At 41.3% G+C, this 61,907-nt stretch overlaps 2 protein-coding genes across 3 annotated transcripts; both read right to left on the bottom strand.

Moving 5' to 3' along the window:
- Positions 1-1,112: 1,112 nt before the first annotated feature.
- Positions 1,113-11,543, bottom strand: LOC139423158 (BTB/POZ domain-containing protein KCTD7-like). Its single transcript, XM_071174859.1, has 4 exons — positions 11,128-11,543; positions 6,725-6,894; positions 6,307-6,485; positions 1,113-3,955 (listed from the first exon to the last, which is right to left on the bottom strand). The coding sequence occupies exons 1-4, from the start codon at positions 11,239-11,241 to the stop codon at positions 3,579-3,581; spliced, it is 840 nt and encodes a 279-aa protein (XP_071030960.1). The 5' UTR covers positions 11,242-11,543; the 3' UTR covers positions 1,113-3,578.
- A 13,348-nt stretch (positions 11,544-24,891) lies between these two features.
- Positions 24,892-59,388, bottom strand: LOC139423157 (syntaxin-1A-like). 2 transcript variants are annotated; one of them, XM_071174857.1, is made up of 10 exons: positions 59,245-59,388; positions 48,421-48,498; positions 45,632-45,731; positions 41,845-41,919; positions 38,556-38,629; positions 38,310-38,418; positions 27,279-27,352; positions 26,933-27,070; positions 26,634-26,744; positions 24,892-25,980 (listed from the first exon to the last, which is right to left on the bottom strand). In XM_071174857.1, exons 1-10 carry the CDS (start codon positions 59,272-59,274, stop codon positions 25,966-25,968), a joined length of 804 nt encoding a protein of 267 aa, XP_071030958.1. In that variant the 5' UTR covers positions 59,275-59,388; the 3' UTR covers positions 24,892-25,965. The 2 variants fall into 2 exon arrangements, with proteins under 2 accessions (XP_071030958.1, XP_071030957.1); XM_071174856.1 differs by having other exon boundaries at positions 24,892-26,346; positions 59,245-59,387.
- Between the last annotated feature and the right edge of the window lie 2,519 nt (positions 59,389-61,907).

The following is a 61,907-nucleotide window of genomic DNA, read 5'->3' as shown; positions in this document are numbered from 1 at the left end:
AGTGTGAGCTTGGAGGGTACTATGGTGTTGAACACTGAGCTGTAGTGAATGAACAGCATTCTCGCTTGTCCAAGTGGGAAAGGGCAGTGTGAAGTCAATAGAGTTTGCGTCATCTATGGATCTGTTGGGGCGGTATGCGAATTGGAGTAGGCCCAGGGTGTCTGGGATGACAGTATTGATGTGAGCCATGACCAGCCTTTCAAAGCATTTAATGGTTACAGTGCTACAGGGGGATAGTAATTTAGACAGGTTACCTTGGTATTTTTTTGGCACAAGGACTATGGTGGTCTGCTTGAAACATGCATGTATTACAGACGGGATCAGGGAGAGGTTGAAAATGTCAGTGAAGACACTTGCCAGCTGGTCAGCCCATGCTCTAAATACGTGTCCTGGTTATCCGTCTGCGGCCTTGGGAATGTTAACCTGTTTAAAGGTTTTATCACATCAGCTACGGAGAGCTTGATCACACAGTCGTCTGGAACAGCTCGTGCTCTCACGCATGGTTCAATGTTGCTTGCCTCGAAGCGAGCATAGAAAGCATTTAGCTTGTCTGGTAGGCTCACGTCATTGGGCAGCTTGTGGCTGGGTTTCCCTTTGTAATCCGTGACAGTTTGCAAGCTCTGCCACATTCAATTATTTATTAATGAAGCCGGTGACTAATGTGGTAAACTCATCAATGCTATCTGATGAGTTCCGGGAAATACATTTGTCTGTGATAGTGAAACAGTCTTGTAGCTTGGCATTCACTTCATCGGACCACTTCCGCATTGAGCGTGTCACTGGTACTTGCTGTTTGAGTTTTTGCTTGTAAGCAGGAATCAGTAGTATAGAGTTATGGTCAGATTTTCCAAATGGAGGGCGAGGGAGAGCTTTGTACACCGTCTCTGTGTGTGGAGTAAAGGTGATCGGATTTCAGTTTTCCTGCATTATGTGGCTGGGAATTGTCAGGAGAGGTGGAGAATTGGAATGGTACCCCTAGCGATTGGAGTGCAGTAACATTCATTGTACTGTGTATATTTTTCCCCTGACCCTACATGCATTCATCCATTCCAATTCAACAGTCAGCATACCAACAATGTGGAATATTTGGTTATATATGAGAGAGATGCATATTGAAGCTAGATCAACTTTATTATTAGGCTTATGATGAATAAGACACAGATAACTGCCAAGAAGCAGAGGGAGAGATGACATCCTGGCCAAATGTGGTCACAAAAATGTGATAAGTGCCAAGTTGTTGCACTGATGAATGACACAGATGAGCTTGGTTTCAATGGCAGATCAGCAACTGATCCCAGGTCTGGGCCTCCATCCACATGTTTTCAGTTTAGGTTGCTTGGTTCATTTCATGGTAGTACTGCATTCGCCAACTTGAAACATTGACACATTGTTTGCATAACATTATTAACAACCACAGAGACTGATAATTTTATACAGTCAAAAACAAACTGTATTTGAACCTTGTTATAAAAACAAAAAATATACACGACTTACTATTAGCACAATACATCATAGCATTACAACAAATAATGCAGTATGTATTTTAAAGCAAGATATTACTCTTGTAAACTTAATAGTAGGGCACTGGTCTAGCTGTGCATTGTTTTTCAACTTTCCCATGCCATGAGCAGCCTAGACAACATTGGCCAGCTATGGGATCTGCAAAAGACATTCACCAGCCAGGGGAGAAACTTCAATAAGGTGCCTGGAACGTTGATAAAGTCAAATTTGCCTTAAATGCTGAAATAAATAAATAACATGGGATTATTTTAACCCCAAACCATCCCTGCATTTGAATCTTAAAAGATTGAAGCCTCTATCTGTGACAGGCTTCATAAAATCAACTAAATCCAATCAATTGACATCCATCGGTAAGAAAGTGGCAACTCTTAACACTTTTTGTCAATGACTCAACCTAGTCCTAGAATCACAGTTAAACAGAGGGAAAAGACAGTCACATTATCTAAGTCAAAACTCAAATTGTGTCAGAGACATCACATCAATAGCACAAAACAAGACTTCATCTTGATCTACCTGACGTACCTTATTGTTTGTTCTCTTTTAAAGCATTAATGAGCCTATACTGGATAACCCCAGCCGTCTGGACATACAGTATTGTGTTGTTATAATTGTATTACCTTCTGGAAACTATCAGAGTAATGGATTCACGTACATTTTTGACAACAGAAATACAGGTGCTGTACAAACAGTAAATTGCACATAATCCCTCTAAAACTAGAACTTGTAGCCTATTCTATGAAAATGTAATTAAAATGGACATATTATGACATCTGAAAATCTAATACATATTCACTAAATAACTAAACAACAACATGGGGAACAAGAAAGAAAACAGAACCCACGGAGGTGACAATACTGTCACTGCAGTCCTTGATTAGAAGTAGTGTGGTTTCCTGGTTTAAACTCCATGTAAGTGTAAGTGAAACAGTTGCCCTTAAGAAAAGGCACTTAAGCTGAATTTGTTTAAATCAGTAGAAATATGTCATATAAAATTATCTATGAAACCTGTGTGACTAATCTGTCATGCTGCAAAAGAAGATTATTCAATCATTTAATGGCAAATATGTCGTAAAAATCTGCTAAATTGACAATAGCTTTTAAAGTGTAAATTACCTTTAGCAGCTAATTTCAATGTTCCATCTGCTATAGAAACCCCTTCAGAGACATACATTCTGGGGCAGTAGGGTGACCACCAGGAATTATTTTTACAAAAAGAAGATGCATAATTTTTAACTGCAAGATAAACATTTCCAGTAAAAAAAAGCAATATCTTGGATCTCTCATGAGGCAACTGAAGTAAAATAACTTTGCCCATGCCCCTTTAACCTATTTGATTTTAAACTCTCTAGTTGACTTTGGGTCTATGACTTTCCAAAGCCTTGCTGATCACAGACCGTATAGCAAAGAACATCTACATTTACTTGTGTCTCTAACCTAGAACTTCTAAAGATTTATGGGAGAGTAAGTGACAGAAAATACCAGCATCAGTAACAAAAATAGACATTTACTCTTCATGTAGATGAGAAATATTTCATCAGCTTGCTAAATTGCATCCAGTTAATTTGTGAAGGCTTTCTCTCGCAACCATCAAAGTGGCTAACAGAGAAACGCAAAGCGTAGAAAACATAATAGCATAAATAGGAATTAAACCAAAGAGACAGACAACACTGTAATCACAATATGAGATTAACTTGACCCTTTTCTGAAAAACTTGATGGTCCACAAGCTTGGATGAGCACAAAAACCCCCAGAGTTTAACACAATAAAACAGCCAATGAGAGCCTAGGTTAATGCTGTTTAAAAAAAAAGAAACAGAAAGAAAAAACATTGGTCACCACTATTCAATAAGGAAACAGAACAACAACTGTCCGACTCGCTCCTTTCTATAAACTCAGCACTTCATAGGTTTCAGTTCTTGAAAAGAGGGAATAACATTGACAACCCGATTTATCTCTCAACCTGAGGGACCAGGAAGGAGATCAGTCAGCCTATTACAACACAAGTCCACCTCACAACAAAAAACACAGCAAGGGAGAGAGTTCTGTCTTCCCCTTACTTTACCACCATGTGATCTTGAACTCGTAGATTGGCCTCTTGCAGTAGTAGTGGTTGATGAGGTGTTTGTCGCAGACGCCGATGCATTGCTGGTCGGCAGTGATGCCGCGCTCCGCCAGGTCACTGACAATGCAGTGGAGCAAGTCGTAAACATCCGCCACCGCCTCCCAGGGCCCGAACGACACGTCCACCTCACAGTGGTGTTCGAACAGTTTGGCCTCGTTCTCCGTGCGCTCAAAGCGCAGTGAGTTGAAGAGTGGCCGCTCGTACGGCGTGATGGGCATCTCCTCCTTGTAAACGCAGATCTTCAGCTTGGCGAAGCGCGCCTTCCTCTGCATGGCCCGCAGCTTGGCGATCTCCACGATGCGCTCCAGATTATCTGGAAACAATACAAGGGATAACTTACTTCACTCCAGTCCAAGCTTTTCCAAAATAGTTAATTGACACATTTCCATTTACTTCACACATTTCTACTTTATTATAGTCAATGCCACTTAAAAGGCCCAATGCAGCCATTTTTATCTCAACATCAAGTAATTTCTAGGTTCCATTCAAAAAGAAACAAAATTAGCTTTTTACCCCAAAACGATTTCTCAAGCAATAACTTTGCTAGGACTGTCTGGGAGTGGTCTGAGTGAGGGACTAATTGGAGTGGCCTAATGGGTGCAGGTGCAGTAAATAAGGTTTAATATGCAAGATGGCTAAATAAAGAGCAAAATTATTTATTATTATTATATTATTATTTGTGCCCGGGTCCTATAAGAGCTCTTTGTCACTTCCCACGAGCTGGGTTGTGACAAAAACACTCATTGTCATTGTACACTGTAGCGTTAAGATTTCCCTTCACTGGAACTAAGGGGCTGAGCCCGAACCATGAAAAACAGCCCCAGACCATTATTCCTCTTCCACCAAACTTTACAGTTGGCACTATGCATTCGGGCAGGTAGCGGTTCTCCTGGCATCAGCCAAATCCAGATTTGTGCGTTGGACTGCCAGATGGTGAAGCGTGATTCATCACTCCAGAGAACGCATTTCCACTGCTCCAGAGTCCAGGCGGCGAGCTTTACACCACTCCAGCCGACGCTTGGTACGGTGATCATAGGCTTGTGTGTGGCTGCTCGACCATGGAAACCCATTTCTTGAAGCTCCCGACGAACAGTTATTGTGGTTACATTGCTTCCAGAGTCTAATTTGGAACTCGGTAGTGAGTTGTGCTCTCGCTCTCTGGCATCATCACAATGGCAGAGAGTGGGTGCCCATAGCCCCATTCATACAATTAGTCTGGGAGGATGAGGCTCAAAGAGAAAGTGCGATAGATAGGAATAGAAAGAAAGAAAGAAAGAGAAGCATCCGCGTAGGATTTATCACATGCTAGTCTCTCATCTGCCTGTTTCTATCTCTGCCTAACCCAGCCCCTGGTGGGAGACACATTGTCTGTTTCAACGGCAGTATTCCACACATTTCCTGTTTGAAAAAGCTAAGATGGGGATGAAGAGATAGATAATAGTTTCTATGAACCACCTGGGTGTAATGAGTTTATGGTGTCTCCTATTACACCCATAAAAATGCATTATAACATTTGCTAAGCATTCATAAAAGCATATATGAATTCATAACTGCATAGAACATATTCTAGTGTGTACACCCACTCTGTGCAGAGCGCTTTGGAAGTGAACTGTCATCACCTTATGTTATAAAATACATTTTACCAAAACAAATTCGTTCTGAATCATTCAGTGGGGTCTTTCTCTAACATACACTACATGGCTAAAAGTATGTGGACACCTGCTCGTTGAACATCTCATTCCAAAATCATGGGCATTAATATGGAGTGGGTCCCCCCTTTGCTGCTATAACAGCCTCCACTCTTCTGGGAAGGCTTTCCACTAGATGTTGGAACATTCAGCCACAAGAGCATTAGTTGGTTTGAGGTCAGGGCTCCGCCAGACTGTCAGATGGTGAAGCGTGATTCATCACTCCAGAGAACGCATTTCCACTGCTCCAGAGTCCAGACGGCGAGCTTTACACCACTCCAGCCGACGCTTGGGATGGTGATCTTAGGCTTGTGTGTGGCTGCTCGACCATGGAAACCCATTTCTTGATGCTCCCGATGAACAGTTATTGTGGTGACATTGCTTCCAGAGGCCGTTTGGAACTCGGTAGTGAGTGGTGCAAACGAGGACAGATGATTTTTATGCACTTCCGCATTCGGCGGTCCCGTTCTGTGAGCTTGTGTGGCCTATCACTTCGTGGCTGAGCCTTTGTGGCTCCGAGACGTTTCCACTTCACAATGTCAGCACTTAAAGTTGACAGAGGCAGCTGTAGCAGGACAGAAATTTGACGAACTGACTTGTTGGAAAGGTTGCATTCTATGACGATGCCACGTTGAAAGTCACTGAGCTCGTCAGTACAGGCTAATGTTTGTCTAAGGAGATTGCATGGCTGTGTGCTCAATTATATACATCTGTCAGCAACAGGTGTGGCTGAAATAGCTGAATCCACTCATTTGAAGGGGTGTCCCACATACTTTTAGCCATGTAGTGCATTTTCAACCAGCAACTATCAGGAAGTAACACTGATCACATTTTTTGACGCTTTTAAAGTGTTTGTTTCCTCAGCTGTTGTCCAATATGATACAACACAGGAAAAACGATTTTGACTGCACTGGGCCTTCACACGTAAGCAACCATATGCAATAGGGTTAGCGGGTGAACGTTAAGTGCCAGTTACCCTTGTAGTAGGGCAGGAGATCGAGGAAGGCCTGGCGGACTTTCTCTCCTGTGAGTGGCTGAGTGTCCTCCAAGCTGTCTAACAGTGGACCAATAGCATAGTACAGGGCCTCCCTATGTACCGCCCTCACATGATCCCTCTGAGGTAGCTCGCCCTCGCGCAGGAAGTTCAGGATGTCCCTATACAAGGAACATGCAAACAAACACGGTTTTGAGTTGAAATTGCATCCACCATCCTTCATCATCTGTTCATTCAACCTTGTCTAGACATGGATAGCCCACCTTACCATTTTGTCAGTCAACCTGTTAATGGTGCTTTCTTGTCAAAAGTGTTGCAGAATAAGGGTCTGGCATGCTCACTCACTATTATTAACATGTAATAAGCATGTTTTGCTGCAGGCTATTTGAAGAGTGCTCACCTGAAATATGCCCCATCCCGGTCAATGAAGAAGCGACCTTCAGCATCACGTGGGATGTGATGGCGTCCACTGAACATGAAGGCGAGCATGGTGTCTTCATAGCGCCGTAATGTGGACAGACGGGTGGTGAAGTAGGTGCCACCCACATTGAGAGAAATTACCTCAGGAAACTATGAGTGATTGGAAAAAAAATCAGGACAGTGCATTATCCATTTTGGAAGGTCTGTGCATAAAATACAGTACATTTTATTTTGGTAAAAAAAAAGGTGGATTCCATTAGATACCATAATCATGAATTCATTTAAAAAAAATTATACTTTTATATAACAACATCAGACCAATTTTACTAAACATTTAAAAATGTGACAAGTGCAAATACATAACTCATCAACAATAAATAACTATTGTCATTTTCTTTTGTTTTCTTCTATCACCTCTAATCTTGGGGCTCCTGAGTTGCACAGTGGTCTAATGCACTGCATCTCAGTGATAGAGGCGTTATTAGTGTGCTAGTTCGATTCCAGGCTGTATCACAACTGGCCATGATTGGGAGTCCCATAGGGCGGCGCACAATTTGCCCAGCATCGTTCGGGTTAGGGTCGGCCGTCATTGTAAATAAGAATTTGTTCTTAACCGACTTGCCTAGTTAAATAAGGGTTAAATAAGATTTTAAAAATATATTCCTTTGCAGTTGCTTCACAGTAGCCAAATAAATAAATAAATAAATATATATGCATACACACACACACACACACATACATTATCAGTCAAAGTTTTGGATGCACCTACTCATTAAAGGGTTTTTCTTTATTAGTACTATTTTCTACATTGTAGAATAATAGTGAAAGAAATCAAAACTATGGAATCATGTAGTAACCAAAAAAGTGTTAAATCAAAATAGATTTTAGATTCTTCAAAGTAGCCACCTTTTGCCTTGATGACAGCTTTGCACACTCTTGGCATTCTCTCAACCAGCTTCACCTGGAATGCTTTTACAATAGTCTTTAACTTCTTGGTGACAGGGGGCAGTATTTTCACGTCCGGATGAAATGCATGCCCATATTCAACTGCCTGCTACTCATCCCCATATGATAAGATATGCATAGTATTAGTAGATTTGGGTAGAAAACACTCTGAAGTTTCTAAAACTGTTTGAATCATGTCTGTGAGTATAACAGAACTTATTTAGCAGGCGGAACCCTGAGGACAAACCATTCAGATGTTTTTTTTTTAGTTCACTCTCTTTTCAATGGGAATCCAGATTTCTAAGGGACCTTCTTGCTGTTCCTATCGCTTCCACTGGATGTCAACCATCTTTTGAAATTGGTTGAGGTTTTTCCTTTGTGTAATGAAGAAGTATGGCCATCTTGAACGAGGGTAACTTGAAGTGTGCTGTTAGATAGAGGCGTGTCACCAGAAAGCTAGCTACAGTTTGTTTTCCTCCTGTATTGAACACAGATCATTCCATCTTCAATTTGATCGATTATTTACGTTAAAAAATACCTAAAGTTGTATTACAAAAGTAGTTTGAAATGTTTTGGCAAAGTTTACAGGTAACTTGAGATATTTTGTATTCACGTTGCACAAGTTGGAACTGGTGTTTTTCCTGGATCAAACGCGCCAAATAAATGGACATTTTGGATGTATATCGACGGAATTAATCGAACAAAAGGACCATTTGTGATGTTTATGGGACATATTGGAGTGCCAACAAAAAAAGCTTGTCAAAGGCATGAATTATATTTTTATTTATGCGTTTTGTGTCGCACCTGCAGGGTTGAAATATGCTTCTCTCTCTTTGTTTACTATGGCGCTATCCTCAGATAATAGCATTGTTTGCTTTAGCCGAAAAGCCTTTTTGAAATCTGACATGTTGGCTGGATTCACAACAAGTGTAGCTTTAATTTGCTATCTTGCATGTGTGATTTCATGAAAGCTAGATTTTTATAGTAATTTATTTGAATTTGGCGCTCTGCATTTTCACTGGCTTTTGGCCAGGTCCCACATATCCCAGTGAGGTTAAGGAGTTCCCACATATGCCGAGCACTTGTTAGCTGCTTTCCTTCACTCTGCGGTCCAACTCATCCCAAACCATCTCAATTGGGTTGAGGCTGGGTTATTTGTGGAGGCCAGGTCATCTGGTGAAGCACTCTTTCACTCTCCTTCTTGGTAAAATAGCCCTTACACAGCCTGGAGGTCATTGTCCTGTTGAAAAACAAATGATAGATCCTGCTCCATTCTTCACGGTGGGAACCACACATGAGGAGAACATCCGTTCACCTACTCTGCGTCTCACAAAGATACAGCGGTTGGAAACAAAAATCTCAAATTTGGACTCATCAGACTAATGGACAGATTTCCACTGGTCTAATGTCCATTGCTCGTGTTTCTTTACCCAAGGAAGTCTCTTATTATTGGTGTCCTTTAGTGGTGGTTTCTTTTCAGCAATTCAACCATGAAGGCCTGATTCACACAGTCTCCTCTTAACAGTTGATGTTGAGATGTGTCTGTTACTTGAACTATGTGAAGCATTTATTTGGGCTGCAATTTCTGAGGCTGGCAAATCTAATGAACGTATCCTCTGCAGCAGAGGTAACTCTAGGTCCTCCTTTCCTGTGACAGTCCTCATGAGAACCAGTTTCATCATAGCACTTGATGGTTTTTGCGACTGCACTTGAAGTAACTTTCAGTTAAGTTCTTGAAATGTTCTGGATTGACTGACCTTCATGTCTTAAAGTAATGATGGACTGGCATTTCTCTTTGCTCATTTGATTTGTTATTGCCATAATATGGACTTGGTCTTTTACAAAATAGGGCTATCTTCTGCATACCACCCCTACCTTGTCACAACACAACTGATTGTCTCAAATGCATTAAGAAGCAAAGAGATTCCACAAATGAACTTTTAAGAAGGCACACCTGTTAATTGAAATGCATTCCAGGTCACCTCATGAAGCTGGTTGAGAGAATGCCAAGAGTGTGTAAAGCTGTCATCAAGGAAAAGGGTGGATACTTTGAAGAAACTCAAATTTAAAATATATTTGTATTTGTTTATTATTTTTATTGAACAAGGCAAGTCAGTTAAGAACAAATTCTTATTTGCAATGATGTCTTACCCCGGCCAAACCCTCCCTTAACCCGGACGACGCTGGGCTAATTGTGCGCCGCCCTATGGGACTCCAGATCACGGCCAGTTGTGATACAGACCCGGGTTCGATCCCGGGCTGTAGTGATGCCTCTAGCACTGCGATGCAGTGCCTTAGACCACTGTTTAACACTTTTTTGGTTACTACATGATTCCATATGTGTTAATTCATAGTTTTGATGTCTTCACTATTATTCTACAATGTAGAATATAGTAAAAATAAAGAAATACCCTTGAATGAGTAGGTGTGTCTAAACAAATAAAACCCACAAATGTTAGCTACCTACACATAGCTATCAAGTAGACATCTCAAATAAATGTGTTATTAACAAGATAAAAATGTATTAAAAGACTTAAAACCAATACAAATAAAGTTGTTCAATATGCATCTACATATAAATTTAAGCAATAAGGCACAAGGGAGGGTGTGTGGTATATGGCGAATATACCACGGCTAAGGGCGGTTCTTACGCACGACGCATCGCAGAGTGCCTGGACACAGCCCTTAGCCATGGTATCAGCAATAAGAGGATGGGATTACTGTTAAGAATATTATAATCACAAGGCAGATATCGACCAGACATATTGGGCCCATCATCAAAAGTGACAGTCATTAGACATGACACTGTCGGCAAGGGTTTCCCTTCACACGATTAAAGATCAATCCCAGTGAGGGGCTGTCACAGAAAACAAGAGCCAATTGGGCTATCCCTCTGTGTGGGTGGTGAACCAATCATGGTAAAGACAACACCGGAAGAAGAAATACATGGGCAGCGGTCAGTATGTTTTTACGTTCTGGAACGTTCAACTGAACGGAAACAGTGCTGTACTGAAGACCAATTGAAAGACAGGGCAGGGTTGGGTTGTGGAACGCTGTAAGCATGGCCACTGGCCTTTAAATAAGTAACTCATTGCTTCAAGCCACACCTCAAACGGTAGCAAACGTATCTCAAAGTCTGTTCAAGAACGTACAATAATGTTTTGGGGAAACTTGTCGTTCAGTACAAACGCAACGTAGCAAGCGTTCAAACTAACTGAACGTACCTACGTTGCCCGTGGAGACGGATCCATATAATTTACAGTTTCTTTCTGATCTGTCTTTACAGTTTCTTTCTGATCAATGCTGAATTGTACAGAAAATGTGCAAAGAGAGATTCTCACAGATAGCGACGTTTATATAGCCATTGAACTCACATCCTAATTAAGCACCTTTAGTAACAAATGTCCCTGGATAAACAACAAACGCCCATCTCCTCACCTCTGGAGATGGCGATGCGTTTAACGTGGTGCTGAGAGACTTGCCCAGATTTAGGTTCGGTGCGGGAGTGGATAGCTTTCGGATATCACCCTTCACAGAGCCTGCACTAGACATTGCATCGCCTGGTTTTCCAGCCTCACTAGCGGCCTAAAAAAACACCATTACTCTCGAATGAGGGAGTGCTCGCCTCTCCTGAGCGAACACCCTTAACCGTGAAGGAGCCACGGGTAAAGGGATGGACATGTTGAAAGAGAGCGGCGGTCGTTCTCCATTGGAAGCCTCGTCAGATCCATACTGCTGCATGCACACACACCAGGTCTGTGAGTGGCCAGTGCAGCCGGTGAACTCAAATCAATCACCAAGGATAAAGCACCATCCACGTTTGATTGTAAGGGATGACAGGACAACACTGTAATCAACCTAGGGGTGGTACGTGTCAGCTGATAGGGACATTTACAGTATGGTACGAGATAATAATCCCCTTTACCTACTTTGCGTGTACTCCCATTAACGCCCTCTAGCTGACATGTTGCAATAAAGCAGCTTGGACTAGAAATGTCTCCAGGGAGAAGAAACACGTTACGCACGACGAGAACCTCAAACTGTTACGCCAACTGAGCGTGTTCTGTACAATAGCCTATGGGTTGCTTAGCCTACGTTTAATTCGTAGTTGATATACTTCCAAGTATTCCGATTATGCGTATGTTACACTGAAAATGAGACTAACAAATGAAAACCGTGATTTTAAACCGACAAAAACAACACACCTTTCAAGATTGTAAATGCATAATAAACTAAATATAACATTTGCGCCCTCTAGATAGCACGACAAAGTTCTGCTATAATGTAACCCAAATCAAGCGTGATAATATGCTCTATATCCCTCAAACTCAACTGTTGACCTCGAAGCCAGTTCCACTGCATTTTTCATCGTTCCCCTCTAATCAGGGACTGATTTAGACCTGGGACATCAGGTGTGTGAAATTATTTATCAGGTAGAACAGAATGCCAGCAGGCTGCAGACCTCGTAGGGTTATGCCGCGTTCAAAACCTTCTGGGAACTTGGAAAAATACGAGGTCAAATTATGACTTCAGTGATCTTCAGGTCGCAGCACTAGAAAGAGGCCCAAGTTCCCGAGTTTGAATTCCGATTTGAATGACCGTTCAAATATTTTTTTTCCCCAGTCGAAGCTTGTTTTTTCCCCAGAGTTCCCTGTTTTGAACGCACGGAAGTTGGAGATCTCCGAGTTCCCAGTTGTGTTTAACACGGCAATAAGAGTTGAGAACCCCTGCTCAAAAGACAGACCCATTTTGCGGTGCGCGCAAATTGGTGGCAAAACAATGGGGAGTTCTTATAGAACGCCAGAAAAAAAGCCCATTTACATGTTGCTTATGGGTGAATTTCACACTAATTTTGGATTATAATTGAATTTTAAGGCTCTTATGAATATCTTGCTTAATATAATGTGTGTCATCATCGCAAATTGAACTGCATTATACTTTTTTTAAAAACACTTTAACCAGTAAAATGGCTTTGGCTAGCGTGTGCTACAAGCTACAGCATATATACATGAGCGTTAGCATTCTAGCTAACTGCTGCATCCAAAATAGTGTAGCGATCCGCCCAGACAGCTGTGTGTAATGCCATTAGTTGGTTGTGTTGTACTTACCAGTACCCAGTGTTCGCGGGGTCCAACACGCCAATCAACCTGCTATCTGCCAACCACCGGAATGCTCTGATGCCGGATATCCTGGTGGAGTGGCGGGGCGATTGCAAGTTAAGACCATGTTTACAAATTGTTCTCTCTCTTACGTATGGTCTTCACAAGAGAAGGTCATAGTTGTTTTATAGGGTATCTTTCATTTATTTGGCGTGGGCTACGGCCAAAAAGTAGCCTGTGTGGAGTTAGGTTAATAAACCGTATACTAAATTCATTGTCTGGACAATTGTCCCTTTATGATCTAGCCAGGTCATTACAATAGTTATTTTTCAAAGATCAAAAACAAATATAATCTTAGCAACTGTTTCAAGCAACAATCAAAATATCACTGTAAGCGTACAAAAAAAAAAAAATTTTATTTAGAAGTCACGTAGATCTAGGCTATGCTGAATGGGTGCAGATGGCGATGGCTTTCCTACTGCTGCCAAGAGTCGCACGCATCTGTGCGCGATGTCAGTGTCTTTTTTAATTTTTTTAAATTATTATTATTTTTTAAATTAATAACCAATTATTTCTTTCTTCTTATTTCTATTGTATGTAAAGAATCCAAACAGTACATCTCTCCACAATAGTGTAAAATCTTCATAAATGTGTTCAATTATAAACCTACTTATGTCTTGCCACAGTTTTCTTACATGCATACAATGCCAAACCGGAAGCACAACTGTTTCTGGGTGCTCATTACAAAAGGAGCAATTTGAGTTGATGTTTTCCTTAAACTTCTTCATATAGTGGTTGGCAGGATAATATTTATGAATCATTTTAAAGGAAACTTCCTTAATTTTGTTAACAAGTAGGTATGTGTGTGGCAACATCCAAACTTTTTTCCAACAGATATTATCAATAAATCCATTCCAATAAGGCATGACATAAGGTATAGATAGATACAACATCCTGCTGAAACAAGGATCGTATCGCTCTGTTGTTGAATGGACCAAAAGAGAAACAAATCTTTCCTACTGATGAGTCAACAGCGCGATGTCAGTGTCTCATGAACTGGAAAAGGGTATAATGAGATGGTCTTGTATGGAGCGAGATAGCTGCCAAAAGGTTGAATGTCGGTATCGTTAGGATCGTAAAAAAATCTATAAGTAAATTACGATAGTAAGAAAAGCCATGCGTGAAACATGACATGTAAACGTTCAATTTTGATATGTAAACTTACAAACCCTGTTTCGACTATGAATTAACATTTATACGTTCAATTCTTACATCTCCCTTTACTCGGGTACAGATATTTTTTATAGGCACACACATTTGTCAGTAATGTGGCATCTGCAAAGGACATTCATTAATCGACCATAGCTAGTCAAAATTAGCTAGCAACTCTAGGCCAGACATTAGAGTTGCTTTGCGGCTTCCGGTTTCATTTCCAAAATAAAAGTCTAGAGTTTGTTATATAACTGTATTTAATAATGACGTTATACCAGTAGATGGCGTAGTATAGGCATGGTCCTTCAGCAAATGACTTGTGTAAGAATGACAGACACAGAAGAGCTGTGGCTAGAATAACCACATGAGTTGCAATATAGAAAGTAAATATCATTTAGGCTAGGTCTATTCCACTATCTAAATATGACATGCTGTTGTGTGTTATTTAATGGCCATATCATTTCAAAATGTATTTGTATAGCCATGTGGGGCTACTGTGATGATCACGTAACTGAATGAATCACACTTTTTCCAGTATTTGGGAGCACGGACTGTAGGCCTTATATTAGACATTTTGACTGTTGGATTAGTGAATTCCACTCTGTATGTAGGCTTGTTATAGCCATTTGCATTGCACTACCCCATCACGCAGAGGCTATATCCATATCAATAAATGAGACAAAACAAAATATTGATGAAGTCGAGGCTATAACCTGTCCTGAGCGAAATAGTCAAGGGGTCCCAAATGGTCAAGACTATCTATAGCCTATTCTTATTGGCAGATCTGTTTTCCCTATCAGCCACTGCACGTGCTTTTTAAACTATTTTGTTCAACATTTATTTAGAGGCGGTATTTAGAGGCCTGTGAGCTAGGGCCTCTTTTTTAAGCGGAGCCCTATAATAAGAACTGATAAAACATAGTTATAAAATTATCCCGCAAGACACCAGTACCAAAAATGATAGCCTAAATTGCAATGCCTACAAGTTGAAGGCCTATTTTTTATTTGGATAGGCCTAAAAACTTAAATAAGTACTGAATTATTAAAGTGATAGGCTAAAGAACTTTGGAGACTTTAGATCATTTTGAATACACACATGGATTTCAATAATCACATGGATAAGACTGTTCTATTCTTTTTTTATTTAGTTCCTATTGCAACTCAGACAAATGACAATGAATGACATACTGACTGAAGGATGAATTAAATGTTGGAATGACGAGTTGCACGCATCATGCATGCTCTTTATTTGGCTAGTAGGCAAATAGGCCTACATTCGGGTATACTGACTCTATAGCTGCATGCCTCCAGAAGGGCATCACCTGAGGTTTAGTGGTGCTTTTCCAAAGGTGCATGGTGCTGTGGTGCTGCATGGAGATCACAAGCTCTTCAACTGGGTAGCAGTGTCGCGATGGAGGGAATAGCCTATACAGAGATTTCCTAAAACCACTGCAACCACTGTAAAATGTGGAAATAAGTTTATGCCAGATTTAGCCTACGTTTAACCTCTCCCTTGTTCATTCCAAAGTCCATATGTTCATGACCCGATTCATATAAATCACGTCAAATTATTTTCAATTCATATTAATCCCTCCTACAGAATATGCGTCGGCAGGATTTTGAATGATTAAATAAATATCAACATGTTCAATAAAAAAATAGAGTGGCAAAGACTCCAGTAGTCATACATCATTCCTAGATTAACCAAACATTTATTATTCTATGTTTCATTATTCCTGGTAGATACTCCTGGTTATGATTACAGACAGAGCCCAGAGAATGGGATCGTGCAATATTGAATTAGTCATATTCTGATATGGTGCATGCATGGGGATGTTCACTCACCCAGAGATATTCACATAATTCAACATAATATTTGTTCAAACCTAAAATGTTAGTCTGTAATCGTAACATGGTGTTTGTATGTTCACAGATGAAATTTCACGTTTACGTTTCATGTTTCACACATGGCTTTCATTATGATCCTAACAATTTACGAATGGATTTTTCTTACTATCCTAACGCTATGCACGTTCAACCTTTTGGCAGGTATCTCGCTTCATAGTCTTGTCTCCGAGCTCGCCAGTTAATAGTCCTAAAAACCGGAAATGATTTACCTCTGGTTCGTTCGGCCATTCCTATGGGGAAAGAAGTGTTATGGAATAAACGCTTAAAAATAAGGTCTGAGGTTAACACATGCTTATGAGATCTTATACGTTTTGTTCTATGAGATCATATCAGTCAGTTAACATGACCTTTATGAATTATTAAGCATTTTTGTATTACATAAATACTTGAAAATTGACAAAATGTGACATTAGCTGACGAAGATTATCTCATAGTACAAAACGTATAAGATCTCCTAAACCTGTCTTCTACAGACCTTATCTTCTGCGTTTATCCCAAAACTCTACAAAAGCTCCATTCATTTTCAATAGACTAGACTACCTTAGTGCCTACAAAAAGACGCCATTACTGTTGTTCGCTGCCAGCCGTGGGCCTATTGCCTACTTTCAGTTTCACATTCACCAGGTTTTTGCGCAAGTACATGTGAGGAAAATCAGGAAGTATGTACGTCAAGCCTACTACTAGGGTGCGGTTCCGGTGGTTAGAAAAGTGTTTATTTTCTCAACTATACATGATAAAGTTAGGACAAACTGATCGTAGATCTGCAATAAACCCACGGTTTGCAACGAACAATAAGGTTGGAACTACAAATATTTTAGCAGGATAAACCAGTGTGAAGATCATCAAGAAAGTTACATCATACTTTTGTTCTACCCTTGGCAGCGATGGCAGGTAAAATACTGTGCAAGTGTAGCCTATAAGTGTCACATTGCATATTCATAAAAGTTAAGTGTGATCTATTAATAGTGAAAAACAGTCAGACATGCCAGTAGACAGTATTGTGTCTGTCATGGTTGTCATGAGCAAGTCTGTTATTCCTCCTAACTCATTTCAAGAAGGTCCCCCAACTACAATGTATAAAGACTATATGTGTTTACAAATATAGTCTATGTATTTATTTACCAGTTGAAAGTTATGGGAACTGAGCCCTAATAATAAGTGAAATGGTAACACAAAAACAGCCTATTAATTCATTGTTTCTTTGGTATTAATTAATATAAGCACCACTATGCACATTCACAATTGATATAATTAAAAGTACCCATTGATATAATTTCCTTGTTAATACCAAGTAAATGCATTGTAAACCAGTCTACCCTACAGTAAAGTACTATAGGCCTATCAACATTTCCAAAATTGTAATGTCAACAGCTCAGCAGCTGCATGGATTGAGGACCAAATTCATTGAGAAGGTGTCAAAGACCGTTCTAGATCAACTGATGGATGACCTCTTAGAAGACATGGTGCTGAACGATGGAGAAATCGAGGAGATAAAGGAGAACAACATGCTGAGGGCAGATAAGGCTCGCCAACTTATTGATAGTGTGCGCAGGAAAGGCAACACAGCCAGTGAGAAGTTTCTCATACGACTCCAGGAAAGAGACAAAAATGTCTACAGTGAGCTTAACCCCCAGGTGTAGCCAATATGGATGAGAGAAAAAGGTTAGTCTGACATTTGACCCCTTCACCAGGGGAGAAACCAGATAAATGTTGGCTACAATATACTTATTTTGACTTATTTTTATCTCCACAGTGTCTGACTCTTGACCCTCTCTTGAAAGACCTGGAGGTGCCACCCAGAGAGCCTCTTACATTCCTTTTGACCAAGGCTTCATAATTAAATGTCTTAATGTACGGTATTTTTTAAACAAATGAAATATCTATATTTTTCACAAGAATGTTTAATATAGAATAAATATATATACAAACTAAATATATATATTTTTACAATGTTTTTCTACTGAATTTTTTAAATCTAATAAATACTTTTATTTCCTGTTACATTTTTTTAATCATTCTTGCCTTATATCCTAGCATCAAATATTAGATGAATCGGCTAGGTGAGCCCCAAACATAACTGATTACAGCGAATGCCACACTAACAAAGCACTTCCCTTACATGCTTCTTGCAGTGGAAAAACAAAATACATACCTTATACCTCAGATTCTCCTGGCTAGTGGATTTGATTAGATAGCATCATCAGTGTGTGCAGTGAAGTGGGTTGAGGCTGATCCCCTCAAAGACCTGCTGGGTACAGTATAGCGACTCTGTACCGGCTGATTTCCCACCAAGGCCTTCTGTGTATTTGTTGACCTAATTATTCAGTGCAGACAACATCCCTCTAGAGGAAATGTTCCCCTGTGTTCCTAGCCAGATGGAATGTCCTGTAATCTCTTTAAAAACAGTAAGAGTATCAAACAATGACTTAACAAACTAGTAAATAGCAAAAAAATTGATACCATAGGTGATCAAATATGTGTGTATTTTCACTTAGCATTGCACAGTAACTGCAGATCTAACATTGAATTGATCTGACAGTGCTCTATTCCAATGAATAGTTAGTTCCCAACAGTTCAATAAAAATGAGTTGCTGCACACTGCACTATCAAAGTATCACTTGTTGATTTAGCAAAGTATGAATTGTTTAATTGCAAAGTATTGGTTATTTACTTTGCAAAAGTATTTTTGTGACAAAATAACCAAGTAATAGTTTGCGAGTGCAATATCTTCTTATCTCGGAACTGTTCACCATTTTTTTCTACATACCTACAAAGTAATCCCTTGATGTGTAAGTACATGTTACCTTTGTTCCAAATTGGATGATTATGCAATGCATGTAGCATAACTGCACTGTAAAATATGACCAACACAAATGATTTATTTGTATTAATCACCAATTATTATTTAGCTTTATGCATTAACATGTTTCATGTGAATTTAATTGAACTTGTTCTGAATCATCTTCATCGCAAATGTGATTGATTACCTGTTCAATTTGAAGGGGAACCCTTTTTATCATTGAATCAGATAATAGAAGCCCCCATGTTCCACATAATATACTAACAGTGTACATTCATAGTGATTAATGTGAACATCATAGTGTCAGTTCACAGCTGCAAGTATTGACTCAGCAGGCCGTAGTGACAAATGTTCACTCCCAAAGTTGACACCATAGAAATAGTATCCCTCTATGGTTGACACACAGTGGCTTGAACGCTGCTCTTCATTTCTTTATCCAATTAAAACACCATTTAAAATTGCACCACTTGTGAGCATCAACAGACAAGGGATTTTAAGGGAAGTCATTACTCAGTCAGCCTATTATCTTCACTAGCATATAAATGAAGGCAATCTTCTTGTCTAGGGCCTACTACTATCATTAGCCTACTCGGCGTCCTAAAGGCCACATTTACTAAGTGCTTATTTCAGTTGAGGATAACAGACCAAAGACAAAGCTAAAGCATGTCTTAATTTACAATTACAAGACTTAAAAATCTATTATGCATTTTCTACTTTATATGCGTTATTCCCTCTGATGCAAACCTCGCACCTAGTGCAAATACTTCATAGCCTACATCTGGCCATACGTCTGTAGTCAGTGACAACTACAGCATCCCCATAATCTTTTCAGTGTATTTTTTTTCTCCCAACCATGTACCAGGGTACCACCTCCCTTATGAGTGCAGTGGCAGTGCTATATTCAGAACATATTCAGACACCTTCACTTTTGTTACCTTACAGCCTTATTCTAAAATGGATTGAATTGTTCTTTCCCCGCATCAATCTACACACAATACCCCATAATGACAAAGCAAAAACAGGTGGAGACATTTTTGTAAATTTATAAGATAAACATGGAAATATCACATTTACACACAGTTGAAGTTGAACGTTTACATACACATTAGCCAAATATATTTAAACTCTTTTTTTCACAATTCTTGACATATAATCCCAGTAGAAATTCCCTGTTTTAGGATCACCACTTTATTTTAAGAATGTGAAATGTCAGAATAATAGTAGAGAGAATGATTTTTATCAGCTTTAACTTCTTTCATCACATTCCAAGTGGGTCAGAAGTTTACATACACTCAATTAGTATTTGGTAGCATTGTCTTTAAAATGTTTAACTTGGGTCAAACGTTTTGGGTAGCCCTCCACAAGCTTCCCACAATACGTTGGGGGAATTTTGGCGCAATCCTCCTGACAGAGCTGGTGTAACTGAGTCAGGTTTGTAGGCCTCCTTGCTCGCACACACTTTTTCAGTTCTGCTTACAAATGTTCTATGGGATTGAGGTCAGGGCTTTGTGATGGCCACTACAATACCTTGATTTTGTTGTCCTTAAGCCATTTTGCCACAACTTTGGAAGTATGCTTGGGGTCATTGTCCATTTGGAAGACCCATTTGCGACCAAGCTTTAACTTCCTGACTGATGTCTTGAGATGTTACTTCAATATATCCACATAAATTTCCTGCCTCATGATGCCATCCATCTATTTTGGTGAAGTGCACCAGTCCCTCCTGCAGCAAAGCAGCCCCACAACATGATGCTGCCCCCCCTGTGCTTCACGGTTGGGATGGTGTTTTTCGGCTTGCAAGCCTCCCCCTTTTTCCTCCAAACATAACAATGGTCATTATGGCCAAACAGTTCTATTTTTGTTTCATCAGACCAGAGGACATTTCTCCAAAAAAGTACGATCTTTATCCCCATGTGCAGTTGTAAACTGTAGTCTGGCTTTTTTATGGGGGTTTTAGAGCAGTGGCTTCTTCCTTGCTGAGTGGCCTTTCAGGTTATGTTGATATAGGACTCGTTTTACTGTGTATATAGATACTTTTATACCCGTTTCACACGGCACAGTCAACTTAGTGTATGTTAACTTCTGACCCACTGGAATTGTGATAAATTAAATAATCTGTCTGTAATGAATTGTTGGAAAAATTACTTTGTGTCATGCACAAAGTAGATGTCCTAACCGACTTGCCAAAACTATAGTTTGTTATTAATAAGAAATTTGTGGAGTGGTTGAAAAACAAGTTTTAATGACTCCAACCTAAGTGTATGTAAACTTCCAACTTCAACTGTAAGTATTCAGACCCTTTACTCAGTACTTTATTGAAGCAGCTTTGGAAGCGATTACAGCCACAAGTCTACTTGGTTCCTCCCATTCTTCTCTGCAGATCCTCTCAAGCTCTGTCAGGTTGGATGGAGAGCGTCGTTGCACAGCTATTTTCAGATCTCTCCAGAGATGTTCGTTCAGGTTCAAGTTCTGGCTCTGGCTGGGCCACTCAAGGACATTCAGAGACTATAGCGAGACTATATACAGGAGGGTACTGATACAGAGTCAATGTGCGGGAAACCGGTTATTTGAGGTAGTATGTACATGTAGGTAGAGTTATTAAAGTGACTATGTATAGATGACAACAGAGTAGTAGAAGTGGTGTAAAGAGGGGGTGAGGGGGGGCACTGCAAATAGTCTGGGTAGCCATTTGACTAGATGATCATGAGTCTTAAGGATAGACGATGTTTAGAAGCCTCTAGGACCTAGACTTGGCACTCCGGTACCATTTGCCATGTGGTAGCAGAGAACAGTCTATGACTAGGCTGGCTGTCTGGAGACAATTTTTAGGGCCTTCCTCTGACACCACCTGGTATAGAGGTCCTGGATGACAGGAAGCTTACTCTCTGTAATGCCTTGCGGTTAGAGGCCAAGCAGTTGCCAAACCAGTCAGGATGCTCTCGATGGTGCAGCTGTAGATCTTTTTGAGAATCTGAGGACCCATGCCAAATCTTTTCAGTCTCCTGGGGGGGGAATAGGTTTTGTTGTGCCCTCCTTCACGACTGTCTTGGTGTGCTTGGACCATGTTAGTTTGTTGGTGATGTGGACACCAATGAACTTGAAGCTCTCAACTTGCTCCACTGCAGCCCCATCGATGAGAATGGGGGCGTGCTCAGTCCTCTTTTTCCTGTAGTCCACAATCATCTCCTTTGTCTTGATCACGTTGAGGGAGAGGTTGTTGTCCTGGCACCACATGGCCAGGTCTCTGACCTCCTCCCTATTGGCTATCTCGTTGATGTCAGTGATCAGGTCTACCACTGTGGTGTCATCTGCAAATTTAATGATGATGTTGGAACACTGAGCTATAGTCAATGAATAGCATTATCACATAGGTGTTCCTTTTGTCCAGGGGGGAAAGGGCAGTGTGGAGTGCAATACAGATTGCATCGTCTTTGGATCTGTTGGGGCGGTATGCAAATTGTTGTGGGTCTAGGATTTCTGGGATGATGGTTTTGATGTGAGCCATGACCAGCCTTTCAAGGCACTTCATGGCTACAGAGTGCTACGGGTCGGTAGTCGTTTAGGTAGGTTACCTTAGTGTTATTGTTCCTGCGGCCTTCTGAATATTGACCTGTTTAAAGGTCTTACTCACATCAACTGCGGAGAGCAGTCTTCAGGAACAGCTGGTGCTCTCATGCATGCTTCAGTGTTATTTGCCTCAAAGCGAGCATAGAAGTAGCTTAGCTCATTTGATAGGTTTGTGTCACTGGGCAGCTCTCGGCTGTGCTTCCCCTTGTTGTCTGTAATGGTTTGCAAGCCTTGCCACATCCGACGAGCGTCAGAGCCGGTGCAGAACGATTCGATCTTAATCCTGTATTGACACTTTGCCTGTGCGACAGTTCGTCGAGGGGGATAGCGGGATTTCTTATAAGCTTCCGGGTTTGAGTCCCACTCCTTGAAAGCGGCAGCTCTAGCCTTTAGCTCCATGGCTTCTGGTTGGGGTATGTACTAGAGGTCAACTGATTAATCGGCATGGTCGATTAATTACGGCCGATTTAAAGTTTTCATTACAATTGGTAATCGTCATCAACTTTTTTATTGATCTAGTCACGGGTGCTTCCTGCTTTAATTTGAACTTGTAAGCAGGAATCAGGAGGATAGAATATGGTCAGATTTGCCAAATGGAGGGTGAGAGGGAGCTTTGTATGCGTCTCTGTATGCGTCTCTGGAGTATAGGTGGTCCAGAGTTCTTTTTTCTCTGGTTGCACATTTAACATGCTGATAGAAATTTGGTAAAAAGGATTTAAGTTTCCATGCATTAAAGTCGCCGGCTACTAGGAGCGTCACCTCTGGGTGAGCGTTTTCCCAAAGCCACTCCTGCATTGTCTTGGCTGTGTGCTTACGGTTGTTGTCCTGTTGGAAGGTGAACCTTCACACCTAGTCTGAGGTCCTTAGAGCTTTGGAGCATGTTTTCATCAAGGACCTCGCTGTACTTTACTTCGTCCATCTTTCCCTCGATCCTGACTAGTTACCCAGTCCCTGCCGCTGAAAAACATCCCCGCAGCACGATGCTGCCACAACCATGCTTCACCGTAGGGATTGGTGCCAGGTTTCCTCCAGACGTGACGCTTGGCATTCAGGCCAAAGTGTTCAATCTTGGTTTCATCAGACCAGAGACTCTTGTTTCTCATGGTCTGAGAGTCCTTTAGGTGCCTTTTGGCAAACTCCAAGTAGGTTGTCTTGCCTTTTATTGAGGAGTGGCTTCCATCTGGCCATTCTACCATAAAGGCCTGATTTGTAGAGTGCTGCAGATATGGTTGTCCTTCTGGAAGGTTCTCCCATCTCCACAGAGGAACTCTGAAGCTCAGTCAGAGTGACCATCGGGTTCTTGGTCCCCTCCCTGACCAAGGCCCTAATCCATTGACTGCTCGGTTTGGCCGGGCGGGCAGCTCTAGGAAGATTCTTTGTGATTCAAACTTCTTCCAGTTAAGAATGATGGAGGCCACTGTGTTCTTGGGGACCTTCAATGCTGCAGACATTTTTTGGTACCCTTCCCCAGATCTGTGCCTCGACACAATCCTGTCTCGGAGCTCTACGGACAATTCCTTTGAACTCATGGCTCGACATGCACTCAATTTGCTCTGACATGCACTGTCAACTGTGGGACCTTATGTGCATTTCCAAATCATGTACAAATCAATTGAACCTACCACAGGTGGACTCCAATTAAGTTGTAGAAACATCTCAAGAATGATCAATGGAAACAGGATGCACATGAGCTCAATTTCAAGTCTCATGGCAAAAGGGTTTGAATACTTATTTATTTGTAAAACATTTCAAAACATAAAAAAAAACTGTTTTCGCTTTGTCGTTATGGGGTACTGTGTGTCGATTGATGTAGGAACATATCCAGTGTGCTACAGAGTGAGGGATGGAACAAACAGGTCACACTGAGTCATTCACACAGATCCATGGCCGCTGGGAGAGGAGATGGTGAGTGACAGCATAATGACACAGCCAGGTGTCTATAAATATAATGTGCTACACTCAATACACTATGAAAGTCCAGCCTACTTCCTGGATCATGTTACGTACTGTTTTTGAATGGGATTCAAGATATCAAATTCAAGAAACGTGGTTATGACGATGATGACGAAGGGACCAATCAGAAAGGAGGGTTATGATGATGATGTCATTATGAAGGGACCTATCAGAGAGCAGTTATGAAGATGTCATTACAAAGGAACCACTCAGAAAGTAGGATTATGATGATGTCATCATGAAGGGACCATCACAGAGCAGGGTTATTTTTTTAATTTTACCTTTATTTAACTAGGCAAGTCAGTTAAGAACAAATTCGTATTTTCAATGACGGCCTAGGAACAGTGAACAACTGCAGAACGACAGATTTGTACCTTGTCAGCTCGGGGATTTGAATTTTCAGTTACTAGTCCAAAGCTCTAACCACTAGGCTACCCTGCCGCCCCTTATGACAATGTTATTACGAAGGGACCAATCTGAGAGCAGGGTTATGACGATGTTATGAAGGGACCAATCAGAGGGCAGGGTTATAACGATTTCACAACCAAAATACTTCCAAGACAAGCAAGCACACACATTTTCTTTTGGAAATGTCATTTTCTGGTTATAGATAGCTAGATCGTTCAGAAGTATTGGTCAGACAAATCAATCAGAAAATGCTGACTTCAATCATCAAAAGAGGCCATTTATTTGGACATACAAAAAATAAAAAGTTATTTTCAATTGGAATGTAAGAGTTACAGTACTGTTGTCAAAAACACTAATGTCCCACTCCCGGTTACAATCAGACCCCAAATACATTTTAAATGTTACTGTAAAACATTCAACATCCAACAATCAATAAGACGTTTAGAACCACATATTATTTACAAGAGACACTCATGCATAACAAATACACCTGCCCTGTACACTGTCTATCTTTTATTTGTGTGTGTGCACATGTGGGTCTATATGTGTATAATGTGTCTTCTATGCTAAACTTCCACCAACACTGGAGGCAATAACAATACCAAGAACCACACAACATATAATAATCATTATTTTCTTCTGCATGACCATTATTGCATTATGTCAATAGAAATAAAACAAGGATTCCAGGCAGCATGAAAGAGTAGAGGGGGAAATGGCGTTACCAAAATGTCAAGAAAATGTTATTGTCAGAACTACTACTAACCATATTGCCAACAGCACAGTTATGTGCAACAGGTAAAACACACATGGGCATGCTTACACACTGACATTGCTAGAAAATACACACATGCCCCAGCATTTCACAGCCTTAGGCAAACAGATACATTTTGAAAGTATGTTAATGTATTGGAATAGGGTTTTATTCTCTATATATGAGCTTTGTATTAGAGTCATACTTTAATTGTCTGTTTAAATTGCAACTTCTCTCAACCTTGACCTGCTGTACTATTATCTGACCAAGTGGTGGCAATATTGTACCGCCTGTCACTCGGGAGGAGTATGATGAGGTTTACCCGGCCTATACGCTGGTCTAACGTCAGTTTCACATTTTCTCTCTGATAGCAATGCTCAGAAGTTGGTAAGAGTAAGATGATCCTAGATCTGTGCCTAATGGTAAGTTCTACAGTGTGTGTAGGAGAGACAGTTGAATAATAGATGTAACCCAGCAGATACCAGTAGGCTTGGGGAGATTCATGCTGTTCTGTCACAGCAGCAGTGTTGAGGGTATATAGACACATGGACTTCAATGAGACCATGTCACATAAGGTCATGTATGGTTTGCCTGGGTTGAAAAGGGGTTGAGGGTAAATGCAAGTAAACAGTTTGTGCACCTTTATTTGTGACTGTTTAATTTACCCACCTATAAACACTAGATGCAGATTTATTTACTACTGGAGATGAGCAAAACAGAAGAGGTGAAATTAATAGTAGCTTTTTCCACGGAGGTCTCCAGAGATCAATTGATGTCAATACGTGACATATTCACTTTAAAAGTGCGTTTGTGGGTCCAATGTTTAGTCTGGTTAGGAGCTGGGAGAGGGCTGTGTGACCAATATGAAGGGACAGGCACTGTTCCCCATTGCACAGACAACAACTGTACAAGCATCACTTCTATGTGAGCAGGGTCCCATCCCATCCTGCACTGTATCTGTTCAGACACAAGGGGGTGGACAAGACATCTAAAATGTAATGTATGCTGTGTGTGACAGTCTTCTCATTGAACCACTGAATGGAGTGGGAGAGACAGAGAGAGAGAGAGAGCGAGACCTATGGGCCTGAGTCAATGATCTCTCACTGAATCTTTTATTTTGGGAAAGACATGCACAGCCGACCAAGCCACCTCACGTCAACTTACCTCACGTCAAGCCACGTCGCATCTAAGTCATATCTAACGATAACACTCGCATCAGGTCACATTGACAGTATTTGACTTACCCTCCTGGCTTTACTCTGGTACTTCACTGCCTTCTTGGTGTCAGACACGGCCCTCTCTACATAGTCCACTGAGTGCTCCACGTTGTACTCTATACGATCTATCATCTCCCCCTGAAAAGAAAGAGAGAGAGAGAGAGAGAGAGAGAGAGAGAGAGAGAGAGAGAGAGAGAGAGAGAGAGAAGGTGAACGGCAGAGCAGGAAACAGAAGGAGAGGGATTTCATTGTCGTGGATTTTCTAATTGGTATGTGTGTAGTCTTCATTGTTGTATGTTGGCCAGTCAGTGTGTATAGACTCCTACCTGGCTCTCCACCAGCATGGCCATGTCCATGAACATGTCGTGAAGTTCTCTGATGCTGTTCTCCAGCTTGATGATCTCAGTGTGTCTCGTCTCAATCTCATTCATGGCCTGCTGGGTGATGTTGGAGTCCATGATGATCTAGGAGAGACAGAGACACAGTTTATGTTTCATCACACACTCATATCCACACACAAGTTCTCCCCCTTGTAGGTGTGGCATACTCAGTTGGTATACCACACCTCGCCAACAGAGAAAGTTCATCTGCTAGATTGTACTGTGTATGATTATCTCAGATACTTGCATGTTCTTGTTTGTGTATAGGCTACGTGTAAGTGTGGTCACTCACCCCTGATGTGAAGATGGCAGGGTTGTCACTCTCCAGCATGCTCTCCAGTTCCTCATTAGTTGTGTTCCTACCAGCTACAATAACAAAGACAATCCATAGAGTTGGTCTCCAATAACCAACCTGTAACCAACAGCAATTGGGTATTTTCAGCACAATAGAAGACTATACATTCTGAAACAGCAATAAACCTCAAATTTATCAAACTGGTAATGGCTAACTGTAACTGATGAAGACAGACCGACTGTCATTGTGACAGGCTAAATTAGTATCCTCAGGGATGATCTGTGTGTGTCTCTGTGTGTGTGCACGCACAAGTATACAGTATGTCTTTGTATATGTGTGTACTATACAGTACCAGTCAAACGTTTGGACATACCTACTCATTCAAAGGTTTTTCATTATATTTACTATTTTCTACATTGTAGAATAATAGTGAAGACATCAAAACTATGAAATAACACATCTAGTAACCAAGAGTGTGCAAAGCTGTCATCAAGGCAAAGGGTGGCTACTTTGAAGAATCTCAAATATATTTTGATTTGTTTCACCTTTTTTTGGTTACTACATGATTCAATATGTGTTATTTCATAGTTTTGATGTCTTCATAATTATTACACAATGTAGAAAATAGTTCAAATTAAAGAAAAAAACTGGAATAACTAGGTGTGTAAACTTTTGACTGGCCCTGTATATTCAAGAACACGTGTGTGTGTGTACTTGTCTTTGTGTGAGTGAGTGTGTGTGTTTGTGTGTACAGACGCATCACTCATCACGATGGCAGAGAGTGGGCGCCCATAGCCTCATTCGGGCAAGTAGTCTGGGAGGACGAGGAGCAAAGAGAAAGAACAAGATTTAAGAGAGAAAGAAAGAAATAAAGAAAGAGCGCGTGAGAGAGGCATCAGCGTAGGATTAATCACATGCTAGTCTCTCATCTGCCTGTTTCTATCTCTGCCTAACCCAGCCCCTGGTGGGAGACACATTGTCTGTTTCAACGGCAGTATTTCACACATTTCCTGTTTGAAAAAGCTAAGATGGGGCTGAAAAGATGGATACAGTGCCCTTCGAAACTATTCACCCCCTTGGCATTTTTCCTATTTTGTTGCCTTAAACCTGGAATTAAAATATATTTTTGGGGTGGTATGTATCATTTTATTTTCACAACATGCCTACCATTTTGAAGATGCAAATATTTTTTTTTATTGTGAAACAAACAAGAAATAAGACAAAAAAGACAGAAAACATAACTATTCACCCCCCAAAGTCAATACACTGGGTGATGAGAGGTGTTGGGTTTGTGCCAGACAGTGTTTTCCTTGATGACCAAAAAGCTACATTTTAGTCTCATCTGACCAGAGTACCTTCTTACATATGTTTGGGGAGTCTCTCACATGCCTTTTGGCGAACACCAAACGTTTGCTTATTTTTTTTCTTTAAGCTATGGCTTTATTTCTGGCCACTCTTCCGTAAAGCCCAGCTATGTGGAGTATACGGCTTAAAGTGGTCCTATGGACAGATAGTCCAATCTCCGCTGTGGAGCTTTGCAGCTCCTTCAGGGTTATATTTGGTTTCTTTATTGCCTCTCTGATTTAATGCCCTCCTTTCCTGGTCCGTGAGTTTTGGTGGGTGGCCCTCTCTTGGCAGGTTTGTTGTGGTGCCATATTCTTTCAATTTTTTTTATAATGGATTTAATGGTGCTCCGTGGGATGTTCAAAGTTTCTGATATTTTTTTATAACCCAAACCTGATCTGTACTTCTCCACAACTCTGTACCTGTTTGGAGAGCTGCTTGGTCTTCATGGTGCCGCTTGCTTGGTGGTGCCCCTTGCTTAGTGTTGTTGCAGACCTTTCAGAACAGGTGTATATATACGGAGATCATATGGCAGATCATGTGACACTTAATTAAATAAAGTCCACCTCTGCGCAATCTATGTGACTTCTGAAGGTAATTGGTTGCACCAGATCTTATTTAGGGGCTTCATAGCAAAGGGGGTGAATACATATCCACGCACCACTTTTCCGTGTATTATTTTTTAGAATTTTTTGAAACATGTATTTTTTTTTCATTTCACTTCACCAATTTGGACTATTTTGTGTATGCCCATTACATGGAATCCAAATAAAAATGTATTTAAATTACAGGTTGTTAATGCAACAAAATAGGAAAAACGCCAAGGGGGTGAATACTTTTGCAAGGTACTGTAATAGTTTCTATGAACCACCTGGGTGTAATGAGTTTTTGATGCCTCCTATTACACACATAAAAATGCATTATAACATTTGCTAAGCATTCATAAAAGCATATATGAATTCATAACTGCATAGATCATTTTCTAGGGTATCCACCCACAGAGCGCTTTGGTGATGACAGTTCACTTCCTTATGTTATAAAATACATTTTACCAAGACAAATTTGTTCTGAATCATTCAGTGGGGTCTTTCTCTAACATACAGTTGAAGTCTGAAGTTTACATACACTTAGGTTGGAGTCATTAAAACTCGTTTTTTAACCACTCCACAAATTTCTTGTTAACAAACTATAGTTTTGGCAAGTCGGATAGGACATCTACTATATCTATATCGATATAACCTAAAAGGCCGCTCAGCAAGGAAGTAGCCACTTTTTTGAGAAACGTCCTCTGGTCTGATGAAACAAAAATAGAATTGTTTGGCAATAATGACCATCGTTATGTTTGGAGGAAAAAGGGAGAGGCTTGCAAGCTGAAGAACACCATCCCAACTGTGAAGCATGGGGGTGGCAGCATCATGTTGTGGGGGTGCTTTGCTGCAGGAAGGACTGGTGCACTTCACAAAATAGAAAGCTTGGTCGCAAATGGGTCTTCCAAATGGACAATGACACCAAGCATACTTCCAAAGTTGTGAAAAAATGGCTTAAGGACAACAAAGTCAAGGTATTGGAGTGGCCATCACAAAGCACTGACCTCAATCCTATAGAACATTTGTGGGCAGAACTGAAAATGCGCGTGCGAGCAAGGAGGCCTACAAACCTGATTCAGTTACACCAGCTCTGTTAGGAGGAATGGGCCAAAATTCACCCAACTTATTGTAGGAAGCTTGTGGAAGGCTACTCAAAACGTTTGACCCAAGTTAAACAATTTAAAGGCAATGCTACCAAATACTAATTGAATTGAGTGTATGTAAACTTCTGACTCACTGGGAATGTGATGAAAGAAGTTAAAACTTGAAATAAATAATTCTCTACTATTATTCTGACATTTCACATTCTTAAAATAAAAGTGGTGATTCTAACTGACCTAAGACAGAGACATTATACGAGGATTAAAATGTCAGGAATTGTGAAAAACTTGAGTTGAACTGTATTTGGCTAAGGTGTATGTAAACTTCCGATTTCAACTGTACACTACATGGCTAAAAGTATGTGGACACCTGCTCGTTGAACATATCATTCCAAAATCATGGGCATTAATATGGAGTTGGTCCCCCCTTTGCTGCTATAACAGCCTCCACTCTTCTGGGAAGGCTTTCAACTAGATGTGAACATTCAGCCACAAGAGCATTAATGGGTTTGAGGTCAGGGCTCTGTGCAGGCCAGTCAAGTTCTTCCACATCAATTTCAGGAGGTAGGAGCGAGGAGAGGGACGGAAGCTATACTGTTACACTGGCAATACTAAAGTGCCTATAAGAACATCCAATAGTCAAAGGTATATGAAATACAAATTGTATAGAGAGAAATAGTCCTATAATTCCTATAATAACTACAACCTAAAACTTCTTACCTGGGAATATTGAAGACTCATATTAAAAGGAACCACCAGCTTTCATATGTTCTCATGTTCTGAGCAAGGAACTTAAACGTTAGCTTTCTTACATGGCACATATTGCACTTTTACTTTCTTCTCCAACACCTTGTGTTTTCATTATTTAAACCAAATTGAACATGTTTCATTATATATTTGAGGCTAAATTGATTTTATTGATGTATTATATTAAGTTAAAATAAGTGTTTAGTATTGTTGTAATTGTCATTATTACAAATACATTTTTTTTTTTTTTTTTAAATCGTCCGATTAATCGCTATCGCCTTTTTTTGGTCCTCCAATAATCGGTACCGGTATCGGCGTTGATAAATCAGAATCGGTCGACCTCTAGTTGGCACTATGCATTCGGGTAGGTAGGGTTCTCCTGGCATCCACCAAACCCAGATTTGTTCGTCGGACTGCCAGATGGTGAAGCGTGATTCATCAATCCAGAGAGCGCGATTCCACTGCTCCACAGTCCAATGGCAACAAACTTTACACCACTCCTGCCGATGCTTGGCATTGAGCATGGTGATCTTATGCTTGTGTGCAGCTGCTTGGCCATGGAAACCCATTTCATGAAGCTCCAGACAAACAGTTATTGTGCTGATGTTGCTTTCAGAGAAAGTTTCGAACTCAGTAGTGAGTGTTGCAACCGAGGACAGATGATTTTGCCGCTCTACACGCTGTGAGCTTGTGTGGTCTCCAGTACGGGCAATTCTACTGCCAATGTTTGTCTATGGCGATTGCATGGCTGTGTGCTCGATTTTATACACCGGTCAGCAACGGGTGTGGCTGAAATAGCTGAATCCACTAATTTGAAGGGGTCTCCACAAAGTTTTGGTCATGTACTGTAACATTAAGCAATAAGGCACAAGGGGATGTGATAAATGGCCAACATACCACAGCTAAGGTTTGGTCTTAGTACCTGAACATAGCACATAGCCGTGGTATATTGGCAATATTTCACAAACCCACAAGGAGGCTTATTGCTATTATAAACTGGTTATCAACGTAATTAGAGCCGTAAAAATAAATGTTTTGTCATACCCGTGGTATACGGTCTGCTATACCACGGCTATCAGCCAATCAGCATTCAGTGTTCGAACCATCCAGTTCATCCAGTTTAACATTATATCCCAAAAGTTGGATTTCGTAACCCAATACATCCGATAATAAGCACCGACTTCTATTGACACAGCGGTGCAACTTTCTCGCCAAAACTTTTGAGGATTTTACATTTTGTGGTCGTCGTCTTCCAAGGGTTACAAATAGCAAAATTAGCATGACACCAGCTGAATTAAATGTAAAAGGCTTTGGAAATAAAAGCTTGCAGTACGCTCAGTGGTCTGTTGACATTATGGTGGAAATTACAAGATTACGTTATAATGCTGTTATTGCATCAAATGGTTGTTAGAATGCTCATCTGTGTGTGTTCTACTGAGGATGGGCCTCTGGAAGATTTACCATGTCTTTGGGTGATACCGCATTCCAGAGCATGAGTTAATGTTTCAGTACTGGGGTACCAGGGGGAGATGGCTGCAGTATGGAGTTGGGGTCCAGACACTGGTCTCTACACACAATGAGGACTGCTTTCACACACAATGAGGACTGTTTTTACAGCAGATACCGTTTGCTGTGAATTATAATTATTTTTCATACAAATCTTAACCTTGTGACCCATTCAATACATCTGTTGTGTGTCATGTAGATGAGAGGATGGAATTTACTATAAAATGCGGTGGCTCAAACCAAGCTCGTTGAGTTCTCAGTGATCACCTCCAGGGGCGATTACCGACTAGGGGCGGGATTCACAAAACATTACTTACGAAAAAACTTAAGAAGCTGCTTAAGACAAAAAAAATAAGAAGTTCATAAGATAGTTCATAAATGTCTTCTTATGTGGCATTTGTATTATCTTCTTATGTGGCATTGACATTAGTGACGTGCTTGAAATGAATAAATAAGCCTATGTAACAGGGATGATAGGATTTGGCCCACTATAATAAAGTGTTGATATTTACATTTTATTACATTAATTTCTTTGCTTTATGTCTCGAGAATAAAAACGTTTTAGTTGGCTCGCGAACCCCTTATACACACACACAAAAAACAATTTTTCACACATTATAGCCAGACTAACATTAGCTACTGTACATCAAAATCAAAAATGGATAACCAAGGAAAGCGCAATAAAAACTTCAGCAAACAAGAGCTTGAAGTGATGGTGGAGGAAATATCAGCCAGGAAAAGGTTGCTGTTGGGGAGACTTGATAACTGCGTGGTCACTGCAGACACCAAAAAGACAGGATGGGCGAGAGTGGCCGACTCTGTCTATGACTTCGGGGGTATGGCAATGGACAGTGAAGCCGTAAAAAAGTGGTCCGACATCAAGTCGGCTGCTAAGAAGAAGGGAACTGAGAAACCATTAATGTGGACCAGCTGGAGGAGAAGGTGTCGTCCATGATAGGAGAGGTGGTAGAGGGACTGCGCAACCAGTAAATTAGGTAGCTACCTTAGCTTGCCAACGCGTCCCGACGTAGCCAACAACATAGCTAACGACGTTAACGTTAGCTAAATTAGCCAAATTATTCTTTGCAAATTGACGAGATTACGCTAGCTATTTAACACTTCTAGAATATTGTAATATATTGTTAATTACTAGCTAGCTAGATAATGCATGTTTAATTTGTTTTCTTGCTGTATTTAAATATCCGATAGCCAACTGTGTCTGGTGCAATAAATCCTTAATGTTTACAAAAGTATCCATTCGTCTCAAGACAAGGGTTTAGCTGTCCTAAAGTTAAGTACATTTCCAAGAAGAAATCCTAAAGCATTGTTTTCATGAATCCCCTTTCTTAACCTTTTTCTTAGGAAGAAACTTAGGAAAAACCTTAAGAACATTTCCATTAACTGTATTAAGGAATAGCAACTTTGCCTAACTTTCTTCTTAAGTCTATAGTTAAGGAAAACATGGCAGTTAAGAATACATTTCTTCTTTTTTAAGAAGGTTTTGTGAATCCGGCCCAAATGTTCTTCTCTGGCCTCCATTGATTTACTCGCCCCTAATTTTGACCATCCTACATGGATAAAAACTCCAATAAATTGTGAACAGATTATGATAGAGACATGAGGTTTGGACCAATGGCTTTCTTAGAGGATTATGTACACAATTCACATATTTACCCATTGGTCAAAAGATTTTGATTGGACACCATATATATTCCTACAGAATAGAATACAACTTTATTGGCCATTGGTTAAAACTGATATTGGTCTTCTGACCTTCCTAACACCCCCATATACACACACACACACACGTTGCGAGGCACAGGGTCAGCAGCGGTGCAGTGCCCCTGGATGGATAGTATTTGTGTGAAGTTAATAAGTGCCTTGCTCAAGGGCAACAACTGGAGATGGTCATTAGAGACCAGTAGCCTTCTAGCTGCCAGTTCAGTTGCATTCCCATTTTTGTATTTAGTCCGGCTCAGGGCTTGAACTGGTCCACCTCTCTAATCTCTAGTCTACCGCCCAAATGAATTACACAGACCATATTTGATTAATACAGTATGGACTTTTTTGTTTCACTCAGTAAATGTGTCTTAGTGATTGAATTCATCCAAACAAGAATCCATAGAAACTTGTTGTAGAGTTCCATCATGGTTGAATTACAGATTTTTAACACCATTACTATTGGAAATAAAGCATGCACACGCAACATTGCTTCAAGGGATTTTTCTACAGCTTTCCAAAGAAAAGTGCCTGCTAGCAAAACACAGAGATGTGTTGGGGCTATCTTGTGACAGCAGTTGGCAATAGGAGGGCCTAATCCACTCTTCCATCCAGGGAAAACTGATACTCTGTAACCTTAGTGACCGACCCTGTGAGGATTTAGCATGGCAGCTTGTGACAAAAAAAGGCTACAACATGCGATGGCTACACACATACGTACAAAGACACATGTAGACACACTTGTGCAAGCACACATACACACATATAGACATAACACCCTGAAAACAGACCTCTGCCTCCCTCCAAGTGTCCTTCTGTCCTCCCACTTCTAAATCCATCCAACCTCAGCCGCACCCAGTAACAGTCCCTGTCTCTTTCCTCTCCCTATTTGGGCTCAGGGCTGTGTGCAGGCACTCCTTCAAGAGAAGCTGAATAACTCTCACATTTGTCAATTTAGAAACCTTGGTTGGTTAGAGGTAGCAGGTAGTGACAGTATTATATATTTTTCAACATGTTAATCTGCATGGCATAACATCTTGGTCCAGCTAAATTAATGAGTGTGCCCTTTCACTAATTGCCATTGAGAGGAGTGAGTGTCATGATTGACTTATTCGGGATTGGAGAGGACAAAGGTAACATCGGCGTGGCAACCCAGCGCCCAATCAGGACACGGCCAGTGCGTACCCACGCTTAGACAACAATTTTTGCATTTTTTTTTGTTGTGATTGAGGTGTGAGTGTGTATGTACAGTATATATATATATATATATATATATATATATATATATATATATGTGTGTGTGTGTGTGTGTGTGTAAATACACATTTGTTAATGAGTGTGTGCACACACTTCCACTATGGATCGGTTCACCAAGGCTAACCCTTGTTCCACCCCCTCATTCTCTCTCTCTCCACTGCGGGGACCCAGGGCTATCAACACCACCTCCTCATCTCATCCCCTAGCCTAGTCAGCCTCCCACTCACAGGTAAATGGTAGATTCCCACACTGCCTCACATGACACTGGAGAGCAGACAATGTGGTAGTGACGATGCAAATAGAGCAAAGGTCAATTTGACAGCCATAGAGAATCTTGTATTTGCGGGTATCAACAAAGTGTATACCCCTGTAGACTATGCATAAACACTATGACTGTACAACAATCTATGGCTTGGTATGATGTCTTACGGTTGTTGATAACGCTCCTTTCGATTCTTAACAATATTAAATTATTATTTGACCAGGACGTCTCTCTCAATTTTTGGAAAGAGACCTGTGAGAAGTGTAGGCCTACAATGCTTTACGACTGTTTATAACACTCTATAGCTATGCATAATGCTTTATGGCTGTGCAGTGTGTGTGTGTATATGTGTGGAGGTTCAGCTGCAGGATTTATGTTGTGTGTGATGCTCTGCCTGGTTCAATATTGACTTAGTGCTGCTAGCACTTCCTGGCTGCAACACACCTGCAGCTCACCTGGGAGCCATGAAAAAACACACACACACACACACACACACACACACACACACACACACACACACACACACACACACACACACACACACACACACACACACACACACACACACACACACACACCTTGTGAAAGGCTGGGGATTTAGACAGGGAAGTCACAGAAGCTGGCTCACATGCCTGTTTAATCAACCTCAACCTTTGAGGGGGGAGTCCCTTTGATACCCATCTACATATTCCTTGTTTGAAACGGTCAATAAAACTGAATTAAAATGTCATGCTTTTTCCAGGAGCAGACTTGAAACACAGGCTAGCAATTGCATGACTTCTTGAGACAAATGAACAAACCCATGTTGACAGTTGGATTCATATGAAGTTTTATTATCAATACACATGTACGGTGGCAAAAAGCATAAGCCATAACACCATGATGCTAATGTAGAAGTTTTAGATGAAGGACCAAGAAAAAGAAGAATCATCTAACCACAAGAAGCTATTTTGGTATCCCCACACTTCTCCAATAGTGAAACTTGTTGGAGAACTCAAGAGGAGCTTGTCTCTACATCTCTAATCACTTCAGAGTCAATCTTTCCCCATTCTGCCTCACGTCATTTGCTTCCAGCCTGAGTGACTTCAGTGTTTATATTATATTCTGCTCAATAAACCCCTAAGGGTGTTATCTCCTCACTACCGTCATCTGGAGCTGAAATTACAGTGCGACATACACACCTCCAGCCAGAGAAAACCGGAAAACTGTTTCGATGATCGCTTCAAGGTTTATTAAACACAGTCTAAACTGCATGAGTGAGTGGAGAAATTCATTTAAAAAAGGATATTAAAATGACGTCGGTGCCCTCACCTTGTTTACTGCTATTCCCATGATGGCTTTTTAAATTAACCGGATCAATATCTCAAGCATTGGCTTGATTTCCCAGTCACTCTCACACACCTTTTCCGGAAACAACAAGGTTCTACCAGATGAAACAATTTAAAGAGCGTCTTAATACATGAGGCGATTCTCATAGCCCTCATTATGCAAACCACACCAGTAAAGGCTGCTGAGGAGTGGACAGCTCAAAATAATGGCTGAAACAGAGCAAATGGAATGGCATCAAACCATGTGTTTGATGTATATTATACCATTCCACTGATTCCGCTCTAGTCATTGCCACGATCCCATCCTCCCCTATTAAGGTTCCACCAACCTCCTGTGAAACACACACACATTTGCAAAACACACACACACACGGGTCACCAATGGGGTTGTCCTGATCAAAGTTGACTACACAGCCCTAAAGTTTATATGATCTACCTGTCTTCCATTACTCATGAAACGCGGCCTTGAATCATGCATGTGAACAGATGCATTCTACATAATTATATGCTAATAAAATTAGCATACACATCAACACCCAAACCATTATGAATCCCAGCCACTATTAAGAATGCATAAAATAAGCCTCCCGGGTGGCACAGTGGTTAAGGGCGCTGTACTGCAGCTCCAGCTGTGCCACCAGAGACTCTGGGTTCGCGCCCAGGCTCTGTCGTAACCGGCCTCGACCGGGAGGTCCGTGGGGCGACGCACAATTGGCCTAGCGTCGTCCGGGTTAGGGAGGGTTTGGCCTGAAATCCTTGTCTCATCGCGCACCAGCGACTCCTGTGGCGGGCCGGGCGCAGTGTGCACTAACCAAGGTTGCCAGGTGCACGGTGTTTCCTCCGACACATTAGTGCGGCTGGCTTCCGGGTTGGATGGCGCTGTGTTAAGAAGCAGTGCGGCTTGGTTGGGTTGTGTGACTTTCAACCTTCATCTCTCCCGAGCCCGTACGGGAGTTGTAGCGATGAGACAAAGATAGTAGCTACTAAAACAATTGGATACCATGAAATTGGGGAGAAAAAAAAGGGTAAAAATAGACGAACAAAATGTTGGATGGGGGAAATAAAGCCAAATCAACCCATTTATTCGTGTAACTATGTACTCTGTAATGCTAACATCATATCACAATTCCTGATAAGAGAATATCAGGCACACACACACAGAGAGAGAGCACACTCACTAATCTCCAGTTGTCTTTGGATGCGGCCCTTGCAGCGTTCCCGGTAGTCCGACTGCGTGGCATTATACTCTGACATCACCTCCACAAACTTCCGAGACAACGTGGAATGCTGGTAGGGAATGATGCAGGATGAGTTTTCCAATATTCACTAGACTAGAGTTACACAGTACAGCAGGGATGGCAACTCCAATCCTGAAAACTCCAGACTCAGATTTGAAAGTCCCTGCTATATATAGCATAACCCACCTGTGTCTTACGTATCCTCAGATCTGCAGACGACCTGCTTAAAGCCTCCTCATGCTCTATGGACTGTTCAATGCCTGTAGGGAACAGAGCGAGAAGGAGAATTCATCTACCATTACCAGTAGCATTTATTCAGAAGGTCTAATTAATGAAGAACCTGGGCCTCGTTTCCCCCAGAGCCTTCGTAGCGTTAAGATCATCGTTAGAACCTTCTTACGATGGATCATTAGTAGCCAAGGTGTTTCCCAGAGCCTTTGTTAGTAACGTGGCTCTTGAAACCCATGCACATCTACGAGTGATCCAGATGAGTGATCCAGGCCACTCATAGAGCAGCCAAAATGCATTGTTAGAGCTTCATTTGACCCCTTTCGTCACAGGAGTAAAATAATCTTGCAGCAGGATGATTTTAATATCTGAATAAATATTTAGAATCGCCGCCAGTGGGCAGCTGGAAGTGGTGTTAGTATATAAAATGCAGTACCGTACCTAATGTACATTGTACTTTACATAGGCTAAATGCAGGCTTCAGCACATCTCTTGTGAATTCTTATGTAGATTATAAAACATTTACATATTTGTAGATGTATTTTTCGTTAAGGGAAATCTGTTGTTTTAGAGCAATTGTTTTATTAAATGTTGAAGACAAGCAATAGGCAGACTCAATACCTGTGTGGTCCAGCAGTTACAGCCACTGACCCGACACACATATGCCAGAGTTGGCATCCGAATCCGGCACACTGCCCTTTGGATGAACGGCAAAGATTATGGCTATTCTGACAAGATACATGTCTCTTAGCCCTAACAATGGGAGACATTCATTTTTTGTTGTTGACCAAATTCGACACTCTCTCATTGACCTCCAAACAAAAACACCTTGCTTGGTGGGTGAACATTTTATTTTATTTTTTAAAACACCATCTGCTGGAGGGAGTCAGATTTTCCGCAGAGTTGGGCCTCTCTCTTCCAAAGTCTATTTTTGACACATTAATGGTTACAGGCTTAAAACAGGAACAACTTAAAAGGTTAGGAGTTTAGGCATTAATTCAGAGTGGTTATGGTTAGGGCTATGCAACGACATGTCTCTGTATCATCAGTCTTCATAGTATTCTTAGTGCTTGCTAGAGCATTGTGCACTGCCGTAGGGCACTGGTCTAAGCAGAGTGCTCCGAGTTCATGCCCAGCGTTGGGACAAATAGCATTTATTTCAATGTTTTCAAGAAGTAAAATGAATCGTCTCAGCCCAACCAGATCGTCTTTTGATAGGCTCAAATACATAAAACATCTTGACAGCTTTAAGAAATAAAATATTAAAAAGACACACACAATACGGGCTTTCAATCCACACCAAAGACCAGAACTATACAAAAAAATATAAATGCAAAATGCAACAATTTCAACGATTTTACTGAGTTACAGTTCATATGAGGAAATCAGTCAATTTAAATAAATAAATTAGGCCCCAATCTATGGATTTCACATGACTCGGCAGGGGCACAGCCATGGGAGGGCAAAGGCCCACCCACTGGGGAGCCAGGCCCACCCACTGGGGAACCAGGTCCAGCCAATCAGAATGAGTTTTTCCACCACAAAAGGGTTTTATTACAGACAGAAATACATTCCTCAGTTTCATCAGCTAACCGGGTGGCTGGTCTCAGACTATCCCGTAGGTACAGAAGCCGGAAGTGGAGGTCCTGGGCACACGTGGTCTGTGGTTGTGAGGCCGGTTGGACGTACTGCCAAATTCTCTAAAATGACGTTGGAGGTGGCTTATGGTAGAGAAATGAACAAATTCTCTGGCAACAGCTCTGGTGGACATTTCTGCAGTCAGCATGTCAATTGCACGCTCCCTCAAAACTTGAGGAATTGTATTGTGACAAAACAGCACATTTTAGAGTGGCCTTTTATTGTCCCAGCACCAGGTGCATCTATGTAATGATCATGCTGTTTAATCAGATTCTTGATATGTCACACCTGTCAGCTGGATGGATTATCTTGGCAAAGGGAAAATACTCACTAACAGTGATGAAAACAAATGTGCACACAAAATTTGAAAAACATTTCTGGGACATTTTATTTCAGCTCATGAAACATGGGGGACCAACACTCTACATGTTGCGTTTATATTTTTGTTCAGTATGTATATTGACAAATTATACATAGCCTAACTAGAAAATGTAAACGAGCATCCACAGTGGAAGAAAGTTTTTCGTTGTACAGTACGCCTACATCTGTCAATCAACTGATGGCCCAAATCAGCTCATCATCTCAACCAGGGAAACAAACAGCCTATTATAGGTTCACACCTTTCATTATGTAACAATGGATAGGCTAACGGTGGTCCGATCGAGGGTAAAAAAAATAAAAAATAAGGTGTTAAACACATGTAAAAAAAAAAAAAAAAAAATTAAAAATGGTTCCTGATTTTATAGATTATCTTACCAGATATTGGACAGACACTTCAGAACAAATTTCCTTTAGATTTTTTGGGGCAGGACTATCTGTTTCATGTAGTGAATTTGTTATTCAATGCTATTGTATGGCCTAATAGCAGTAAGGCCCAAAACATTTTTTATACTTAAAAAATACTTCTTAAAATTCTAAATCAAATGGCAAAATTATCCTTGATATGACCTTCTTAAAACAATTCCATATAGGTTTAGTCGAAACACCCAGCTTAGACTGTATAGTGGCAAAAATAATGGGCTAAATACATGTAAAAACAAAAATAAACATGTTTCCTCATCTTTCTTATCTCTCAGATATAGGACAGACATTTCAGAACACACTTCCTTTAGGGGGGGGGGACTATCTGTTGTTCCATGTAGTGAATCTGTTATTCAATGCATTTGTATGGGCTAATAGCAGTAAGGCCAAACTTTTTTTTCCATCAAATCATTTTTTAAATATAAAATCAAATGGCAAAATGATCCTTGGCATGACTTTCTTTTAAAAAAATCCATACAGCTTAGTAGATCCATTGTCAGTATTGTGAAATATAATATTAAGGTAAGATTTGAATGGAGAAAGCTGATCCGAGGGCAGCGCTGCTTTTCTTTCAATCTAATCAGTATCGACACATGGTCTGACAACGCACTTAGCCAATGAACGTTCTCTCTACTTGCTTGTTTGGGTAACACTTCAAAAGTTGGCTAGTAAAGAACAATGCATCTGGTACAATCATCCTAATGCTGAAGTAACTAGGAAACGAGGCCCTGGTTTAGTTTTTTAAGAGAATCTGGCCAAAGACGGCAACATTATTTAGCGTAGAGAGGGAAGTGTGTTTGCAACATACTTTTTAACTTGGAGCGCACTTTGTTCGCAAACTTCTTTATGTCCGTCATCAGCAGCTCCAGCTCTGCCTTCGTTTCTGTTGATACAGAGTAAAAAAATAAATACAATTTAAATCACAATTTTATCCAACAAAATCAACACGATTGCAACAGTGAGTGTGTTTCGGTTTCTTCCAGGAAAGAAAATAACATCAAAACACCCCAGCCATTTCAACAGATGCTGAAATGGTTTAAACTAATACATCTTCCTGAGAGGGGTAAAAGAATCCTAAATAAACCAAAATAACACATCAAATGGAAGATCAGGGATGCTTTGGTGGTGATGACCTAATTCCTGTTCCTGTCCTGTCCCACATCAGCCAGCTACCAGCATCAGTCATCTTCTCAGTGGGCTGCACAGACTACACCACCCACACAGAGATATGGTAATTTCACCCTACTTCTAAGCCCTATATACAACTTTGGGCTAGGTCTCAATAGTCAAAACAAGTGGATCCCTGTTCTCATATCCTTACCCTAATGATCTAGAATGACTGGATAGGTGAAAGTAACATGTTGGTTTGAGTTCCTACATGTTTCTCTCATATATCCTGTGTTTTCAGCTCGGTGTGGGTAAAGCTCCTTTTCTGTTTTTATTCCTCCTAAAAAATTATGTCTGGAGTAAGAGGAAGGCAGCCACAGCCACTCATCAATTATGAATAGGAGAGTGATGGCCCAAAACCACCACTAGACCCCACAATAGCTTGTTAGTGTAGCTCTGTGTTCTTTATATACTGTACACTCCTTGTAGTCCTCCTGATTTGCAGAAATCAGACTCAACCCCCGTTTGGAGATTTTATTCTCTCTTCTAGAGGCTGAGAGGAGAGACATTCACATAAGAGGCTCCCTTTGGCTCCAAGACAGCTCTGTCTTCAGTGGGTGAGTGTGAGTGTCGTGTGCGTGTGTGCATACCTGTGTGTGTTTGCATGTGTGCGTGCATAAAACAGACCGTCTCTGTTATGGTATGTGTGAGGAACCCTGGCTCTTCTCGCTAATCATGCATCTGATCAGAATGCAGCAGCAGGGGCCTCCTGAGTGGCGCAGCGGTCTAAGGCACTGCAGTGCTAGGGGCGTCGTTACAGACCCAGGTCGAACCCAGGCTGTATCACAACAGGTCGTGATCGGGAGTCCCATAGGGCAGTGCACAATTGGCCCAGCGTCATCCGGGTTAGGGGGGGTTTGGCCTGGGGGGGCTTTACTTGGCACATCGTGCTCTAGCGACTCCTTGTGGCAGGCCGGCCACCTGCAAGCTGACCTGGGTTGTCAGTTTAACAGTGTTTCCTCCGACACATTGTTGCGGCTGGCTTCCGGGTTATGCGGGCATTGTGTTAAGAAGCGAGGTTTATGCGGGTCATGTTTCAGAGGAAGCATGACTCAACCTTCTCCCGAGCCCGTTGAGATAAGATCGAAATTGTGGAGAAAAATGGGGCTCTGACAACTCATTTCTGCCTGCTGTAACCCTGACAACGAGGGTAGGCTGAGTGTGTGGCAAAACAGGGAGGTCAAGTTCATCTGTTGCAGACGAGGAGCTTGTTTGTGTCACTGTCGGCGGCACTTTAATGGGGGCAAAGGTCTTCTCTAACCTGCATTAATGATGCAGGGTTCTTCCTCTACTTCGACAGTGACCTGGGAGCACATAGACGTGTTAAGGCTTAAATACATCCAAACGTCATGACGAGACAATAAGTTGGAGGAAATCTTGCCAAAATCGTCATATCATCAAATAACTGAACCCATGCTGCTCTCTCTGTGTAGCGCTAGGGTAGTGACTGCCCTATTGATCAGGGCAGGGGTGTCAAACACATTTTTCCACAAGGGCTACTGTCACTTTTGGAATTTTCATTGCTCCCTGACTGTCTAGAATTCTTTTCGATTACTGTTAGCAAGCTGGTCGGGTGAATGAAGTATACATGTAGACCCATGATCATTTCTACAGTTTCTATTCATTTTTTTAGTCATTTCAATGACAATTGAGACTGTGTTCCCTCAAAAAAAGAATGATATTTATTTAACTCAAGCCCTCCCGTATGTTTTGACACCAATGGATTAGGTGGTCTAACTGAAAACAAAAGAATGACTACTGACTAGAGAGAGGTAATCAGTATTATTACCTCTCCATTTTATGTGGATTATCTTCCTCCATCCTCAACGTGTCTCCAGAGTGGACACAAATCAATGCAACACACTTCCTCTTGTTTAGGTGGGTTCCATTGAGCTGCTGAAGGGCCAGGTTTCACAAAGTGTAGGTTTGACTGACTGTCTCTCAACAGCAAGTCAGCAGTCAAGGTAGCATTGCCCTTGAGTATTACTCTATGCATTAAACAAGTAGTGTAGCCAATGGACTGTGACAATAATGTCTTAACAATATGGTCATAAGATACTTTTATTCAAAAGAACTTACAATCCATGTTATGCTAGTTGGAGCGCTGAGTGGGTGGGGAGTTGAATCTGACGTGTGTGTGTGTGTGTGTGTGTCCCTTGAGTGATGAAAATGTGATGAAAAAATATTTTTATACTCGGTGACAGTTGAAGAACATGCTTCACTTTGATTCCCCTTATACTCAAAATGGAGCCACTTCTCTAATGACACCAAAACAGATCAACAAATTAAAGCATTTCTCTCTGTACTTCAGTGAAATGTCATACGTGTTACTGTGAATTCAACACAGACACTTTCCTACGCTAGCAAGAGTGCTTTGGTAATTACACCAATATTCATCTAATAAGACTTAATGGGAGATGGAACATTGCATCTCTCTCCAAATGCAACCCAGGGGAAACATTTCCCAACGTGAGTAGTCTATAATTGGAATGTATTAATATTTCACTTGACGTGTCTGTCGATGAATATAAATGCAAATGGAGGCTTTTCTTTTTCCATCAGCGCCTTAAGCCCAGTGGTTCTTCTCTGCAAGGAACCTCTCTGCAAGGCCAACCAGAATGCATTGGAGATTAGTGCTTATTAGGGAAATCTCTTAATTGGCCATGTTTAACAGTTTTTGATTGATAAAAATAGGAACTTTTATTTTTGCGGGGGGGGGGGGGGGGGGGCAAATGCAGCCATGCATAACTACATGTATTATTTTATACAATGCAATTAAATGATTATATTACAACTTCCAAAGAAAACAGAAGGATATTTATACACTAATTAAAATGAAGTTGTGGCACATTGACTCACTAACTTACATACTGAAAGTAAGTGTGGTGGCGTCGCGCACACACACACACACGTCTCTCCAGAGAGTGAGTGACCTTCCATAAACGGTGTGAGTAGCCACCACTCCACACCAACAACACCAAAGTCCTCATGCCAGGGCATTCACATAATGGGCTGTTCTCCACCTCAATTCAACAAGTAAATTCTCCAATTCCTGAACTTAACAAGCAGTGTTTGAGTCTCCTCTCCTTTTCACACATTACATGTGCTCCCATCACTGATAAGAAAACAGTAAGGGTGTGAGAAGAATACATTGCGGGTTGAGAGTAACATAGGGCTTGCTAGTATAGCATGTGGGCTCAACAGATAATAACTCTTGATGTATAACTAGGCTGTAATGAAAGAGAGGTTCAGAGGTAGTATGCTATGACCGTGTGTGTGTCTGTAGGAGGCAAATAGCCTCCTACCATTTCGCAAAAATCTAATTTCATGATCTGTGGAGGTTACCACCTACCTTTTCCCTCTCTCTTGTTCCATCATCTTGCATCCTTTCATCCAGGGAGGAAGAGTAGAGGAGAAGAGTGACTTACTTTCGTCAGGATTGGGGGCAGCCAAGATGGCGCTGTGTTGTCTCTTCACCTCCTCCACCTTCTCTGAGAGCTCCTCGATGAAGCCTCGGATCTCCTCCACCTGGTACAACAGAGAGGGAGACATTATACAACAAGCCCACTCAAGGAGGCCATCCACAAGCAGACCAGGTAATGATGTAGGACCCAGAAAGAAGCCCATTTTTAAAAAAAAGCATAACATCTATACTTAATATGATTTCTGTTTGGACAAATGTGTTATATCACTCAGATTTGGGGAGACAAAATCTGTTAGCACATTAGAGGCCAATTGCCTAATCAAAACAGGCAAGCTAACATAGAGATTTTTACTTGATGTAGCCCATGCAGTCTCTGTAGATATGCCCTCAATATAACTGTCATAAATATATCAAACAGTATTGGGCCCATTCCATTCATTTGGCTCCTGAGTGGCGCAGCGGTCTAAGGCACTGCATCTCAGTGCAAGTGGTTCAAAACCAGGCTGTATCACATCCGGCCGTGATTGGGAGTCTCATAGGGCGGCGCACAATTGGCCCAGCGTCGTCCGGGTTTGGCTGCCATTGCAAATAAGATTTTGTTCTGAAATGGCTTGCCTAATTAAAAAAAGGTGAAATAAAAAATATATATCTATCAGCCCTATCACAGCACACCACACTTAGTTATAGGCCTCAGTGATGTCATCGGCGTGCAGTGTGTGTCTATAGGGAGCTGGTCTAAATATCACTGGTGGAGGAGAGAGACGTTGGTTACGTCAATGTGTATATTCCACCACTACGGACGCTGCACAGTGCCTGGTAGCTAGGGAGATTCTCAGCTGAGTATGGTGCTCCTCTACAGCTCAGCATGGTGTAGTATTTAAGTGTGCTTTTAGAGAGCTCAGACACTGCATGTGGGCAGCCTGATGGGAAAATGCCTGTTAAAGTAGAGGAAGCAATGCCAGGAAGACTTCAATGAGAGAGAGGAGAGCAGAGGGGATTTAAGTTATTATACCATCACAGTCCCTGTGGAATAAGTTGTACTTAGAGCTAAATTAAATTTATGTATTGATTTATCCACTTTTATTTGATCAGGTAACTTGATTTAAGAACACATTGTCTTGGGAATATAGGAAGAGGTGCATCATGGGAGAGGTGAGGGGGAGGTTTGATTAAGCCAGTCGGAGGGTAAGGAATCGGATGCTAAAATAATCAAATCAGCAGGTTCAGAACAGTGCTGTATGTACCATGCTAATATCAAAACACAGATAGATAATTTCTATGGTCCTCAGATAGCACCAAGCCCCACCCCCATAGAGGCCTATGTTTGATGGCTTGATGTGTATCTCGATACGGTATGGGCTCTTTGCTGACTGATCCCTTACTTTGGAAGAGGACTGCTCGCGGAAGATGTGTCTGAAGTAATGACGCAGGAGCTTGAACATCTGTAATTGGGAGCGCAAGACTTTGCCTACCTACAGTGAGATGTATCGACTTCAGAGCTCAAATGCTGAGCACAAACATGGCAACCCCGCTGCTTCACGCATAACAAGGGCCTGTTCAGTTATGGAAGTAGCTAATGTTAGAAACAGGATCAACTCCAGCTGAATTACAGATTAAATCCTCAACTCAGAGTCAGCACCACTTACAGGTGAGGCTGAACTAGGGCTGCACGATATGGGCAAAAAAAAATATATAATAGTGATTTCTTTACCAAATATTGTGATTTGACACACGATATAGATCAAAACACTTGAGTAAAGTGTTGGAATCATAGAAATATAATGACTTACAGTGTATATTAAGACGCAAAGAAGAAAACAGCACCGTTCTTGTTTGGAACAATAGGTTGACTCCATATCACCCAACAGAACGGTATCCAGTATGATATTGAATCTAACAGAGGAGGAACTGTGCTGCTTGAGTGACAGGGGGCGGGGCTTGGTGTTTGTGGGAAGCAGCCGCAAGACAAAGAAAACGGAGTAAACTATAGAAACGGACGTTACATGCAGCTGAGATGCATTTCAAAATATTGCATGCGATATGGATCTCGTGCAATATGGATATTGAACATGTAAATATTGTGATTTCGTTATGAATTTGATTAATTGTGCTGCCCTAGGTAGAACCTTCCATGCCTTTTCCTGTCCACGGAAACCAATGCTAATGCTAAAGGAGTTAGCCTATATTTGTGTAAATGCTGCTGGTGGGTTTTGTTTTCTGCCCCAAATCTACAAGAACCACTGAACATTTGGCCCAGTTACCACTTGAAATTAGGGTCCACAAGTAGGCCAGGTCTGGTTGCCATACCTAACCATATGTTCAGTGTAAAAATGCTAGACCTGCCCATAGTCAAAGTGCCAACTCTCCCCTAGTGCTCATATCCCACATTTGTACCAAATCTGTTCCTGTGCCAGCACTGAGACATATATGTTGCACCAAAAAAAAACGATATGGCCCACAGTCGGCTGCTGTGTACGTTAAGATTAAACCAGTGTAAAAGAGTAAGATGCAAATGGTGGGAGAAGAAGGCAAGCCAAACGTTGCTTCAACACATTGTTATTTAACCTCGAATACAGGGTTCTTCTTTGCAACTTTAGATTATGCTAATTGGACCTCTTAGCTAAATTACAAGTATTCAGCAGAAATATAAAAGGCACTTGATGAACAATGTTTTGTATAATTGAATGGACCTCAGAATTTCTGATTTAGCTGTCCTGTGCAGTGCCTGTGTACATCTCAGTGGTGTACATAGACAGAGCACTTGCCGCTCACACACACACACCTGGGGCTTACCTGTACAAAGAACTCATCCATAAATCGATCTTTTTCCATGTTGACTGCCACATCATCTTCTTCCTCAGTCTCCTTCCCCTAAAGGTGCATAGACAAGGTAATATTAACAGAAATGAATACATTTTCAAAATGTGGATGTAGAAAATGCATCTAAAAAGCATCAAAAGACCATCTGCCTAGAGCCTGAAAACCAGATTTAAAAACTGAACTGGCAACTTCCACATTTGTCATGCCTAGTGCAACTCTACTAGTTTATCTAACGTCAACAACAAAGTAAAATAATTATTCGCAGCCAGAGAAAAAGACGCCTGTGATGACAAAGGATCCGATTGATCCCCAAAAAGAAGGCGAAATCAGGGAAGGATGGCTCTCTCTGGGGGATTCGTGTAGGAAGTGCTATCCTCATCACATAGACCTTGGCAGCTGGGGGTGGATGCAATGAGTCCTTAAAAGCATGTATGTTTAATTCCTCTACCAGAGGGGGTCCTTGGGGAGGTTCAGGACGTGGACACAGGGTCAGGGTTCACCTCCTCTGTATGCTGTCTCTGTCACATCTCATGCATTTAATTAATCTTATCTAGAGCGACTTACAGTTAGTGCATTCATCTTAAAGATGCAATATGTAACTTTTTGGGCGACCTGTCACAATTCACATAGATATGTGAGTTATTGATCGGTCATTCTAATTGAAAGCAAGTCTAAGAAGTGGTAGATCTGTTCTATGTGCGCCATTTCTATGCTGCCCGTGCTTAAATTCATTTTTTCATCTTTTACTTTCGGTTTTGTACACAAGCTTCAAAACAACTGAAAATACAATATTTTTGGTTATGGAAAATGTATTTCAGAGCAGATTAGATGCTACAATGATTCTCTACACTATACTTGCTTGTTTGGTCACAAAATTAAATTAGGCTAACTACTATCATTTTTCAGCTGAGCAATTTCTGCATATTGCATCTTTAAGATAGCTAGGTGGGACAACTAAGGCAAAACAGGTTATTGGACATTTTTGCAAATACATTACAAATAAAAAAACAGAAATACCTTGTATTTGTATTCAGACCCTTTGCTATGAGACTCAAAATTGAGTTCAGGTGCATCCTGTTTCCATTGATCATCATTGAGATGTTAACAACTTGATTTGAGTCCACCTGTGGTAAATTCAATTGATTGGACATTATTTGGAAAGGCACACAACTGTCTATATAAAATGTACCACAGTTGACAGTGCATGTCAGAGCAAAAACCAAGCCAAAGCCAGGCTTTGGGGACAAGTGTCTGAATGTCCTTGAGTGGCCCAGCCAGAGCCTTGAACCCAATCGAACATCTCTGGAGAGACCTGAAAATAGCTGTGCCTCGACACTCCCCATTCAACCTGACAGAGCTTGAGAGGATCTGCAGAGAATAATGGGAGAAACTCCCCCAATACAGGTGTGCGAAACCTGTGGTGTTATACCCAAGAAGACTCGAGGCTGTAATCGCTGTCAAAGGTGCTTCAAAAAAGTACTGAGAAAAGGGTCTGAATACTTATGCAAATGTGATATGTTTTTTATTTTTAATACATTTGCAACAATTTCTAAAAAACAGTTTTTGCTTTTTCAATATGGGGTATTGTGTGTAGATTGATACGGGGGGGGGGGGGGGGGGGGGTGTAATTCATTTTAGAATAAGGCAGTAATGTAACAAAATGTGGAAAAACTCAAGGCTCAATGACAGTGTTGGTATACATGGGTGGGAAATGCTAATTTATCAACACTAGAGCCTTTGCTACCTCAACAGCTTGAATCAGGCAATACATTTTTCTACCCATATCCAATTTCTTTCACTGATCACCCAATTCCCACTGACCTTTGGCCTCTATTGAGAAGCATTAGCCAGCCACAGAAGGAAATTAGCCTCTATGAATATCGCCTTAAAGCTAGCCTGGCATGCCAGAATTCGAGACGCCTGTAATAACACCAAGACATCAAGGCTAGTGAACAAGCAGGAAACCAGATGAAGACAGATCAAATTATATCATTCCAAAGATATCCAGCAAATAGGATGAAAATATACTTGGGAGCAAAATGCAATTAGCAGAAACAGGCTATTGATGCCATTGTAAACCCTGCTTATCTAGAAGCATATTGGATTTAGACTTTACTCATTATAATAAAATCTTCAAAATGTAATCAAGGTATGACTACTTGTAAGCACAGATTTGATTCTTTGTCTCACAATAAATGTAAAAAAAGGACAATTGATGGTTGACATCAAGAGAGGTGGAGGTTGATGATGAACCTAATAGTCCCCATGGAAGTAGTGGGGGAGCGTTTTCACCGTCACACACTCATCCTGCTCCTACACATAGGCTGTGGGAGGGCACAGGAAGGGAGACAAGGGTTCCTGGCTCTATGCTGCTACACCATAGTCATTACAGCCATCAGCCCACAGTGACACCACATTATCTCCATTAGCCTACACGTTCCACGACACAAAAAACCCCCACACATGCAAACACAGTCCTCTCACCCACACACACACCCTCCTCTCACACATGAAAGAGAAAGAGAGGGCGATAGAAAGAGGGGTGACCACTCCACCCCCCCCCCCACCCCCCCCCCACCCCCCGCTCTATGGTTAGGGAGGACATGCCTTGTCACGACCGCCGTTCTGCCGACTCACTCTAACCAGCTCCATCTGCACACTCATCATCACACTCAGAGAAAGCAGTCAATGCTGTCACTGGCAAGTGTTACATAATATTTCAAGTGGTCAAAAGGAACCATCAATAACATTAAAGAAGTGTCATAGCTGAGATATTAAAGATATTATGCAGACAACATGTAAGCATTATATACTAACCAAGAACTGGCCATGGGCAGTTTGGACAATCCCATTGCTTTATGCTGTTCTACAATCTACGAGAGGCCCTTGAGAAGTACAGTATCTAGAGGTTTTCATAATGGGCACCAGTGAATACACAATTCAACACTGGCATACACTAACATACATGATGCATCTCTGAGAATACACCAAGATCTCAAACAACTAAGAACAGCATTGGTATAGCACTCTAACCATCGGACAATAGTGATCAGGGGGAAAATGTAAAAAAATACAATCGAATACATATCGGGATATTAATTTTGACAATACATCGTATTGTTTTGACAACATGGCGATATTCTTTTTACGCTAGTTGTCTGTACCTGCATCAAAACATCAGTATTTGTCCTTCATTGCTTGTTTTATTTTCTTTAACCAGGCAATTCAGTTTACAGTGACGGCCTACTCCGGCCAAACCCTAACCCGGGCGATGCTGGACCAATTGTGCGCCGCACTATGAGACTCCCAATCATGGCCAGTTGTGATACAGCCTGGAATCGAACCAGGGTCTGTAGTGACACCTCTAGCACCGAGATGCAGTGCCTTAGACCGCTACGACACTCGGGAGCCCCATCTCCTATTTCAATAGAGAGCCAATTTGTTTTCAGCATTTCAAATCAAATCAAATTTTATTTGTCACATACACATGGTTAGCAGATGTTAATGCGAGTGTAGCGAAATGCTTGTGCTTCTAGTTCCGACAATGCAGTAATAACCAACAAGTAATCTAGCTAACAATTCCAAAACTACTACCTTATAGACACAAGTGTAAGGGGATAAAGAATATGTACATAAAGTTATATGAATGAGTGATGGTACAGAGCGGCATAGGCAAGATACAGTAGATGGTATTGAGTGCAGTATATACATATGAGATGAGTATGTAAACAAAGTGGCATAGTTAGTGGCTAGTGATACATGTATTACATAAAGATGCAGTAGATGATATAGAGTACAGTATATACATATACATATGAGATGAATAATGTAGGGTATGTAAACATTATATTAGGTAGCATTGTTTAAAGTGGCTAGTGATGTATTTTACATCATTTCCCATCAATTCCCATTATTAAAGTGGCTGGAGTTGAGTCAGTGTGTTGGCAGCAGCCACTCAATGTTAGTGGTGGCTGTTTAACAGTCTGATGGCCTTGAGATAGAAGCTGTTTTTCAGTCTCTCGGTCCCAGCGTTGATGCACCTGTACTGACCTCGCCTTCTGGATGATAGCGGGGTGAACAGGCAGTAGCTCGGGTGGTTGTTGTCCTTGATGATCTTTATGGCCTTCCTGTGACATTGGGTGGTGTAGGTGTCCTGGGGGGCAGGTAGTTTGCCCACGGTGATGCGTTGTGCAGACCTCACTACCCTCTGGAGAGCCTTACGGTTGTGGGCGGAGCAGTTGCCGTACCAGGCGGTGATACAGCCCGACAGGATGCTCTCGATTGTGCATCTGTAGAAGTTTGTGAGTGCTTTTGGTGACAAGCCGAATTTCTTCAGCCTCCTGAGGTTGAAGAGGCGCTGCTGCGCCTTCTTCACGATGCTGTCTGTGTGGGTGGACCAATTCAGTTTGTCTGTGATGTGTACGCCGAGGAACTTAAAACTTACTACCCTCTCCACTACTGTTCCATCGATGTGGATAGGGGGGTGTTCCCTCTGCTGTTTCCTGAAGTCCACAATAATCTCCTTAGTTTTGTTGACGTTGAGTGTGAGGTTATTTTCCTGACACCACACTCCGAGGGCCCTCACCTCCTCCCTGTAGGCCGTCTCGTCGTTGTTGGTAATCAAGCCTACCACTGTTGTGTCGTCCGCAAACTTGATGATTGAGTTGGAGGCGTGCGTGGCCACGCAGTCGTGGGTGAACAGGGAGTACAGGAGAGGGCTCAGAACGCACCCTTGTGGGGCCCCAGTGTTGAGGATCAGCGGGGTGGAAATGTTGTTGCCTACCCTCACCACCTGGGGGCGGCCCGTCAGGAAGTCCAGTATCCAGTTGCACCCAGGGTCTCGAGCTTGATGACGAGCTTGGAGGGCACTATGGTGTTAAATGCAGAGCTGTAGTTGATGAACAGCATTCTCACATAGGTATTCCTCTTGTCCAGATGGGTTAGGGCAGTGTGCAGTGTGGTTGAGATTGCATCGTCTGTAGACCTATTTGGGCGGTAAGCAAATTGGAGTGGGTCTAGGGTGTCAGGTAGGGTGGAGATGATATGGTCCTTGACTAGTCTCTCAAAGCACTTCATGATGACGGAAGTAACTGAGTCGTTTACAGAAACAATGGTGGTCCTCTTGAAGCATGTGGGAACAACAGACTGGGATAGGGATTTCATATCCATGACTGATTGTTTTCTCATGGCTCTCGTCCATCTGCAGCAGACATATTGTGAGCAATATGGTTGGAACATCGAATCGCAATAAAATTACAGCATCAAGTTGCAATACATATAGAATTGTGAGCACCGCAATATACACTACCGTTCAAAAGTTTGGGGTCACTTAGAAATGTCCTTGTTTTTGAAAGAAAAGCACATTTTTTTCCATTAAAATAACATCAAATTGATCAGAAATACAGTGTAGACATTGTTAATGTTGTAAATTACTATTGTAGCTGGAAACGGCAGATTTTTTATGGAATATCTACATAGGCCCATTATCAGCAACCATCACTCCTGTGTTCCAATGGCACGTTGTGTTAGCTAATTCAAGTTTATCATTTTAAAAAGGCTAATCATTAGAAAAAACTTTTGCAATTATGTTAGCTGTGCACAGCTGAAAACGGTTGTGCCGATTAAAGAAGCAATAAAACTGGCCTTAGACCAGTTGAGTATCTGGAGCATCAGCAATTGTGGGTTCGATTACAGGCTCAAAATGGCCAGAAACAAAGATCTTTCTTCTGAAACTCGTCAGTCTATTCTTGTTCTGAGAAATGAAGGCTATTCCATGCGAGAAATTGCCAAGAAACTGAAGTTCTCGTTCAACGCTGTGTACTACCCCCGTCACAGAACAGCGCAAACTGGCTCTAACCAGAATAGAAAGAGGAGTGGGAGGCCCCAGTGCACAACTGAGCAAGAGGACAAGTACATTAGAGTGTCTAGTTTAAGAAACAGATGCCTCACAAGTCCTCAACTGGCAGCTTCATTAAATAGTACCCGCAAAACACCAGTCTCAACGTCAACAGTGAAGAGGCGACTCCGGGATGCTGGCCTTCTAGGCAGAGTTGCAAATAAAAAGCCATATCTCAGACTGGCCAATAAAAATAAAAGATTAAGATGGGCAAAAGAACACTGGACAGAGGAACTACCTAGAAGGCCAGCATCCCGGAGTCGCCTCTTCACAGTTGACGTTGACACTGGTGTTTTGCGGGTATTATTTAATGAAGCTGCCAGTTGAGGACTCATGAGGAGGTTGTTTCTCAAACTAGTACTTGATAATTGGCCTCTGTATGCCCATGTAGATATTCCATTTAAAAAAATTATCTGCCGTTTCCAGGTACAATAGTCATTTACAACATTAACAATGTCTACACTGTATTTCTGATAAATTTGATGTTATTTTAAAAAGGAACAAAAAAAGTATTTTCTTTCAAAAACAAGAACATTTCTAAGTGACCCCAAACTTTTGAACGGTAGTGTATCTCGTATCGCCATCAAAGTATCGTGAGGTCCCTGGCAATTCCTAGCCCGATTGGACAACATACCCACCCATGCCGTACACTTTTTGAATCAAATGCCTGTGTGATGATTCCACACCGGCACCAAGTTCTCTCAGACCCCCATATCCAGTCAGATGCATGCAGGGCATGGCAAAGGTGATAATAATGCATTACCCCATTGGCGGGCTACAGGATCTGAATACACAAAACCATCTATAACCAATTCCATTGGCTTCCTATGGTCTCAAAAACAGCTAATTCAATTCATAGCAGTCATCTCCAGAATCCACACACACAGAGTCACAGCATGTCTTCCTACACTGAACAACTCAGAAGCAACATTGAGTAGAGATGAAGTTAGACACTGCATAATTTGGGAAGATGAAACTAATTACGGATTTAGGTGTAGCTGGATCTACTCAACAGTTGGCTTAGGAAGTGGATCTCACCATTAGACCACTTTTGATGTCTGGAAAATGTATTGTGGTGACTTTGTCACATGTAAAATGCCTGATGTAAACAAATCAATCTAATAGCTGATATGTCAGCACCATGGACAGTGACAGAATCCCAAACTGTTGAAATTCAGCACCACAGAACATTGGACAGTGACTGCAACTCATTATTGCACTGAATATGAGAGGAAATATCACCCTCCAGTCATGCTATGTCTTGTGGTGTTTAACAGCCACCGCAGCATGACGTTCCAGTGTGAAATGGCTTTTTTAATAGCAGCAAGCTGTGGAGCCTGAAATGGATTTGAACTTAATGTAGAGGTTTAACAATGACTGGGCAGTCATACACTGCATGACCAAAAGTATGTGGACAACTGCTCGTTGAAAATCTCATTCTAAAATTATGGGCCTTAATATAGAGTTGGTCCCCCCTTTGCTGCTATAACAGCCTCCACTCTTCTGGGAAGGCTTTCCACTAGATTTTGGAACATTGCTGGGGGGACTTGCTTCTATTCAGCCACAAGAGCATTAGTGAAGTTGTGCACTGATGTTGGGCGATTAGGCCTGGCTCGCTGACGGCCTTCCAATTCCTCCCAAAGGTTTTTGATTGAGTTCAGGTCAGGCCTCTGTGCAGGCCAGTCAAGATCTTCCACACCAATCTCACAAACCATTTCTGTATGGACCTTGCTTTGTACACGTGGCATTGTCATGCTGCAACAGGAAAGGGCCTTCCCCAACCTTTTGTCACAAATTTGGAACAGAATCGTCTAGAATGTCATTGTAATCTGTAGCGTTAAGATTTCCCTTCACTGGAACTAAGGGGCCTAGCCAAACCATGAAAAACAGCCCCAGACCATTATTCGTCTTTCGACCAAACTTTACAGTTGGCAATATGCATTCGGGCAGGTATAGTCCTTCTGGCATCCGCCAAACCCAGATTTGTCCATCAGACTGCCAGATGGTGAAGCGTGATTAATCACTCCAGAGAACTCATTTCCACTGCTCCAAAGTTCACTGCTCCAATGGCAGCGAGCTTTACACCACTCCAGCCGACGCTTGGCATTGAGCATGGTGATCTTAGGCTTGTGTGCAGCTGCTCGGCCATGGAAACCCATTTCATGAAGCTCCCGACGAACAGTTATTGTGCTGAAGTTGCATCCAGAGGTAGTTTGGAACTCAGTAGTGAGTGTTGCAACCGAGGACAGATGATTTTTACACACTACGCGCTTCAAAACTCGGCGGTCGCGTTCTGTGAGCTTGTGTGGCTTACCACTTCGTGACTGAGCCATTGTTGCTCCTAGATGTTTCCACTTCACAATAACAGCACTTACAGATGACAGGAGCAGCTCTAGCAGGGGAGAAATTTGACAAACTGCCTTGTTGTAAAAGTGCCATCCTATGACAGTGCCACATTGAAAGTCACTGAGCTCTTCAGTACAGGCCATTCTTCTGCCAATGTTTTTCAATGGAGATCACATGGCTGTGTGCTAGATTTTATACACGTCAGCAACGGGTGTGACTGAAATAGCTGAATCCACTAATTTGAAGGGGTGTCTTTTGGCCATGTAGTGTATGTAAGAAATTGTCCCCCTCTATAAAAAGAAAAATCTTGACCATCTGTGAAACCATTCCTAGATTACATTTGGGATATCACTCATGTGAGACGGACTGTGATTGGTCAGTGTGGTACCTCTCAGGGAGAAACCAGGTGTCGACTGTCATCCACAGATGCTAACGCAGCTCCTCTGAGACCTGAGGAATGCCCCCTTTCCCCCCACTGTGTGTGTGAGATAGAAAGGAAGCGCTAAAGTGATAGTGCCTTCGGAAAGTATTCAGACCCCTTGACATTTTCTACATTGTTACGTGACAGCCTTATTCTAAAATGTGATTAAATCCCCTCAATCTACACACAATAGCCATAATCACAAAGCAATAACGGGTCTCTTTTATTTTTTAATATTTTTTTATTTTTTTTACAAAAATTGACATAAGATTTACATAAGTATTCAGACCTTTACTCAGTACTTTGTTGAAGCCCCTTTGGCAGCGACTACAGCTTTGAGTCTTCTTGGATATGACGCTACAAGCTTGGCACGCCTGTATTTGGGGAGTTTCTTCCATTCTTCTCTGCAGATTCTCTCAAGCTCTGTCAGGTTGGATGGGGAACGTTGCTGCACAGACATTTTTAAGTATTTTCAAAGATGTTGGATCGGGTTCATGTCCGGCCTCTGGCTGGGCCACTCAAGGACATTCAGAGACTTGTCCCAAAGCCACTACTGCCTTGTCTTGGCTTTGTGCTTAGGGTTGTTGTCGTGGTGGAAGGTGAATCTTCGCCCCCCGAAGTCTGAGGTCTTGAGCACTCTGGAGCAGGTTTTCATCAAGGATCTTTCTGTACTTTGCTCCATTCATTTTTGCAGCGATCCTGACCAATTTCCCAGTCCCTACAGCTTAAAAACATCACCACAGCATGATACTGCCAACATCATGCTTCACCTTAGGGATTGTGCCAGGTTTCCTCCAGGCGTGACGCTTGGCATTCAGGCCAAAGAGTTCAATCTTGGTTTCATCAGACCAGAGAATCTTGTTTATCATGGTCTGAGAGTCCTTTAGGTGCCTTTTGGCAAACTCCAAGCAGGCTGTCATGTGCATTTTACTAAGGAGTGGCTTCCATCTGGCCACTCAATCATAAGGGCCTGATTGGTGGAGTGCTGCAGATATGGTTGTCCTTCTGGAAGGTTCTCCCATCCACACAGATGAACTCTGGAGCTCTGTCATTTCCGAATGATGGAAGGCACTGTGTTCTTGGGGACATTCAATGCTGCAGACATTTATTGGTACCCTTCCCCAGATCTGTGCCTTGACACAATCCTGTCTCGGAGCTCTATGGACAATTCCTTATACCTCATGGCTTGGTTTAGCTGTTACATGCATTGTCAACTGTGGTACCTTTTGTAGACAGTTGTGTGCCTTTCCAAATCATGTCCAATCAATTGAATTTACCCAGGTGGACTCCAATCAAATTGTAGAAACATATCAATGATGTTCAACGGAAACAGAATGCACCCAAGCTCAATTTCGAGTCTCATAGCAAAGGGTCTGAATAGGTATGTAAATATGGTATTTCTGTTTCTGTTTTTGTATGTAAACATTTTAGAATAAGGCTGTAAAGTAACAAAATGTTGAAAAAGTCAAGGAGTCTGAATTCTATCTCAAGATGAACGTGATTTAAAATGTTAGTAAGGTTTCACTGAGATGTTAATTGACTCAAGATCGTTAATAAACACTTGGATATAGCCTATCCGATAAAATACAACTAGCCTATGTGGAATTAAGGGGAAAAGTAAAGCACTACACATTCGGAGAAGGCAAGTTAATAAAATAATAGTTAATACACCGTTTTCTATAGGGCTGAAGCTAGAAGCTAATTCATTAATAATTTGGCACACTGGCTAGACTACAAGTGAAATCACATTGGGGGGAAAAAAGTTTCACTCGCGCTTTTATGAACAATTCCCATATAAAGATAATGTACAACAACTATCCTAAAGGACAACATTCTACGACACCTGACGGGTGCCAATGTTTTCACCGTCCTCTCACACGTTGCGTTTCCATATGGACGTGTGGAACAAGTTTTACCTTGATAGCCTACTTAGCAAAACGGATCCCCAGAAATGTACATCATTGTTATGAAATGACAATAAATACTTTAAAAATATGTTCTACTCTAAAACAACTGCTTTCCAACTCCCACGAAATAAGTGAGGCGCATCTTCCGCCCAACCCCTCCGAATAACCACCGTTTGCTTCTGGGGTCTTGAATACTGTAGGGTAGAATTACAAATATAATCACTTACCACCCTTAGCTCGTGTGTACGGTCCTTCATCGTGAATGAACAACTTTTCCACTTGTTTCTACAACTAGGTTGATGCTCCTTATATCCGTACTCTCGAGTCAGGGTTTTATTTTATTTTCCGTGAAGAGAGCAGCGGGCGCGCGCAAGGGGTGTAGATCAATCGAGAGCGCGCGATAATCTCGAGGCACAAAATGTCATGAATTTCCTTGACATCAATGTATTAGAAATATCACTTCAACAAACAAAAAAAATCGTAATTCTTTTCGCAGAGATGAATATCACGATACCCGCTTTGAGGATTAAAAGAGAAACAAATTGCATGGTACAGACTACAATATAGCAGACACATTTTAAATGGGCCTCCTTTACAGATTATGAAGAATAAAAACTGGCATTCAAAATGACTGTTTTGGGAACAGTTCATATATTATCAAAATTATTATCACTTTAAAAAACATATCTATGTTTTACACACTAGCGCCACCTGGTGGAGGAAATCACTGCAGTTTAGCTGACGCCTCATACGCATGGTTTTACTCTGATTCCTTCGAAACATCTCAGACAATATAAAATGTCAGACTCATCCTTTAATTAATTTCTTATATTGTATTTCATGGTAAGGTAGAAACGTTTACAAAAAGTGAACATACTTCCTTGGTGTCCACATCACCAACAAACTAACATGATCCAAGCACACCAAGACAGTCGTGAAGAGGGCACGACAAAACCTATTCCCCCTCAGGAGACTGAAAAGATTTGGCATGGGTCCTCAAAAGGTTCTACAGCTCAATGTAAAGTCTACACCTGTTGAGTGAGTGAGTGAGTGAGTGAGAGAGAGAGAGAGAGAGAGAGAGAGAGAGAGAGAGAGAGAGAGAGAGAGAGAGAGATGTTTTTTATTTTGAGGTGTTTTGAATCATGTCACGTCTATGCTAATACATTAGGGCTCAAATTTGCTAGCTAGCTAATCCAACATCTGTAACAATGGATTTGAGAGATAAACACTCATTATTTAAATAAACATTTGGAGAGGAAATATAGTTTAAATGTTGTCAACAATTATTTGATTCTATTAAAGCCAACCCCATCTGTTTTGCCCCAAGGGTCGTATACACATCGGTTTTATTGCTAAACAACCCACCCGTCTATTGCCTACTATGCCAATTTCTCTGTTTTAAATGGGCCATAACTCTGGAATTTTTATATGCCTGTAGAATATATGATTTTTAACAATATATTGAAAAGTTTTCCAAATAATTAAAAATATATATTTTCCATTTTCATGTTTATATATTTCTTTATATTCATAAATTCATGTAAGAAATGTTTTATTGAAAACAAAATACTACTAATATTACAGAGCAAGAGGTAATATTTGCACCCCAGTATCTCTACTTGCACACTCATCTTCTGCACATCTATCACTCCAGTGTTTAATTGCTATATTGTAATTATTTTGCCACTATGGCCTATTTATTGCCTTACCTCCCTTATCCTACCTCATATGCACACACTGTATATAGACTTGTTCTATTGTATTATTGACTGTGTGTTTGTTTATTCCATGTGTAACTCTGTGTTGTTGTTTGTGTCGAACTGATTTGCTTTATCTTGGCCAGGTCGCAGTTATGAGAACTTGTTCTCAACTAGCCTACCTGGTTAAATAAAGGTGAAATAAAAAAATACATTTAAAAAAAGCTTCATATGACAGCAATGTTTGCAGTGTAGCACCTAGAGATGAAACATTATGGAGTCTTAAAGGAGACTTGGGTAAGAAATGTCTAATATACTGTACACTCCCATATGTATTTATTTGGACAGTGAAGCGTAAACTTTTAATTTGGCTCTATACTCCAGCATTTTGGATTTGACATCAAATGTTTCATATGCGGCAACAGTACAGAATGTCACCTTTGGTTTTGAGAGTATTTCCATAAAAATCGGTTTACCGCTTACAAATTAAAGCACTTTATGTATCTAGTGCCCATTTGAAGTTGTCATAAGTATTTGGACAAATGTAGTAGTGTAGTAGTCAAAAGTTTAGTATTTGGTCCTATATTCTTAGGACGCAATGGCAACATCAAACTTGTCACTCGACAAATTTGTTGGATGCATTTGCCATTTGTTTTGGTTGTTTCAGATTATATTGTGCCCAATATAATTTCCACCTGGCTACCCCTACCCCGGTCAACAGCTCTGCACCACCCACAGCCCAAGCATCCCCATTTCTCCTTCACCCAAATCCAGATAGCTGATGTTATGAAAGAGCTGTAAAATCTGGACCCCTACAAATCAGCTGGGCTAGACAATCTGGACCCTCTCTTTCTAAAATTATCTGACGCAATTGTTGCAACCCCTATTACCAGTCTGTTCAACCTCTCTTTCATATCATCTGAGATTCCCAAAGATTGGAAAGCTGCCATGGTCATCCCCCTCTTCAAAAGGGAGACACTCTAGACCCAAACTGTTACAGACCTATATCTATCCTATCCTGCCTTTTTAAAGTCTTCAAAAGCCAAGTTAACAAACAGATCACCGACCATTTGGAATCCCACTGTACCTTCTCCGCTATGCAATCTGGTTTCCGAGCTGGTCATGGGCGCACCTCGGCCACGCTCAAGGTCCTAAACGATATCATAACCGCCATCGATAAAAGACAATACTTT

The sequence above is a fragment of the Oncorhynchus clarkii genome, chromosome 12 (assembly GCF_045791955.1).
Source record: "Oncorhynchus clarkii lewisi isolate Uvic-CL-2024 chromosome 12, UVic_Ocla_1.0, whole genome shotgun sequence".
Taxonomy (NCBI): domain Eukaryota; kingdom Metazoa; phylum Chordata; class Actinopteri; order Salmoniformes; family Salmonidae; genus Oncorhynchus; species Oncorhynchus clarkii.
Note: the sequence above shows the minus strand (reverse complement) of the source record. Positions and strands in the feature narration are given on the sequence as shown.

Bases quoted from the DNA above. Each gene is read 5' to 3' on its own strand.
- LOC139423158 (XM_071174859.1), bottom strand. From the start codon at position 11,241: ATGTCTAGTGCAGGCTCTGTGAAGGGTGATATCCGAAAGCTATCCACT. The intron at 6,895-11,127 runs GTGAGGAGATGG...AATCACTCATAG, and splicing joins ACGCATCGCCATCTCCAGAG to TTTCCTGAGGTAATTTCTCT. The intron at 6,486-6,724 runs GTGAGCACTCTT...TTCCTTGTATAG, and splicing joins CGGGATGGGGCATATTTCAG to GGACATCCTGAACTTCCTGC.
- LOC139423157 (XM_071174856.1), bottom strand. From the start codon at position 59,274: ATGAAGGACCGTACACACGAGCTAAGGGTG. The intron at 27,071-27,278 runs GTGAGTGACCAC...TGTCTCTCCTAG, and splicing joins CTGCCATCTTCACATCAGGG to ATCATCATGGACTCCAACAT. The intron at 26,745-26,932 runs GTAGGAGTCTAT...CTTTCTTTTCAG, and splicing joins CCATGCTGGTGGAGAGCCAG to GGGGAGATGATAGATCGTAT.